General features: G+C 41.4%; 1 long non-coding RNA gene across 3 annotated transcripts; it reads right to left on the minus strand.

Moving 5' to 3' along the window:
* Positions 1-16,016: 16,016 nt before the first annotated feature.
* LOC147915753 (uncharacterized) lies at positions 16,017-59,327 on the minus strand. 3 transcript variants are annotated; one of them, XR_015553762.1, is made up of 9 exons: positions 35,609-35,638; positions 35,135-35,237; positions 34,545-34,614; positions 30,105-30,226; positions 29,810-29,947; positions 28,970-29,147; positions 19,948-20,029; positions 17,453-18,422; positions 16,017-17,019 (listed from the first exon to the last, which is right to left on the minus strand). It is a non-coding gene; the product is annotated as an uncharacterized LOC147915753 (long non-coding RNA). The 3 variants fall into 3 exon arrangements; XR_015553761.1 differs by lacking the exons at positions 34,545-34,614; positions 35,135-35,237; positions 35,609-35,638 and adding exons at positions 58,515-58,613; positions 58,978-59,327; XR_015553760.1 differs by lacking the exons at positions 34,545-34,614; positions 35,135-35,237; positions 35,609-35,638 and adding exons at positions 58,515-58,692; positions 58,978-59,327.
* Positions 59,328-64,384: the final 5,057 nt, after the last annotated feature.

Genomic DNA, 64,384 nt, shown 5'->3' on the forward strand with positions numbered 1-64,384 from the left:
CACATTTGTGTAATGATGTTTAAAGGAATTTGGTTGTTTTATTCCTTGTTTTTTCTTCTTTTTGGCATAATAATGTCCCAGTTTCTTCTTGGTGGACTGATCAGGAATATTGATGTCTGATCTATAAGTGAAGAGTAAATAGAAGGGCATTATTACTATTCATAAATCTCTTCCTCACTAACATTTCCTAAATGATAACATGGGTGTTAGAGTTAAGAATTTTGATTTTTCCCCCATTGAATTATAGAAAGAAAGATAGTCATTAGAGACTTAACTTGGAGTTGTAGTCAAAGAGCATAACATAAGAGCACTGAGCTTGGGCTCTGCCGTGTATCAGCTTTGTAACCTGGGTGAGTTTTCTAGCCACTGTACCCAGTCTCTTCATCTATAAAATGATGAGAAGAACAACATCTACTATGTCGGGATATTTTGAGGGTTATGGGAGTTCATGTATGTTCAAGCACAGAATTAACATTCAGAGTGCAGTGCCTGGTTCAGTAGAAGTGTTTGCTGCTGTTATTTTAATTATCATTATTTCATGTCCTATCTTCCTCATGAGTTCCCTGTAAAACCAACAATATTCCACAGTGTAAACAGTTTTATTCCAGGTCCCTGCTTAAAGGCCTTCAGAGGGAGCCTCGTGCTCATAATCTCCTGTTTTTATCCCAGTCTCTGGAGGGATGCATTTATCTCTTTCTTCTTTGCACTGAGGCACTGAATGGGGGCCCACACCCAGCCCTGCATGTCCTCCTTTTAGTATCCGATGCTTTTCAGACACTGCTTAGTGTTTACTTGGTGGACTATACTCCCTGACATGAACAACTCATGGGAGATAAGACGTAGGAAACATTGTTCCATGTAGGTCTCTGAGTTTATCATAACTCTGAGTACAGTTGATCAAGGGCAAAGGTAGAGTCCCTTAATGCAAAGATATTCAGAGATGAGGGTGTTCTAATGTGACACCACCTGAAAATAAAGCAAGCACATAAAAGCATATGAAGTTTTAAAAGGAAAAGCACACAACTAGAAGAATTGATCCCATTAAATACACTATTCTATTTGTTTATGCATCAAATTACTGATAGGAAATAGCCAGATGTAGAGATAGTAGAATTGATCAATTTCATAGAGAATTCTTTTTAACAGTTGTTCATATCTTGTGTTTTACATCATTGATTAGGGTAATATTTTCATCATTTCCTTTCCTAGTGTCTTTATCTTTCTCAACTTTTCCAAGAGATATATTTATATTATCCTCTAAAATTTTAGGGCAATTTAAAAAAAGTTATCAAACATTTTAAGTTATTGATTTTGTATACTGGAGGAGATCTAGATTGAAAGTTAATTAGTGATAATTAGAGTTTTAGTTTGGTAAAAGATGGTAGTTGGAATTGATAACAGGATGTTTGTAACCTAGTTTTTTCTTCATTATTTGATGTAGTTTTCAAAATGACAGAGCAAGTAATTTTTCATGTAATATATTGTCTCATTTTAAAATATGTGTTCTTGGAGAGGGTGATGGAGGTAAGTAGAAAATAATTTAATGTAGTGACTTGTTTTTCTCAAGTAGATCTGTTATAAACCCAACAGCTGTATAGCATCATTTTGTCCAAATGACCTGATGGCACTTTCTTGACTTTTCTTGCTGTGACTCTAGCAATCTGAGGTCACACCATCTTTTCCCTCCTAGTCATGTTTTCAGTTGTAAGAGTGACACTATCAGTAATATAGTGACAACTTTGCACACAGTCTACTATTTACTAAAATATATATATCAATTGCAAACTTTGATAACATAATTATTAAGTAATGAACTATTTGCAGTGCACCTAACAACTGATTGCTACACGTTATTGTGTAGTGACATCATGGTTAAAACCATTATTTGCAACATGTGACCCCTTTCAATTTTATTTTAAAGGAAAAGGTTCAATGACTTTTTTCTTTTTGAAGAAGAAAGATTTGCATTTCCATCTTAGAAAATTGAGAACTTGCTTTTTGCCTTTTTTTTGTCTTCAGCTCTTCTTCCTACCAGTTACTAATTCACATGTCCAGTTTCTTCAGATTCATGGTGCTACCTCTTCTGCCTTTTTCGTGGTTCTCACTTTAATTTTTCTATAATCCCGTCTGAGAAAAATGCTTATCTCCACCTTCATATATCGAGGAAGGAACGGACCCTCCTTTATGTGAACTTGGAGACAGAGGCCAAGGTGAAGCCTCGGTGCCCCTCCCCACCAGTGAGCTGCAGAAGGGCTGCAGAGTCCTGTGAATCTTTGGCTCCCCTCCTGACTCCCTACATAGTTGGCATTGACTCCACGGAGAAGCCCAGCTTGGTACAATCGAATTTTTGAAGTCTATAGAAGCCTGCTGAAGGATAAGATTGGCTAGGAAGGACATCAGCAAGTAGTGTGCTCCAAAAGTTGGTGGCAGAAACATTAATAAGAAGAAAATCTTTCTGTTTATCTTGTTTTCTTTTTATGTTCTCTATCTTCATTTTCCTTTACTTAGATGGTACAAACCCTGTCCACCCCCCATCGTGGTTCTTTTCCTGGAGTCCCACGGCAGTTTATTCATATCTCTTTCATTCAAATTATTTCTGTAGTGTAATTTATCTGTTCATATATATCTGTTTTCCTTGCAGACTGCCAACATTTCAAGACCTTTGGGCACATAGTGTATACTTAAGTATTTGAGTGAATAAATGAAGCTCTTTTGTGGCATAAGATCTAAATAAATAAAATACCTACTAAGCACATGAATGCAAGCATTTGAGAGAGAGTTTTGTGTCTCCTGAAGCAGCCTGTGGACCAGTTTAGGGGCTCAGTGCCAAGGTTACTTAATAGATTTAGATAAAATGAAAGAGATAATTAACTTTAGTTTTAAAATTCTTGGAGAACAGGAACAGCATATCTAGGTGTGGATCAGGACTTGATCATTCTTGTTGCATCTTTGGAAAATCCAGTCCTTTATCTTTCTATGAAAATGTGACTGGCCAAGAGAATGAACAGAGGACTGGCTTTTAGAAAGGCAATTTTGTCAGAGGAAATCCTGGAGGAAAAAATATAGAAGGAGAGCTGGTAGAAACACGGCAGAAACTTTTTGTGTAGAAACCCTAAAAATTGGGTTTACATGCTGTCTGAAAGAACTGTAACCCAACTTTTCTCCAATATAGATTTGAGCAGCTTTTAAATATCTAGGTATACAAAAGGATTAGAAAGGAAAATAGATCAAACTGAAAGGAATTTAGGATGGAACAATGAAATGAAGCTGAAGTAAGCCAGTGCACTGAAATGTGTTTCAGAAGGACCTGCAGTTTTTAAAGGTAGTTGGAAATGTATCCCTCAGGTTTCAAGTAGAAAGGGAAATGGGAACAATTCTGTATCATCTCATGTCCATGAGATTAAAAGCAACAGTCTCTCAGAGAAGCAATACTTTTCTGGCCTCTAATGTCCCAAAAAGTGTTTTGAATGGTGCCTAATGAAAGAGATTCTGTGTGACGTAATGCAAATACAGTATCATCGACTCATTTCCGAGTTTAGTTCAAACACTTTAGGACACGTTCAATTGAGGTTATGGAGAATTCTATAAGGGGCCAAGGAAGAGGCCGACAGCATTCTCTCTCGGCTTCTCACTTGACCAAGGGAGAAAATGTTCTTGAACAGATCGACCACATCTCCTAAAGACAATGCTGCATTTTCAATTTTTCTTTTTGTAAACTCAGTCTGCATTTCCCATTACATACGCAAGCTAAAGCCTGTGTGTAGACATCCTTCGTTGGCAATGAGGAGCAGATCCATACTATTAAATAATCAAATAAGCAAAACATCTGGTTGGCCCCTTTTAGGAAAATTACAAGTTTAAGTCCACCTTCATTGGTGGAAGTACATGGTATATCAGAATTAAAATATCTACCACTTATTATGCAGCTAATCATAAGTCATGCTATTTAAATGAAACTGAATGAATTCTTCTTCTATTAAGTGGAATAGATTTTAGACAAACTGATGTATAATTTCATATAGGTGCATTTTTACTTAAAATGTAAAACTCTTTAGAGACCGTTTCATTCAGTTTTAGAGGCATATTTTGTATATTTTGATGATTTTATTTATTTTCCTTCATAGTAGAAAGGCACATCCTACTCTTTTTCTTGCTGCCTTCTCTCTACAAGATAAAACTCATCCAAGTTTATTTTGTTTTATAAGGCATAGGCTTACGTTGTGATGATAAAGAGATCATTTCTGAAACATGTTTGGAACTGTAGGGAGCCCAGAATTTTAGATTATGCTCAGAATTTTGTGAGGTAACTTCAAAGCAGATGGAACATTTAAAATTTTGCCAGAAAAGTTTTCTCTTACTTTTCTTCACAGTAATTAAAAAAAAAAAAGTTTAGTTTCTTAATTCTTCAGATGGGTGAGTGCAGGAGTTGGCAGGATTAAATGTACCCTTGAGAGAGCTCTTACTGGGTTACTCTTTCAAAACAACCATTGTGGGCCGACCCCGTGGCTTAACAGTTAGGTGCACGCGCTCCGCTGCTGGCGGCCCTGGTTCGGATCCCAGGCGCGAACCGACGCACTGCTTCTCCAGCCATGCTGAGGCCACGTCCCACATACAGCAACTAAAAGGATGTGCAGCTATCACATACAACTATCTACTGGGGCTTTGGGGGAAAAAATAAATAAATAAAATTTTTAAAAAAAAGTAATTAAAAAAAACACCACCATCCTAGTTTATGAGTATTTAATGGGGATTCTGTCAGTCCCAGAGCTGCTGACAGAGGCAGTTCCCAAAGCTCCAGCAGGTCCCGGGAGAAGACAGCGCTGGTAATCAGTGTCATCAGAGTTTGCATGAGGAGTGGTCATTCTGTGGATGTTAGAACTGAGTGGAGTGCTCAAATGCAGGCCAGTGACTCTAGACATGAGCCCTGGTCAGAAGCCAGTTCACTTGTCATTTCCTCTGAGCATGGTGTCTTCCCTCTGCTGGTGCCCCTTTTTGCCATTTCTCATGCTTCTCCTGACTCTTTCTCTTTCCTACACCTTCTTTCTTCTTTTTTCTCTCTTTCTTACTTTTACTCTCTGTTATATTCCTTCTCCTTATCATTTTTTTCTTCCTTTTCTTATTGTTCTCATTTATTTTCTTTTTATTTTGTAGCACAGTTACTCTGTACATCACGTTCATCTTAAAATCTTGACCCTCTACAACTCTTATATTTCAGTTAGCTATTTTGAAGAAAGTGTTTTGATAAATTTCTCTTAGATGTTATAACATGCTGATTCAAGGAGATAAAAACTATCATGAAAGGGATGGGGATGGAGAATGAATTCAGTTCAGGTAGACATGGAATTAGACAGAGGGAAACTGAGAGCTTAGGTGTTGATGTTCAAAATATTTCCTGATACATCTTTGTAGTTCATTGTTGTGGTAAACTGCACATGGTCTTATTTACTGTTGGAGCCCAGAAGTTTGCTCCTCTGGGCAGGTCAGCATGTCTCGGCCTATAGAAAAGAAGCTAGGAAACACTGCCTGCGTTTCTAATGTAAAGAACTGTTCGTGTTCCACCAGGAGATCTTTTGGGCTCTTCCCTGCACTATCTGAATAGAAAAAGAGGAACAGAAGCTTTTCTCCATCTGCACAAAGCCGGGACCCTATTTTGAGTTTGAGAGGATTTACATGTGACTGAAAACAAAAGTGTTCCCAAGTTTGGATTTGCTTTAACAAGATCTATTGGCCGGCTTTGATGTTAAAGGTCTTTATTCAAAATTGGCTACATCTAGTGTTAAGTTCAGAGTTGAGATTTCTGAGTATAAGACAGAAGAATGCCTTTTTGATTAACTCAGTGAAATACAATATTTGGGAAAATGGTTATATTTGAAAGCTACTTGTTAATATTCTGTTGCCACAGTGACATCTGTAGGTAAGTGACTACTTCATGCTATTCTCGATGATTTCTGTTTGAAAGACACGCCCTGAGCTTGATAAATAAATGGCAAGCAATAAGATATATTGGAGCATATGAGGAAGCGATTTGGAGTAAATCTAACTCGGCCTGAGTTTGTTTTTCCAAAAGGTCTTGTCGCCTGCATTCTTTATCTGCTTTGCCATGTCTCCAAGAGAAGAATAAATGCCCTTAAGATAAGAATGCAGCTTCCCCCTCATTGGCATTGCCTTAAGGATAAGCATTTCTCCCTAGGCTGTGATTTTACTGCTGCAGTCATCCTGTGACCGCCCAGCTCCAGACAACAGACCTGACACCAGCCACATCCATCGAGACAGCAGACCTGCTCCCTGCTGTGTCCATCAATAGCTATTCTAGCAGGGCAACCTGGCAGGGCGATCTTGTGGTTATTGTAAAAGGTACATTACAATCCTATGTGATACATGCTCTTTGATGGTATATAACCACTCTGTACTCTCCACTTCTTTGGTGCCCTTCCTTCTTTAGGGAAGGAAGGCCCAGGGCCATGGTCCTCAAAAGTTAGTTCATAATAAACTCACCCTAATTTTGATTTATAGATTGATTATGGATTATTTACATCGACATGTTTTACAAGTAATAAAATATCTTGAAAGGAAACAATAAAGCAGCAGCCCTGCATTACACATGAAAGTTGTGCTCCCCCTGGAGAAAATGAGGATACAACATGGGTCGAGTACTTGATTTTATAATCCACTGGTGCCTTTCAAAAATATAGCTATTATTGTAAGAGTAAAGATATCCTTAAGAATAGTGCCACAAAACAGGTTTTCCCAGCTTCTTTTGTCAGAGCTGAGACCGACATCAGGCTGGGGCACTTGAAGAGGCATGGTGGACTCAACTGAGGGTTACTTAATTACTGTGAGATGATTAGCCAATAGTGAATAAGATGCAGAATGATTAAAAACAGGTAAAGGGACATAAAGTTGGAAATAATTAAGAAAAATAATGCCTTCAAAATATCCTCTCATTATTTTTATAGCATATTTTGTGGCATGACTAGGATAGTATGTTAGATTTTTCTAAATCCTTATCTCCAGGGCATATATTACTGAGTTCTTCATTATATATGATAATGCCAAAGAAAACCTGGACAAAAGTATTCTGTACTATCAACAAGGACAAAACATGTACAACATTGTTCTATATATTAAGATTCCAGCTGTAATAGTCAAGATATATATTCAGGTGTGTAAAATTATAATGATTTTCTATTTTTCTCGGGCTGTGAACCATGGTAAAATATATAATAATAAGCAGAAAACCTGATGAACTAGGTGATTTAAAACACCTGATTTTACAGCTTGGACATTCAAGGGTGAAATACATCAATTTAAATTTCACACCTTCTCATTTCCTTCTAGCCAGTGAAGTGTCTGGAAGACACAAAATACATAAAATTAATTGAGAGTTAACAGTATTTGGAAGCAGTTGAGGTTAAGCCCTCAACAATGGTGACCCTTACTTCTGGAACCAATGAATCTTTGTCATAAGTTTATTGTATAGACAAGTTCTCTTCTTAGATGATTTGTGCATGTTTCATAGAAGAGAGACAGGGCAGGAGAATTAACTATCACTCTACACCCGTCCCTTTACTGTATTACCTCATGCAATTCTTACAGTAACCCTTTAACGTAACTATTATAATTCATATTTAACTGATAAAGAAAACCATGTTTAGGGGTCTGCCCAGTGGCACAAGCGGTTAAGTGTGCTCGCTCCACTGCGCCGGCCTGGAGTTCGCCGGTTCGGATCCTGGGCGCGAGCCGACGCACTGCTTGGCAAGGCATGCTGTGGTGGCATCCCGTATAAAGTGGAGGATAATGGGTATGGATGTTAGCCCAGGGCCAGTCTTCCTCAGCAAAAAAAGATGAGGATTGGCAGATCTTAGCACAGGGCTGATCTTCCTCACAAACAAAATAAGACCATGTTCACAAAATTGATCAAGGGTGAGAGGGAAGATCTGAACATCAGTCTGTTGGGTTTTATGCCTCTATTCTCTCCACTGTGATAAAAATGGTACTTCAACATGGGTACTCCCCATCTGGCTATTTAATACCAGTTCTTGCCAGCATCACTGGATGAGATGAGATGAGAAGTTTATTTCCAAAGTTATTCTATTATATTTAAACTATACTATTTATGAGTCAGATGTCAAGACATGTTTTAGAGGCAGAGAGAACAACTGATTACTTCACCTACACATTTTTCAGTTTTACTATAACTTTCGTGTGTCACATTGTGTCAACTTTGTGTCAACTTTACCAACTTTAGTGCTTCACTGTTCTTTTTTAAAAAACTCACAATTTCATTTTCCATGTAAAGCACCTTGCTGTTTTCTTCTTAGTCACTAGATGGCAGTTCTGTATGTCTGTAAATTACCACTGCAGCAGGAAACGAGAGGTCTTAAGCCAGTTTGCTCTGTACAAATGATGGACATAGGAGGATTTCTGGTCCATCAAGGCTGCCTGTGTTATTCTGTGGCCGTAACAGGGATGTCCAGGACTGCTTAGTCAGAGGCATGAAGCAGAGTGAGAAAGCATCCTCTAAGTTCTTCTTCAGATGTGAGTTCAGGCACCTATCCTCTCACCTGAGCACACTGGAGTTTATTGAATGTGTTCTGACTCTTACTCTCTCTCTGTAGTTAATAAGTCTGGGAGCTCCATACCCCTAGAAAAAACACACGACTCATAAAGCCTTTTCTCAACTAAACGGAGTTGAGGGCTATGGTGTTGCCTGAGAGTCTGATGCTTAAAGCAAACGCACCTGGTGCTCATGTGGAGGGAAAGAGCGACAGCTACTCCTGGAGGGCTTTTATTGATGCTCCTATGGAAGGAACAAGTTTAAAATAAAACCACATTGCTTAAACCTCACTAACTGATTATTTTATTTTCAAGTAATATGCTGTGAAAATCTGCTATGTCTAAAAAACTATTTCATAAAACTGAAACAATTCTGTTTTTTATTCTCTGGTATTTGAAATACGATTAAAACTGTAAATCCTTTAACATTCTACAATATACAAACAGGCAAATATGAATTATATTCTCAAAAAATGTTTGCTCCCATGCTAAAGATTAATATATGGTAGCAAAACGGGTTACCACCCAGTTTTTAACTAAGTTTTTGCTTTTGAAATTACATATAAAATTTGTGTTTTGAAGTATTTTCCTAAAACTCAGCATCTTTCTGATATAAATGGACTAGTTGACAGGTAACTAGAATGAAATTTGATCTTTAAAACTCTAGCTTTGTGTAAGAATTGATAATATCAGGCAGTTGAAAGTTGGGTCTCTCCACTTTATGATATTTATTAATTGTGAATAGCCACATCTATTACAAAGTGCTGAATAATAAAAAGAAATTAAACAATATCAGCCTTCTCTTACCCCACATGTACAGTTTATATGCAAATAAACTCTCAAAGGTCAGAAAAATGCGTATGATTTCAGCTAACTGGTAAAATACTATCTCATTCCAGTTTTAACCTCATTTGAAATTGATTTAAAAAACTCTTCTCTTAGGATCCTGCTCTGATCAGTGCCCCCTGGTCCCCTCAATGTCTCATTTGATTGCAAACCTATCTGAGGAATTGAATATTCTTTTCCATTTGTTCTCTTTAAGGTATCTGTGATAGTGCTTTTTATACAATTTATTATTATTTTCAGAAACATCTTGGGCCGGCATCGTGGCTTAGCTGTTAAGTGCGCAAGCTCAGCTACTGGCAGCCCGGGTTCGGATCCCGGGCGCGCACTGACGTACCGCTTCTCTGGCCATGCTGAGGCCAAGTCCCACATACAGCACCTAGAAGGATGTGCAACTATGACATACAACTATCTACTGGAGCTTTGGGGAGAAAAAAAAGGAGGAGGATTGGCAATAGATGTTAGCTCAGAGACGGTATTCCTCAGCAAAAGAAAAAGAGGAGGATTAGCATGGATGTTAGCTGAGAGCTGATCTTGCTCACACACACAAAAAAGAAACTCTTTATTTAGGAACAAATCAAGGAAACAGATGTGAGGAATGTGGGTTCGCCTAGTTGATGGTGCTTGAGGGATTCCTCACGTGAGTCTCGGCATAGAAAAGTTTAAAGAGTAAAGCAGCATTGGTCAGATCAAAAGTGTGGGGTGAACATAATTCTGAAGGAATAATGATGGAGACATAAAAACAAGAAGCCACTTGAATTGCATTGGAAGATATTAGACACATCAAAGGGCTGGGAAAAAACATTGTTTAATGTAAGTTCTTTCTAAACTCTAAGGCAAAAAGTAATATGAATTTACATGGTAATTATAAACCACAAAACATCAATTCACAAGACAAGTAAACAACTAAAGTAGAAACCAGAATAAGAAAAATAGAGGTTAAAGGAGAGATGGAGAGAGATTCTTGGGGTCAGAAAACATGGCTGAGTCATCCTTGAAGTCTCCCTCAGACTCTGATCATTCTTAGTGCTCAGTAAACACTTTGAGCCCATGAGCCTGGGGAGGGGCAAAGTGAGAGGTGGTTGGGAAGGGAGACAATGCAAGGATACCCTTGTGGAGGCACTGACATTGAAAATCAGTGACATTTTGCCAAGGTGTTTACCATAATATATTAAGGATTATTCTGGAAAGTTAAGGATTTTTCTGGAATGTATATTTTCATTTTATGGAAACTCCAACTAGCCCAGAGAATGATTTAAACATTTCAGCTTTAGAAATAAAGAGAGGGGCCAGCCCTGTGGCACAGCGGGTAAGTGCACGCGCTCCGCTGCAGCGATCCCAGGTTCACATGATCAGATCCTGGTGTGCATTGATGCACCGCTTGTCAAGCCATGCTGTGGTAACATCCAATATAAAGTAGAGGAAGATGGGCACAGATGTTAACCCAGGGCCAATCTTCCTCAGCAAAAAGAGGAAGATTGGCATCGGAAGTTAGCTCAGGGCTGATCTTCCTCACAAAAAAAAAAAAGAAACGGAAATAATGAGAAACTTTTCTGTCAGTTTTAAGAATGAAAACCAGTTAGCATCTGGAAAACAGTTGCAATTTGAGATGAGAATGTGGAGAAAAAATTAGATGTCACACGTTGTTTTTGCTTTTCTCTAGGGCAGTAAGGCTTGCAGGGGGAATGAAGTTCCATCTTTGCTCTATTGAGTTTGAGAAGGTGTAAAATTCATTTGTTCTGGGCAACACTGTTGACCTGTGGAGAAAGACAGATGGTTCAAGCAGCTGATCTAAAGGAATAACTGAGCTCATAAAAGTTTTTAGCTAATAAAGGGTGCTTCTTTATTGAACTTTACTGGACATCTATTGACCTATATATGCAAAGTATTTGTGGTAGGTATTGAGGGAAATACAAAGAATTATAAGGTTCCAAGCTCCTCCACATACATGAAATGGTTTGCAAGATGTAATTAGATTCTACCAAGGTATTAGTGTATGTTGTATTATAGAACTTAAAAAAATGGGAATGTTATCCAGAAATTGTAATTAAGGACAGCTTCTTAGGAGAGGTGAACTAGATCAAGTCCTCAAAGGGACCACTGTTGGGCAGGTGGAGGGAAGAAAGTGTGAGGATTTCAGATGGGAGAAGAGTGGAAAGGTACAGGCATAGAAAGGAACATGGCGTTTGGGCATGGGGGTGGGGAGGCCATGACAGGCACAGTCTTCCCGTGACTGAGAGGCAGCTCAGTTTCCTCCTCCAGGAGCCCAGCACTGCTTCCCACCTCCTGGCCTCCTCCACCTGCAGACCCCCCGCCTGAGCCAAGGCCTATCTTATCTGGATCACTGCCTAATCTCCCAACAGGACCCTTTACTTCCAGTCTTAATTTCTTCTAATCTTTCCTCCACAATGCCTCCAGAGTTACCTTCAAGAATCCAAATTTGTTTAAATGTGACATCTGCTTATACTCTTTCAATGACTGCTCAGAGCATCTGAGAGATCATTCAGATTCCTGAGCTGGACACGCAGGCTTTCCCTTGCTGTCCTCATCTTTAGCCTCATCACACACTGTTTCCTACATGTTTGCTTTGTTCCAGCCTTAAAAATACCCCAATTTTGTGAAAGCTTTAGCATCCTTTATATCTGTATTTTTATATGTGTTTCTTCTGTCCTCCTACCCACTTTTTTGATCAACTTAATTCCTATTTCTTAACCTAAACTCATGTCAAATGTTCCTTCCTCTTGGACACTTTTCCTGAGAGGTCTCCATCTAGAGACCCCTTTTGATGTCCCCACTCTGGGCCCCTGTACTTATCTACTTTTCCATAACGGTTGTTTTATTCATGTCTCATAGACAGTGAGCTTCTTCAAGCGGAGACTATCCTACTTCTTGATGAATAAATGGCGAGCAATAGGATATATTGGAGCACATGAGGAAGCCACTTAGTGTAAAACTAATTGGGCCTGACCTTGTTTTTTTTTTTTTCCCCAAAAGGGGCCTGTAGCCTCTGTTCATCCATTGTATATCTGCTTTAAGCAATTAACATGTCCCAAAGACAAAAGCAACGCCCTTAAGATGTAAATGCAACTTCCCCCACATTGGCATTTCCTTAAGGATAAGCATTTCTCCCTAGGCTAGGATTTGATTGCTGTGCTCATCCTGTGATGACCCAACTCGAGACAACAGCCACGCCCATGGAGACAGCAGACTTGATACCCACTGTGTCCATCAATCGACATGCCGAGAGGTCAACGTCATGACTACTGTAAAAGGGACATTGCAATCACATGTGATACGTGCTCTTTGATGGTATATAACCACTCTGTACACCCCACTTCTTTGGAGTGCTCCATTTCTTTGTGAAAGGACTCTCCTGGGCTATATGACCCTCAAAGTTTGGCTCATCATAAACTCAACCCAATTTTGATTTATAGATTGGTTATGGATTATATGCATTGACATTCTATTTGTCCCTCCAGTATCTAAACACAGTACCTGACACCTTTGGGTCACTCAGAAAATGTTTGATGAGTGAATATGTGGGAGACAACACTGACTGGAGCAGAAGGGGCTTTTCAGGGAGTGGTAGAAAATACGCTCACATTCCTACCATAGTGGTTGAGGCTGTGGGCTTTGGACCAGTTTGTCTGGGTACCAATCCCAGTTATTCCACTTTTAACTGGGGAACCTGTGCAAAGTATTTACTCTCTGAGCCTTAGTTTCCTCATCTATAAAATGCAGCTAATGATTACTCCTGTCTCATAGGGTTTTAGTGAGATTTAAATGCATTAACTTATGTAAAGTACTTAGAAGAGCTGCTGGCACATAGTAAGCACTAAAATGTTAGCTGTTATGTTATCATTATTGCTCTTATATCTGAGCAATACTATGGTTTTGAAAAGATGCTTTCATAATATAGTTGATCCTCATTATTTGTGGATTCCGTGTTTGCACACTTGTCCACTAGCTAAAATGTACTGGCAGCCTCCGAATAAACACTCACAGGGCTTTCATGTCCATTTGCAGATATGCACAAAGTGGTGAAAAATTTATTCACTGGATGAGCACGTTCCCAGCGGAGGGGAACCAGGTGACGCTCTGCCCTCGTTTCAGCTCATACTGTAAACAAGTGTCCTTCTTGCAGTCTATTTAGTGCCTCATTTCTTATCTTTTGTGCTTTGTGTTGGTGACTTTGCTATTTAATGTGTCCCCCATGTGTAGTGCTGCAATGTTGCCTGGTGTTCCTCAGGGCAAGAGGCTTAGCCTTTACAGAGAAAGTATGTGTGTTCAACAAGCTTCTTTCAGACACGAGGTACAGTGCTGTTGGTGTGAGTTCAATGTTAATATATCACCAATATATCTTAAATAAGGTGACTTTAAAGAGAAACACACAGAAAATAAGGTTATGTATTGATCAGTCGAAGAAAATGTAACTAAGGCTTGCAGCAACCTAACCCTGCATTTCCTGTAGTAGCAGTGGTTCATATTCACCAATTCAGTGTTCACGGTGACTTTATAGAATGTCACACTGTGCATAACGAGAACTGACTGTATCTTATGTAATCTTCACATACTCCTTTATAGTAGGCAGGGTAAGGATCAGGGTGTCCACATTCTACAGGCTATTACAGACCTTATGAGCAAAGTAGAGAATTTAAAATGTCTTGTGCTCAGCATAAGAGCCATGAGATTTTGAGCAAGGAAGATCTATGATGAACTGATGTTTAAGGAACAGTTACCTGGCAAGAGAATGTAGTTTTGAGAGGAAGAGGGAGAACTGAGCCGGAAAGGAGGACCAGCTGTTAAACTCTCCAAGTATTCCCATTGTTAGGTGAGGAGATTCGGAGCTAAGGTGCTGATGTGATAAAGGAAAAGTAGCAGCCAAAGGATGAAATAATGGATTTGGTAACAATATATAGGGTGTAAGTTAGGCTGTGGTTCTCAAAGTGGGGTCCGTGGACCAGCAGCATCAGCATCACCTGGGAACTGGGTATAAATGCAAATTCTCAGGTGCTGCTGCAGATCCGCAGAACTGGAAACTCTGGGGTGGGGCCTGGCAATCTGGGTTTCAACAAGGCCTCCAGGTGCTTCTGGTGCCCATCAAGTTTAAGAGCCAATGAATTAGAAAATGATTCAAACACGTCACCGTGCCCAGGTAAGCTGCATGGCAGGGACGTGGTATTTGTTTAGAGGATAAGATGCATTTTAAATTTTAGGCAAAAGTAGTTCAGTGTCTGTTTCACCGTAAGGATTCCAGAGATGCCATTTTAGCTCTCTGCGTTTAAGCTCTTTTTTCCACAATATGTTCTCTTTTAGAGACCCTTTGGTAACTTATTTACCACTTAGCACATATTCTGAGAGTCCCTTCTTTCTTGTAATCCCGTTTCAGACGTGAAAATATATTTTATTTTTGTGCACAATCTCCTTTATTTAAAATCTGGATGTCTCTTCCTATAGGATCATGTATTGCACGTGCAACCTTACTGTAAATTTGGAATGCCATTGGTTTGATCCAAAACCTTAGAATGTTTTAGAATTTAGAACCTGATGAATAGAGAATGTATAAGCTTCTGTGTAGGACTCATATTTTTCAGATGTCTAGAGGTATCCCAACTTGCCAGTAATGTGGCCTTAGATTTAGCAGAACTTGAAAATCTGAATATAGTAGAAAATGAATTACGTCTCTCATATTAACATTTACAAAATAAATGATCACAATGTTAACTTACCAATAAGCACTCTCTATATTTTAGGCTCTGAAAGTATCTTGCTTACATAATAAACATGATAAAGTTTCAAAGATGAGCCAATTAACTTTTCAGCAAAAGCTTTACTTGAGTGTATCTTGGCTTCCTTTTTGATAGTTTTAGCCTTAATGTTACAATATTGTTTTCTTTTTCTGGGAATCAGATAATCTTGTATTTGGTGAACATTTTAATTTTTAATGGCCACTTGTATTTCGTGATATGCAGGTGTTCAAACAATCTATAAGAACTAACCATTACTACCCACATATAGGATTATACAGGAATGGAGGAGTTTTGGCTGACTTGTTGTATATAATGGCAGACTCTACCACTTACAATAATTTAGGGATTTGAAGCAGTATTTTTAAATACAAATAATCTCAAAATCAGTAATATATAAAGTATATTACTTACTGTGTTAACTAATCAAAATAGTTAAATTTGTTATTTTTCCTCCATTTATAAGGATGCACCCATTATACAGATTCTGTACAAATTGCAAAGATCACTTTTTTCCTTTTCAAAATTTATTTATTTTAATTTTTATAGTGAGAATCTTAGTGTTGGGTAAACTGCTGCACAATTACTGGAAATGCTGAGAGTCTTTTGGAAAAGTGTAGAAGTCGAAAGAGAATGTAAAGTACATTTCTCCAATGTCAAGTCCTTTGAGCCTCTGTCTAGTTGTACCTTGAAGAGATGGAAGATTAAGTACCAGCAAAGGACACAAGAGAACAGGCTGCCAACTTGAGAGCTTCCCACTGACCACAGAATGCCTGGCAGACGCTTGGAGATGTCGGGGGAAGAGGGAGAATCTCTCTCTGCCCTTTCCCTTAAGGTTCTTCTGGCTGGCCAAATAATCAACAAGACAGGTTAGCAGGAGAAAATAATACCAAGTTTAATAACATGTATACATGGGAGAAAGCAGGGACACTGCGTTTCTCAACACAATAGCAGAAATTCTCGTCTTAAATACCATTTTCAGCCAATGACAAAGGAGGATTTTGGGGGTGGGGGGAGTCATTTACAGGAAATTACCACTAAAGCACAGTAAACAAGAGTAAGGTTTATTATGTAGCTCAAGGCCTCACCTTCCACATTGATAAGTCACTAGAAATGAGCTCATCCCCCTCTCTTCCCAATACAGAGAGGGAGATACCTTTACAAATGGAGACTTCCCTTGTAAATGATTGTCTGGCAACTCCTTGCAGGGCCATCCAAAGAATGTGGCCAGAGAGACAGAATTCCCGATAAGATGGGCTTGTTGGTGCCTTTTCTATTGTAACCTCTATCCTACATTATTTTTATAGCAGTCATGATAGATCTGTTCTAGGAAGGAGCCACCATGTCAAATTCTTTAGGCAGTTAGTGGGGGAGGTCAAATGTCCCTAGAGAAAACAACCAAGGTAAAGAGACAGATTTCAGGGTGGCCAAATCTTGATCTCCCACAGAGATTAAATCTGGGCTTTGTCTATGGGTGGACCCTGAAAGGAGGATTTTGCTTAAATGACCAGAGAATAGACAACCATTTTTCTTGATAATAAGTAATACTTACCATGTAAATTTCTTCATAAATCTCTGAATAAAATAAAAATATATAACCCATATAGATATAAACTCTTACTGACAAACCCCACAGCCTTCTCTAGAGAGCCCAACAGAAAATGTCTCAGCTGACTGTGAATTGGTCTTCTCTAAAAGCCAGCCAGCCCTTCACTGATAGCCCTGGATAAGGAAGGGCAGATAAAATTCTTTGAAGATGTTTAGCTGAATTCAGAAGCAAAAATCCTACCTCCAGTTGGCTCCTCTGTGAGAATGGATGGCCAGCCTTATTTCACAGGCTGGGCAGCTGAGGTTTCAGATGAGCTTATTTGCCCTGTTCCCTGGGGATGCAAAAGGAGGAATGTGACATTCATTCAGGGCTGAGATTTTGCACGTAAAGATAGGGTTGTCGGGATAGAGGGAGAATCTCCCTCTGCCCTTTTCCTTAAGGTTCTTATGGCTGGCCAAATAATTAACAAGACAGGTTAGAAGGAGAAAATAATACCAAGTTTAATAACATGTATGCATGGGAGAAAGCAAGGACACTGCGTTTCTCAACACAATAGCAGAATTCTCATCTTAAATATCATGTTCAGCCAATGACAAAGGAAGATGTTGGGGGTGGGGGGAGTCAGTTACAGGAGATTACCACTAAAGCACAGTAAACAAGAGTGAGGTTATTATGCAGATTTAAGGCCTCACCTTTTACATTGATAAGTTTCTAGAAATGAGGTCATTCCCTCTTCCCAATTCAGAGAGGCAGATACCTTTACAAATGGAGATTTCCCTTATAAATGTAAATGTCTGTCTGGCAACTCCTTGCAGGGCCATCCAAAGAATATGGTCAGAGACAGAACTTCTGATAAGATGGGCTTGTTGGTGTCTTTTCTATTGTAACATCTATTGTACATTATATTTACAGCCATCATGATAATAACTCCTTCCTGAAACAGATGTTTTGTTTTAAATTCTTTAGGCAGTTAGTGGGGGAGGTCAAATGCCCTCAGAGAAAACAACCAAGGTAAAGAGATAGATTTCAGGGTGGCCAAATCTTGATCTTCCACAGGGTCATAGAAGGGAATAAAGATTTCAGCAAATTGGTTTTTTGTTCTCTACAGTGGAAGTAATTTAAGAAGATAGTCTCTCACTCCAACTTCTCTTCCCTGTTCTCTATCTGTAATATCGCTGTAAAAATTCTCTCTACAAAAATTTCAGTCTTTTTTCTTTGCAGTCTATTATCATCTTTACGAATTCTTTGACTTCACCACCTTCTTGGCACCACAGCGCTAGCCATTGAGATATTATTATAGATTCAGTTTTGCAATTTCATCCTCTTATCTCTATTTCCTCTGCCATTTCTTAGTTTTAGTTCTTATTGTATCTTATGCTTGAAAACATTTCAAGCTTACAGAGTATATCAGTTCGTTATCTTCTCAACTTTTTATTATCTAAGTGCCCTCAAATATCACTTTTTTTAAAAAAGAAGTGAAATAGATAATAGAACAATATATTGTAATAAATTGACCACTTATAAAATTAAGTTCAACCTGCAATCCCTCCCCACTTAACAGCGACCATCTTTTATAACTCACCATGCTTTAGTTTGGGCAGGGTCAGTTTATCAATGATTTCTGGATGATTTAAACCACATGAGATAAATACAGTGTAAGGTAAAATTGTTACTCTTGCAGAAGTTGTAGAATATCCTGATGGTTATGGAAGTTGGTGGCGGAGAACCTGAATCATATGAAAAGTAGTTGATTAATTAGCACCTGACAGAATTTGTTAATTTGGTAAGGACAATAATAAGACATAAATGTTGAAACGATAACTTTGCATATCAGAGTATTGTCAAAGGCCACTGGGGAAATTCATAATATTCTCAAATACCACAAAAAATGACCACTTTTTCATAAAAGATGTCATACATGATGGCACCATATACTTCTGTCAGAAAATTTGCAATGAAGGAAATTAAGACTTGAGTCATTTTAATTTTAACGATTTGTTTCTGCTTACTATTAGGTTAAAAAACCCTTTTAGAAATAAAGTGATAAGGGATGTACTTGCTTAATTTTTAATTTTTTTTAAGAAAGTCTTTTTCACATTTTAAAAAAATATTTATTTGTATTTATTTATTTATTTATTTTTAAAAGATTTTATTTATTTATTTTTCCCCCAAAGCCCCAGTAGATAGTTGTATGTCGTAGCTGCACATCCACTCCAGTTGCTGTATGTGGGACGCGGCCTCAGCATGGCCGGAGAAGCGGTGCGTCGGTGCTCGCCCGGGATCTGAACCCGGGCCGCCAGCAGCGGAGCGCGAGCACTTAACCGCTAAGCCACGGGGCCGGCCCTATTTGTATTTATTTTATGCTGAATTTATTTGTGGGCCCAAAGCCTATTTTTAATTAACTACCACCAATTCTTTTCAAACTCTTTCAAAAAGTTGAACAGGAGAGAATACTTCTAAAGTCATCCTGTGGGGTTAGCACTACCCTGATATGAAAGCCAAAGACACTAAGAGAAAAGAAAACTACAAGTCAGTATCTTTGATGAATATTGATACAAAAATCCTCAATAAAATAATAACTAACCAGATTCAGCAGCATATTAAAAGGATTATACATCATTTTTAAGTGGGATTTATTTCTGGAATACAAGGATGTTTCAATATATGAAAATGAATCAATGTAATAAACCACATTAACAGAATGAGGAAAAAAAACACATGATCATCTCAATGGATGCAGAAAAAGACTTGACAAAACTAAACATGTTTTCATGTTAAAAACACTAGAAAACTCTCAGAGTAAAAGGAAGCTACTTCAACATAATAAAAGCCAGATATAGAAATACACAGAGAACATCGTATTCAAGGGAGAAAGACTGAAAGCTTTTCTTCTAAGATCAGGAAAAAGGCAAGAATGCCCACTGTCACCATTTCTATTCAACATGGTATTAGATGTTCTAGCCAAAGCAATTAGGCAAGAAAAAGAAAGCAATAGCATCCAAATTGGAAAGGAAGAAGTAATATTATATTTGTTTACAAATAATATCTTATATGTTGAAACCCCTAAAAATTCCACAAAAAAATTGTTAGAACTGATAAATTCTGCAGAGTAGTGGAACACAAAATCAACATGAAAAAATTAGTTGTTCTTCTATACATTAATAATAAGTAATCTGAAAAAGAAATTTAAAAACTTTACATTTTTATTTACAATATCATCAAAAAGAGAAAAATACTTAAGAATCAACTTACTCAAGGAGGTAAAAATTCCAATGATGTTTTTTGCACAAATAGAAAAATCTATCCTAAAATTCATATGGACTCTCAAGGGACCCTAAATAGCCAAAAGAATGTAGAAAAAGAAGAACAAAGTTAGAGAAGTCACACTTCCTGATTTCAAAACTTACTACAAAGTAATCAAAACAGTGTGGTACTGGCATAAATACACACAATATACTAATGAAATAGTATAGAGAGCCCAGAAATAAACCTTTGCATATATGGTCAAATGATTTTTGACAAGGGTGCAAAGACCATTCATTGGAGAAAGGATAAGTTTTTCAACAAATAGTGCTGGGAAAACTAGATGACCACATGCAAAAGAATGAGATTGGACCCTTACCTTACACCATATACAAAAATTAACTCAAAATGGATCAAAGATCTAATATTAGAGCTGAAGCTATAAAATCCTTAGAAGAAAACACAGGGTAAAAGCTGCATGTCATTGGGTCCAAATGCCATTGCCAACAATGATTTCTTTAATATGACACCAAAGACATAAGCAACAAAAAAAAAACAACAAATTGGACTTCATCAAAATGCAAAAGTTTTCTGTATCACAAGATACTATTAACAAAGTAAAAAGGCAACCCACAGAATGGTTGAAAATATTTGCAAATCACATATCTGATAAGGGATTAATATCTAGAATATATAAAGAACTCCCACAACTCAACAATAAAAAAAACCCAATTTAAAAATGCACAAAGGACTTGAATAGACATTTCTCCAAAGACATAAAATGGCCAGTAAACACGTGAAAAGATGCTCAACATCACTAAGTATCAGGAAAATGCAAAATAAAACCACATTGAGATACCTCTTCACACACATTAGAATAGTTTTACTATCACAAAATCAGAAAATAACAAGTGTTGGCAAGGATTTTGAAAAATTGGAACCCTTGTGCTTGGATGGTGAGAATATAAAACTGTGGAAAACAGTATGGCAGTTCCTTCAAAAATGAAAAATAGAATTACCATATGATCTAGAAATTCTACCTATGGGTTCTGAAATAACAGAAAATATATTTATGGATCTCTGTCTCCAGTTCCTGGCACAGAGCTCCTAAAACCCTTGTAATTTCCTAAGTGATAAGAACACTAGGAGAATCATTTGTTCTATTGAGGCAACTCTGGGTGGGCTCCTGGATGGCTCCTGGATGGGGGCTGGTCACCAGAAAGACCAAGCCCCGATTAGAAGCTTGGAATTTTTAGTCCTATCCCTTATCCTCCAGAGAGGGGAGAGGGGCTAGAAACTGAGTTAATAATTGATCATGCCTACGTGAGGGAGCCTCCATAAAAATCCCAATAGAATGAGTTTCAGAGAGCTTCCAGATTGGCAATGACAAGGAGTGCTTGGAGAGTGGTGCACCTGGAGATGGCATGAAAGCTCTGTGCCCCTTCTCACATACCTTTCCCTCTGAACCACTTCCATCAGGCTGTTCTTGAGTTATATCTTTTTATAATAAACTGGTGATCTAGTAAATGTTTCTCTGAGTTTTGTGAGCCACTCTAGCAAATTAATCAAACCCAAGGAGGATGTTGTGGGAATCTCTGGTTTACAGTCACTCAGTCAGAAGTACAGGTAACAGCCTGGGCTTGTAACTGGCATCTGAAGTTGAGGTGAGGTTGGGTGGGTGTGCAGTCTTATAGGACTGAGCCCTTAAACTGTGGAATCTGATGTATCTCTGGGTTGACAGCATCAAATTGAGTTGAATTATCTGACAACCAGCTGGCATTCCAAGAATTGCTTGTTGGAGGTGTGGGGAACCCTCTCACATGTGAAAAAATGAATCTCAGAACACCATATATGGGTATAAACCCAAAAGAACTGAACACATATATAAAGACATATACGTACACCCGTGTTCTTAACAGCGTTATTCAAAATAAGCAGAAGCTGGAAGCAGGCCAGGTGTCCATAAACAGATGAGTTGACAAAAATTGTGGTGTAAAACACAATGGAATACCATTCACCCTTAAAAAGGATGGAATTCTGACACATGCTATGACATGGATGAACCTTGAAGACTTTACGCTAAGTGAAATAAAGCCAGCCACAAAAGGAAAAATACTGTATGATTCCACTCATATAAGGTACTTAGAGTAGTCAAATTCATAGGAATAGAAAGGAGAATGGCGGTTCCCAGGGGCAAGAGGGAGGGACAACAGGGAGTTGTTGCTTAATGGGCACAGAGTTTCAGTGCAAGGTGGAAATAGATCTGTGGATGGTTAGAGGTTATCACTACACAGTTATGTGAATGTACTGAATGTCACTGAACTGTACACTTAAAAATGGATAAAGTGGTCAATTTCATGTTATGCATATTTTATGACCATCTAACAACATTAATTATTTTCAACAAATGAACTAACACTAGCTACATGCAATAGCATGGATGAATATCACAACCATAATGCTGCATAAAAGAAATTATATTCAAAAGGCTATATATTTTATAATTCCATTTATATAAAATGCAAAAAAGAAACAAAACCGAGGTCTAGCTTCCAGTAATAGTGGAGTAGCTTGTTGAACTAACACTCTCACAGATAACAATGATAAAATCTGCATGAAATATCATGTATATTTATATAGAATCATGTATCTATATGTAATACACATATAATAAATGTGTATATGTATGTATGCATAAATCTCTTCCAAAGGCAAGCAGAACTGAAGGGGAGTCTTCCCTTGAATCATGGGAATTTTACCAGGAAATATTTGCAAGCTTGAGTATTTTACCTCAAAGCATTCCAAAATCTGTACATGGCCCAGACGGGAAAAACTATAGTATTACTTGTAATGTTAGAGGATGTATTTTGGGGCTGGCAGAGTAGCCGGAAAGTTAGGGGAGAAATTCTGGAAGGGAGGGAACCACAAAGAGGAAAATCTTAAAATATGTATGAAAGTCTGCCCCCCCCACACACAGCAAATTGGCAGATCTTTGAACAACACACAGCAGGGTAGGCCCCAGAGGGCCTCGTGTAAAAACAGCAGTTGGAAGATGAAAGAACTGAATGAGGATTGCAGCTATGCCCATTGTAAAGGAGATAGGATTGGAGTTTCAGTCCAGCCAAGTTAACTCTCTGCTAGAAAAATAACAACACTCTTCAAAGGGATACAATAGAATCCAGAGTCTCTATAACTATCATCCATGGTTTCCAGTACATAATTTAAAAAATCATGAGATTTGAAGAAATAGGAAAATATAATCCATATATGACCAAAAGTGGGCAGTAGAAACTATTCCCAAGGTGTTGCAATTAGCAGACAAAGATGAGAAAGCAGCTTTTATAAAGATGATCATGGTGGTAAAGAAAAATATTCTCATAATGAATGAACAGATGTAGAAACTCAGCAGAGAAATGGAAATTACAAAAAAGAACCAAATAGGAAGATGAAATACAGAAAGTATTTTTGAGTTTACTGGTAGATTAGAAACAGTAGAAGAAACATGAATATAGAGCAATAGAAATTATCCAGTCTGAAGAAAAGAACATAAAAGTTTTGAGAAAAATGAAGACAGCCTTAAGACCTGTGAGATGAGTGAGTCCCCATCAGAAAGGGGAGAGACAAAAAATTAAATGAAGCAGAAAGGCAAATCAATGAGTAATAGCATAAAACTTCCAAAATTTGGTGAAAAATCTAAAATTTTAGATCCAAGAAAGTCAGGAAACACACAAAATAAAATACAAAATAAAACCATACCTAGGCACATGATAGTCAAGCTGCTAAAATCCAAAGATAAAAAGAAAATCTTTAAAGCAGTCAGGGAAATACATATGTACAGGGGAAGACATTACATACAGGGAGAAATAATGTGAATGATGGATGAATATTATCAAAAACAAAAGAGACAAATCAACAACAAAATGACATCTCTCAAGTGCAGAAAGAAAACCCAAAAGTCAACAGAGGATTTTATATTTAACAGAACTCACTTTCAAAAAGGAAGCAGAGGGCCGGCCCCGTGGCTTGGTGGTTAAGTGAGCGCGCTCCACTGCTGGCGACCTGGGTTCGGATCCCGGGCTCGCACCGACGCGCTGCTTCTCCGGCCATGCTGAGGCCGCGTCCCACATACAGCAACTAGAAGGATGTGCAGCTATGACACACAGCTATCTACTGGGGCTTTGGGGGGAAAAAATAAATAAATAAAATCTTAAAAAAAAAAAAAAAAAAGGAAGCAGAAGCCACAATAAGATACCACACACCTATTAGGTGGCTAAAATAAAAAATAAATTTGCAACTACAGAGTGCTGGTGAGGACTAGGAGCAACTAGAACTGGGAATGCTACATGATAGTTGCATTCGGAAAACAGTTAACAGGTTCTTATAAAGTTAAACATACACTTATTATATGACTCAGGTATCCCACTCCTAGAGATTTACTGAAGCAAATTGAAAACTAATGTTTAAACAAAACTCTTTGCATGAATCTTCATAGCCATTTTATTCATAATTGTGAAAAGCCAGCAACAAACTAAATGTCCTTCATCAGGTGAATGGAGAAAGAACCTGTGGTGCATCAGTACATTAGAATACTACTTGGCAATAAAAAGGATAAATTCTTGATTCACACAACAACAAGGATTAATCTTGGATGCATATCTCTAAGTGAAGGAAGCCAGATTCAAAAGGCTATATAGTATATGATTCCATTTATATGACTTTCTAGAAAAGACAGCATTACAGGCATGGAAAATGATCAGTGGTTGCCAAGGAATGGAGTGGGGGAAGGGGTTGACTACAAAGAGACAGTATGAGAGAATTTTGGGAGTGAAAGAAACAGCTCTGTGTGGTACCGTGGATGTGGATACATGACCGTAAAGTTGTCAAAACCCATACAACTGTACACCGCATAGAGTGAATTTTACTCTGCAAATTTTAAAAATCAATCAGGATGCTGGGGAACTCAGATGGAATGCAGTGACAAATGAACCTCACTGTATTACAAAGCATGTGACATAACCACACAGAAGGGGTGGGGATGAAAGGTCCTGACCTAAGTAACTTTGGAAGACAGTGTTTTGATGGGATACTGTAAAACTAAAGTACTGTACAAAAACACTGTACTCTAGGTGGTAAATTTGTTTTTCATAAGGGTATGGATTAGCGATTCTGAAACTAGTTGACACATTAGTAAATATATTGTAGATAACTGGAGTTAAGTTTCTCACTGTTGGTGAAAGAAGTTACAAATAAACAAAAGGAGAATGCTGGAATAAACTCTGTGGTGCTGGATTGGAGTTGGAAGTATCAGTATGAATCCATGTCTCTTTTAATATATCTATCCAGATAGATAGATAGATTGATAGATTGATATATCGATAGGTAGATGTGTATACCTGAGTTTACATTCATACATACATTTCCAAGCTCTGCTGAGAGGGTCTAGAAGCAGTGACACCCTCGTATCAATGGGCACACCTAGCTCCCAGATTTTGGTTTCTAAATATCATTCTTCAATAAAAAGAACCAGGTTTTCTTGGAGAAATGGCTAATTCAAATCTGGGGATGGGAAATACAATATGAGCCTGGAGCTTCTTGTAGTGCCAGAAAGTAGGAAAGTGCTTTCAAAAAAAAAACACAGAAAATGATGAGATGTGTCAAAAGGAATCAATCTGGGCCAGCCCTGTGGCTTAGCGGTTAAGTGAGCGCGCTCCGCTGCTGGCGGCCCGGGTTTGGTCCCGGGCGCGCACCACTTCTCTGGCCATGCTGAGGCCGCGTCCCACATACAGCAACTAGAAAGATGTGCAGCTATGACATACAACTATCTACTGGGGCTTTGTGGGGAAAAAATAAATAAATAAAATCTTTAAAAAAAAAACCAAAAGGAATCAATCTTAAAGACTTCCCAACGGCTCAAACTGGAAAACTGGGAGCAACAAAATAAATAATGGTAGCATTGGATTATTACCCAGAGAATAAAATAAATATCCATGAGTCTATACTGATATAAAGAAGATTAAATAAGAAAGGAAGAAAGAAAAAAGGGGGGGGAAGAAAGAGAGAAAGAGAAAAAGACAGGAAGAAGGCAGGGAGAGGGAGGGGGGGAATATTCCTCACATAATTCCAAATAATAAACGCGGCTTGATAGCATGAAATAGAAATTCGCCACTAGAACACCACAGTAATAATTACTGTGGGCAAGACTGACTGATGAATGCAAAAACTGTGAGTGAAACTTAGAGAAGAAACAGTACATTTGCAGATCCTCGAAGCTTTTCCCTCCCAATACTTAACATTTTTCTCTTAATTTCTTTAAAATACCTATGACTATTTAAAGAAAAATCATAACACTGTATTGTGGGATTTATAACATGGGTAGATGTAAAATTTATGACAACATAACACAAAGGACAGACAGAGGTAAATGGAACTGTTCTGTAGCAAGGCTTCCATATTTTACGTTGCTTAAACTGGTGCACTATTAAGTCTAGGACAGCTGTGATATGTTAAAGATGCATATTGTAATCTGGATCAACCACTAAAAACTGCAAAGGTGTGTCACTTAAATGCTAATAAAGGAATTAAACAGCATACAAAAAGGGTTTGTACAAGAATGTTCACAGGAGATGACCTGCACGTCCCCAGGAGGAAGACGAGCCCACTTCGGGGCATCCACAGAGCAGAACGCCCTCAGCCGTGCTGAGGAGCAAATGCTGACACACACGTGCTGGGTGAGTCTCATCTACCTCGTGCCGAGGGATGCAAGCTAGACAGAAGACAATACACGTGGGCTGATTTCTGCCAAGATGAACCTATGCTGAAAAAACCAGAACAGTGGTTGCCTCGGGGGAAGGAAAAAATTGCCTGGGAAGGAACAGGAAAGAGTTTTCTGGGAGTGATGGAAATACTTTATTCTTAAAGGGGTGAAGGTTATGTGGGCATGTTTATTTGCCAAAAGTAAATTGGATTGAAATTTTAGCCTTTCAGTGTGTGTACATCTTACCCCCCTACACATACAAAAAGGACTAAAAGAATAATAAAGTGAGGTGAGAATGGGATGGAGTCTGGATAAAACAAAAATGGCAGATGATTAGTAGATGTTGAAGTTGGGTGACAGGCCTACTATGCTATTTTGTTTATTTTGTATATTGTTTAAATTGTCCTGTAATAAAACACTTGTATAAGAAGACAAACTCGATATACAATGTTTGCTGGTAAGATATTGGTTACCTTTGGGGAGGAAGGAGGGAGAAAGGGATTGTCGGGGCCTGAATGAACCTGGTGTTAGTTCTTGGTCACACAAGTGTGTTCACTTTGTAATAACTCTTTGAAGTTTACATGGATGACCTCTGCATATATTTCTGTATGCATGTTATACATCAATAAACACTTTAAATCCTGGATATTTGCACAAAGATAAATTCAATATCTGAGAACAACAGCCGTGTTTTGTTTTAAAGTGGAACACGTTCACTCATGACATCATCAGATGGATTTTAATACTCCCAAGTATCTATTAATACCCTCACCCTTCCTTGGCGTCCTAGGTCTTTCCATTTTTGCCTCAATTTGGCAAGTGGCATGGCTTTGAGTTTTTATGATGCAATCTTTTTCCATCAACGTCCACCCCCACAATGATGCTCACCAAGGCCTTGACATCTAGCACAGTGCAGTGTTCACAGCATGCACTCAAGACCTGTGGGACTGGGTTGAATGAGGAACAAAACGAGGAGCAATGATGATCATAACTTATGTCTAGGTGCCATATCCCCCTAGCCCCCAGTGTTCCATCTTATTCTGGCCTGTGTCTTCTTCAGGGGGTTCTGATTACACTCGTCCACAAAGGTTGGAAAGAGACATTGTAACATGAGGATATTCATCATCTTATTTTTTTGTTTTTTTGGTTTTATTTAGATTTTATTTATTTTTTCCCCCCAAAGCCCCAGTAGATAGTTGTATGTCATAGCTGCACATCCTTTTAGCTGCTGTATGTGGGACGCGGCCTCAGCATGGCCGGAGAAGCAGTGTGTTGGTGCGCCCCAGGCCGCCAGCAGCAGAGCACGCGCACTTAACTGCTAAGCCACGGGGCCGGCCCTCATCATCTTAAAACAAGGACTAATGGAGAGGAAAGTCTCAGGGTGTGTGTGCTCCGATGCACTGCTGTTGGGGTGTGGCCGCAGTGACCACTGTGCTCCCAGCAGTCCCCACAATGGCTGTCTCAAACGTTTGATCTCCTGGTGCCACCACAGCAGCTGTTGACAGAGCTGGGCTCTTGTCGTGGTTCAGTGTCTTCCTTCAGATTTTGTGGCTCTGACCCTCCTCTGCTCGCCCCCTTCCTATTCCTATCTGCTGTGTTGATTGCTTTTAGTTGTTTCCTAGGAGCCACTGTGTGTAACTGTATTTCACAGTGTCTTTAGGGACCCACCCTCACTACACGAGTCACTGTACAACAGCCGCTTATCCTGGTGTAGCCCATGTTCATCCTCTCCAGTGGAGCTGTGAAGAACCCTGCTTACTCGGAGCTCCTCTCACTCTCATGCTGCTGGGGCTGTTATGAAGCTGGGCATCTCGTCTTTGGTCTCATCAACACTATTCTTTTCATCGATTATTCTGAAGTCAGAGACGGCTTTGTTAATAATGTGGACACTGGCTGTCACAGGCACTTTTATGTATCTTCCCCAACAGCTCTGTGAAGTAGGCCTGTGATCCCCATTTTACAGGGGGGGACACTGAGGCTCAGAGAGGTCGAGTAGCTTCCTTCACGCAGTTTCTTGGTACATTTTGAGTCTCCACCTGGAACTCCACCTCTCAGTTGTATACCCTTAGCTGGTGTTCCACTTTGTGCCTCTCTACCAACCTCCCCAAAGGCACAGGCCCCATCCTGAGTCCATTGTCTGCTTGATGGCAGTCACCCTGCACAAACAGGCCTTGGGCGGGGAGTGGACTAGTGGGGCGTGGTCCTCCAGCTTACCCTGGGCAAGTTCTAGGTTTCTTGGGAGAGCTGGAGCTGTGGAAGATACTGACTGTCACTCACCTCGAAGGTTTGTTATGTAGAAATACTCCACTGACTTTTTGCAGGTGTCATGTCTTCTTTGTCTTCATTGCTCCTCTGGGCTTTCTCCTACAGTCCGTGCTGTGCAGTAACATACAGTACAGAGACTGGTGAACATAATACTGTTGTCCTGCACCAAATGGTCACATCATTCATTTTTCTAATTATGAAAGAAATACATATTGTAAAAAAGTCAAAGTACACGGATCTATATAAAGTGAAACCCACCCCTTTCATCCCCTTCCCTGAAACTCACTCCCCTACTCAGAAGCCACTATTGTTAACAGGGTGGGGTTTATTCTTCTGGAAATTTCCTATGAATTTATAAATACACATAAAGTTTTTTAACATAAATTACATAACTACATCATTTTGCAATTTGCTGTTTCCCAAATCATATATCATAGACGTTTCCCGTTATCAGTGCACATCATTCTAACTTACCATTTTAGATGTTTTAGAGGTATTCCAAAGAACAGGAATACCATAATCTGTTTACTTCTTCTTTGATAGAAATGGGATTACATCCAGTTTCACTATTATACATAACGCTGCAGTAAAGATCCTTGTATGGAATTAATTACACTGTTATTCAACTGCTCAATTTGCCTTGTTTCCTTTTAGTCAGAGACTATGACATAACATTTTCATGGTAATTATAGGGAAATTAATTTTATCATGGAATAAATACATTTATGGGGAAACTGGACTTCAAGGTCATCCATCTCAATATTCTGGAGAAAAATCATGAAACTTAGAAGGTGTGCTCCATCATATTCTAACAAGTCATGTTAACAATTTAAAGTTGAATGTTTGACTAGCCTCTACTGTCTCTTTTCCGAAGACGGATGACTTTTTCTTTTCTTGGAAACTTCTGACTCCAGGGGCTCTCAGTTTGGCTTCAGAGAGGATAAGATATTGGTGTTGTATCTGTTTCTCTTCAGCTGTAGGCTGTATCTTCTAAAGATCATAGAATTGGACATGGTCCAATCGATATATATGATTTGAGTCAAAAATTCAAAGTAATGAACCTAAGAGAGGAATCTATAACTTGGGTTCTTAATAAAAAATTTCCTTTGATATCCTTAAGTTTCTGTGATTACTAGTAAAAACTCACCTATGGGTGAAGAGATGTAGTTCTTCTGGCAATGTCTGGCTTGAACATCCATAGTTAAGCCTGCCACACCCGTAGGTAGATTAGACTTGATCTCTTGATGACCTCTGCCCTTGGTGTTTGACCTGGGTAAAATAAGAATTTCAAAAGCTGCTGTTATTAGCACTCAATGCTAGAAATGCCCATTAAAGAGTGAGTTTGATTTGGTAAACCAAAGGGAGTATAAGCAGAACAAAGTCTTTAAAAATCTCTAAAATTTCAAAAAATTATAATTTTTAAAAATATAAGTCTATTTTTGCCACAGTGCAAACTGTGTATATATGAATGAAATATCCCTCTGTCCATTTCATAACTTGTTTCCATTGATTTGATGGATTTATCCTCTAATCCGGATTCCAAGTGTGAAAGAACATCTTGGTCCTTCAAAGAAAAGAAGCCATTGAAATTTGATTTTCTTTTAGCTCGCCATCCTACAGGTTTGGAGAATAAATTATCATGTAATGATACAATGATTCTGAAATCTAATTGTTAATTACAGGGATGTAAGGGATGATTGAATGGTGTTTCATCCCCATGGTCAGGGGTATTGTACACATGGACGTGTAAACACGATTCAGGAAGCTGCTTCAGCCCCGTGACATCCCTGAGAAGCACAGTGCAGGAGGATCTAGGCACACAGCCATCTGCCTCGATCTCCTGGGTTACATGTAGATCCAGGGGTCTTGAGAGTGGTTTCAGAGCAGCTAACTTTTATCTATTTCTCCCCTTCCTTCTCTCCAGCTTACCTCAGTCTTGACTAGCATATTTTAAAGTAAGACCAATTATAGTTATTTACATGAGTTTCTTGTTCACTATTGCAGAGTAATAATCAGGCATACCATTAAAGATCATTTAATTGACCTAATTAAATTTGTTGTACCTTATAATTGATTAGAACACTAAGTTTAGTTCAGAGTTTGATATTCACCAAATGTGTTAATCTGCTTACAACTGCCATGTGTCTCACTCTTCTTAGATGTGCATCTTTGGCCCATCACAAGATTTTAGTGAATGAAATCATCATAAATTAAGATAATGTACTGTCTTTTGGATGATAAGGAGGCATATGGGTCCATTTTGGAAATATGCCCATCTGTCTTTGCTTCCCATGGGAAGTTTCTTGTCACTAGGTCTCCAGGTGGCTTGCACAAGCCCTAGGTCTGTAATAGTTTGGTGCCTCTCCTTCTACTTGGGGTAGGAATAAAAGAGATCAGAGAGACTTATTAAAGTTTTGGTTGCATGAAGTCATCGATGAAGAATATCCATACATATTGTTCTGGATAGCTCTCTGTTCCTAAGAGTACTAGTTACAATAAGGGCTTGTCAGGAACCGTGAAAGGTATGATATTTTACCTCACCTGCAAGGTAATGTCAGCCTACCATGGTCTTATAGATGCTGGCAAAAGAAACTAGACCCATGGGTCAGAGAGAAAATACTAGTGGCCAGAGTATCAACATTTGCACCAGTTCACTAAATCCCACTTCCTACAGGGTGATACACAGTGGGCCAGGTGACATGCAGAGGGTTGCAAGAACTCAGAGCTTAAGGAACTCAAATCTTTGATAATGGGCAGGAAGTCTGCTGACCTTTGCCCCAGGGAGGGGTGTTATTTCTATTATATTGGGCAGTAAGCAAGCCTGCCCTTTGCTCCAGAGGAGGCCACTATTTCTATCTTCCAAGGCTGACAGCTCTACACATATCCTTGAAAAGATATCCTGGTTTCACTGGCTTTCAAAAATAAGCTTGACTGAGACTCGATCATCATTCTGTTCTTCTGTTTCCTTTACTGAGATTGTGCAAATATGCTCTTTTCTCTGTAAAGTTCACTAACTTTATTCATACATAAGGGATGCTTTTGGTTTTATTTATTAAGTTGAGATTTTCGTATTAGAGCAAATGATGAACTATTATGGGTTGGATCTGAAAGTATGATTTTCCAGGATAAATGTGAAAGAACATCAGGGCTCACAGAACTCTGCCACAAGGAGCTGATAGCAACTCAAATGATTTTAATTTGAATACTGTTTTGTACAACTTTCTTCCATTTTCCTTCATCCTCTCTGCTTCCTGTAACTCCCATATAGGAATGGGGCAGTTTCAGGGATTCACGGAACTCATTTACAATATTCAAATCATTTTGTCTGTGTGTTTTTTTAATTGAGGTAAAGTTGACATACAACATTATATTAGTTTCAGGGGTACAACTTAATGATTCAATGTTTGAGTATATGTTGAAATGATCAGCACAATAAGTCCAGTTAACATCTGTCCCCATATATAGTTACAAAATTTTCTCATGTGATGAGGACATGGCGTATTTCAAGATGCAGAAGAATCAACGATGATGTCATACTTTTCCATACACAGCTTGATGAATTTGGACATAAGTATACACCCTTGAGACTGTCACCACCATCAAGGCCACAAACATATCCATCACTTCCCAAAGTTTTCTTTCACCTCCTTTATGACTATTATTCTGCGGTAAGAACTCTTAATATCTACTCTATTAGCAAATGTGATGTATGCATTACAGTCTTGTTACCCGTAGGCACTATGCCGTAGCCTACATCTCCAGAACTTATTTATCTTGATAACTGAAATTTTGTATCCTATGACCATCAGCTCCCAAATTCTCCATCCTCCCAGCCCCTGGCAACCACCATTCTAACCTCTGCTTGTATCAGTTTAACTAATTTAGATTCCACATATAAGTGAGTATTTGCCTTTCTCTGTCTGCCTTATTTCACTTAGCATAATGCCTTCCAGGTCTATCCATGTTGTCAAAAATGGCAGGAATTGCTTCTTTTTTCAAGGTTGACTAATATTCCATTTCTTTATCCTTTCATCCATCAGTGACATTTAGGTTACTTCAGTGTCTTGGCTATTGTAAATTAGCTGCAATGAACATTATAGTGCAGGTATCTCTTCGAGACCCTGATTTCAATTCCTGTGGGTATATACTAGAAGTGGGATTGCTGGATCATGTGCTAGTTTTCATTTTTGGAGGAATCTCCATACTGTTTTCCATAATGGCTGTACTAGTTTACATTCCCACAAGGGTTTCTTTTCTCCACATCCTCACCAACATTTGCCACCTTTAGTTTTTTTGATAATCACCATCTTAACAGGTGTGAAGTGATAGTTCATTGTGGTTTTGATTTGCATTCCCTGATTAGTGATGCCAAACACCTTTTCATACACCAATTGGCCACTTGTATGTCTTCATTGGAAAAAGTCCATTCTGGTCCCTTGCCCATTTTTTAATTGATTTTTCTTTTTGTTATTGACCCAACACAAAAAAAGAGAACCCAAAAATTTTCAGGTATTATGGGTGCTTCCCAGTTGATGCAGATGGTTTTGTATTTACAGTGGTACCAAAAGATCATGTTTCGTGCTTTTTCTTCAGCTTGTTATAAGACCAGCAGTAGCTGCGGCATGGCAGATAATCGGGATCTTCTGGGTTTGGAGGTTTACAACATAACTGAATGGTAAGGAACTTTTTATTATTCCAACGAAATTATTGAGATCACAGTCCATGGAATCCAGGATTGATAGGTGTAGGAGGAAATTAAGGTGAGGATCGGTGATCTGACATTACCTCTTATCTTGAGGGACAGGTATCCACTGTATGAGTGTTTGAATAAAAGTATTAGATATCAGGAATTTGTGGTGGGTGAATATGTTTTCTGAACTATTTATTTGAACATAACCATTTGGATTATGTGAACATCTGGGATGTGGGACTAAGTCGCCAACAGGGGCTGGTTGACACTGTTACTATTGATTTCACTTCTATGAACCAACCGGGCACTCAGGTGAGACTCCTGTGGTTGGCTCCAGTGACTGCTCTAGGGGTTCGGGGGGGGGTCCCAGAATGCACACACATCTGTCTCTGGTCCAGACGTTCAGACCCAAGGCTGAGCAGCCTGTTTGTCCACCTGGGCCACGGGAATCCCCTGCCATGCCCGAACCTGGGGCAGGCAGGGTGCCCTCCCCTTGGAGACATGGTGAAGACAGAAGGAGCAGCAGAGTCCTGGCTTCCTGAGGACAAGTTTAGGCTGAGGGATAACCCACCCAACCACCCAACAGCCTGGAAGAAGCTACATCCAGCAGGATGGACGTGCATGGAAGCCAGAGACCTGCTGATGGCGCCAGCTCGGCAACTCGTCCTGAAACAGCCCAGCCAACACCACTGTGTCCCATGACCAAGGCCTCTTGCCCAAAAATGGCACCCCACCTGCCCATGGGCAGAACAGATCCCTAAGCTTGTTAACCTGGACAAGATAGATAGGAATGTTTCAGAGAATGTTCAAGTGAGAAACTATCAAAACCACAGCTTGATCAGTCCCCCTCCCCCCCTGACCCCTCCTCTCTTTCCAGACCCCCAGCCTCCACTCTACCTTGGTCATCAGTTCTCTGCTCAAGGACTCGTCTTGGCTATAGCGCTCCTTAAGTTTTTCAGAGCTTTCCCTGAGGAGAGGGGAAAGAGGGAAGGATAAATTTAGGGATAATGTGAAGGGTCTAAGTGCAAATCCTTTTCTTTGACAACCTGAGAGATTCAAACTGCCTGGAGGAGTGCTCTCACTGGGCTCCTCTGAGCGCTAAGGTCTCGTGGGACTGGGAGGGGGCTCTCCTGTTGGTCACTGGGGTCTCCATTCCCCAGCTATACAGAGCGGCTCTCTTTTGACCACTTTGAGTTTCAACTGGGCATAGAGTTCTGTTGCTATAAACACTTGAAAATCTCCAATGTGGATCATTGTCCAACTGGGCCAGGCTCAATCCAGTACCTGGCATTTAGGGAAACCGAGTCCTGAAACAGAATGGGTGCAGTAAGGACACCGGGAGACTTAGAGACCCACCGCAGAGGCCCAGGCCCTGTCCCCATCATTTGCTGCCTCCCAGAATTTCCTAGCTGACTGAGGGACCAATGGCAGACATTCAGGAGATGCCCCATCTACCCTGGTCCTCCTATGAAGAGAGGCCTACCCACCAGGAAACCTCCCCCATGTGCTCTTCAGGTGGCATATGGATGTTTTCTGCAGAGCAGAGATGACATTGCAGGGCGAGGAGAAGTTCTTCAGGATCTCGCACTCCTGGGGTAGGGAAGAGAATGAGATGTGAGGTGGGGCACTGAAGCCCTGCTTCCTCTAGCTTCAGTCCCCTTCTATTTAAATCTCCCCTCCTGGATGAGACAGATATTCAGGGGGCCCCAAAAGGGCACATTTAGGCCCCAAAATGTAACACTCACAAGGAGGAGGATTTTAGCTCAACCCAGGGAGGGAGCCAGGTAGGAAGTGAGCATCCCCGCACTGGGACCTGGAGTCAAGGTCAGCGTGCCCCTGGCAGGAAGGGCCTAGGGACTTGCAGGGGCTTAGATCACACACTTCAATCCTGGGAGCTGATAAAGGTGGAGGCACTTCCTAAGGCTCCAGAGAGGGGCTCCACTGGGCCTCCCACAGCACACCTGGGCCACCTGGATCCAGCACTCCACCACACTAGCCCTGTCCTAAGCCATCATGCTCGGGTCCCCGAGGCAGGTGGTGGTGACGAGGTTGGCAATCCTTCTGAAGTGGTCGACGTTGGCCCGGAGAGTGGGTGCCAGGTGCTCATTGCCGGGCTTGTTCCTCTTGCCCCAGGTGGAGCCCAGGCACTGAGAGGGCACCACCTTCTGGAAGAGCTCCTGGGGAACAGGGGGAGTGTCACCCAGCAGTGCCACACCCCAGCTCTGTGTCCACAGCCCCCAAAGTCCCACACAGGGGTCACAGTTTAGAGCTGGAGCTCAGGAAGCTCAGGATGTGGCCTGAGCCTTGTTAGAGTCCCTGGCTTTTCTTCTCTGTCCACTGCAGGCACCCAGCAGAGGATGACCCAGGACCCAATACTGGCAGGGAAGGGAGGGGGCATTTGCATCCAGCCTGTCCTGGCTAACTCCAAGCTCCAGATGGTGGCTCAGCTCGGCTCAACCCAAGGCGGCTACTTCCAACAACCTGATCCCCTCTCTGGTCCCACTCCCCATTCTGATGCACATTCCCCTGTGGCAGCTACAAACACGGGCCTTGTCTGTCTCCCTCATAGTGAAGTACACATCAGGTGTCTAATAAATCCTGAGGCTGTTGAGCCTCCTGAGCAGACGGTTGGGCCACCAGGGACCTGGCTGCACACAGTGAGTTCCCCTCCACCACTGATGGGCCAGGCCCTGCTCACCTTTCCATCTCTTCTACCTCATGGAGCCGGCACAGCCACTCTGTGCAGCAGGTCCTGTTAGTGTCCACCTCTACGCTCTGCAGGTGGACAGCAAATTTTTGGGGGTTCAGAAAGTTGCCCAGGTAGTATGGTTGGTAAGGGGTGGAGCCAGGATTCGGGCCCAGATCATGGGAGTTTGGATCAGGTCTGGGGCAACGATGGCAGAGGGAAGGCCTGCTCCACCCCGCCCTGAGAGCCCAGCTGCTCACCGCATCCATCACGGTCAACTGCTCCACCACCAGCTTAGGAGGGAAGGCCGTGAGGTTAGGCTTCTTTCACGCTTCTTAGTCACAGGTGGAGATGGACTTCCCACTAGAAATGATGGTCCAGGTGAGTCCAGCTCAGCAGCTCCCACTCCTGCTGGAGCCGACGTGGGCCCTTGCTCCAGCTCCAACACTGCTGAGGGAGGGGACGCTGGCTCCAGCGCTAGAGGGTGTGATGTCAACGGAGCTGGAGCCAGCTCTACCTCCACCACTGCCCACTGCTCTGCTTCTGCCACCGGCTGGAGCTTTGCAGCTGGCGCTGCAGCGGGATAAAGAGAAAGGTTCACTCACATAGCTAACTTTCCATGTGTCCTTCTAAACACAGGAAAGATCCCACTTCCTTTCCAGGAATAGCCAGCCTGCAGTCCCCCTTACCCTCTGGCTCTGCCTCAGTGGCCTCCAGAAGCTCACACCAGGCAAAAGGAAAGAGGGTCACAGCAGCTCAGCTCTGAACCAGGCAATGTTACCTGCATGTACATCCCCTTTAGCTTGAAAAATAGACAGCCCCTGACTGGTCCCACCCTAGTTCTGGTTCAACCCCATCATCTCAAGGTCCTGAGTGTGGAGACCCTCTGCTCCTGCTCTCATCTCAGAGCAGCACTGGATGGTGTGGGTGGCCTCATGCACCTGCTCCTTGTCTAGTGAGTTGGTGGAGTTGAAACCATTGGGCAGCTACTCAACAACATCCTGAGTGGAGTTCTGCAAAGACTGCCTGGGAGCTGGGCCAGAGGGAATCAAGTGCTGCCTGCACACCGCCACTGTGGCCAATGCCCAAGAGAAAGTCTGCTCCTCAGTTCAGGCACAGAGGGCATCCTGGCAAAGAACTCTGGTCAGGAAGGGAAGGAGATGAAACCTCTAGGGCTCAATAACATACGAGTTGAGGAGCTCACCTTCTCATGCTGCCAGCCATGACCTGGGGTACGAACGTGACAGACCCACCAGGCTTCCGACACCTAACAACCAGCTCCTGCCCAGGAATAGCCTGCCCCACATACCCTGCCTTCCCCACTCCACACAGACACACAAACACACACAAACACACAATGAAGGGCCTGGATTTTGGGGTTGATCCGGTGGGATCACCGTTGTGTCCTGGCCTGCACTAACCTTTCCTGGACTGCCCCGTGTTACCCTTCACTGCCTCCTGTCAGACACCCAGAGGCGTCAGGGATGAGGGCTGAGCCAACGTAGGCAACAATCAAAGATTCTCTTTCTGGGATCTTTTGAACCCAGATACTGCAAAAGTTGGGATACAACAACAAAACATTTTTGCCTCTTGACTGTCTCCCGTCAAGTGAGCTGGATGGGGGACTGTGGGTGCCTGGTTACCAGAGTTCAAAGATCTGTTGAGGCCTAGGACCAAGGAGATGGGGTCATTTTTCAAGATTCCATTACCTGGGCACCTTACCTCAGTCAGATTTCTCCAGAGCTGCACCCTGAGCCTGGGCTGCTCACCCTCTTTTCTCATGTCACTTCCTGAACTGTACACAAGGAGCCTACACAGCCCTAGCCATAGCTCCCTAGAAACCTAACTCAGGTCCTAGCTTTGAGGAGACAGAGATGAATGCAGACTTCCTTTAACTTACTAGTTCTTCATCCTGGGATAGTCCCTGTGCCTCTCAGGTCCTCCCCAGTCTCCAAACCTACACCAGGGGGATCAGGCTAGAATCTACTTCCTAGGGATGTCACCCAGTGTATATGACATAATATATATTACCCCTGTGGGCTGGTGTCACATGTACCTAAGGCACAAACTTAGACATGGAAAAATAACAAGAAGGGGTGACAGGTAGCACAGAACACCACTCAAAACAGGCTTGGGTTCTAGCAATGTGATATTGGAACAGTCACTTCCAACTTGGCCTCATTTTCAGGTCAGCATCATGAGGGGGTTGAAACTAATGGAAATTTAGATACTGCCACCCTGTGGCATTAAACCATTCAATTGTTTCCTGTTTTATGGAGAATGAGACCCAAGTGCCTCATCTTGGCCTATGAGGTGGGCAGCCTCCACAGTGGTACCCAGTAAGCCCCACCCATGTTATACACATCCCCGTGGAACCACTAAGTGGTTAGTGACTGGCTTCTGAACATAATAACAGCCAAAGTGATGGAATGTCTTGTCTAAATTTTAACTACACAAGTCTCTCACTTCCTCTTACTCCCTCTTTCATGTTACATCTCTCTCTCTCTCTCACTCTGTCGATTCCCTGTAACTGAGGAATCAAATACCAGTGTTTTGGGGCTGCCCAATTTGGAGGCCTATAGAGGAGAGAAGCACGGGAGTGCCCAGGCCAACAGACAGAAAGAAACTTAGACTCTCAGTCCAAACTGAACCCCGAAGGCTGAGAGTGACCTTTGGGGCTAGTCCTCCCCCAGTTGAGCCTCAGTTGAGGCCACAGCACCAACCTGTTCAACTCACTGAGGCAGAGGCACCAAGCTGAAACATGCCTGATTGCTGATCCACACAAATTGTGTGATAGTCAACATTTGTAGTTTTGAAATGCAAGGTTAAGGGCAATGAAGTCAGAGAGGGAAAGGTAACTGACACAGCCCACCAGGACCTGGCCCTACCTTCCACCCCAGCTCCTGTTCTCTCCTCCCAGCCTCCCTCCAGCTGCACTGGCCACATTTCTAACCTCCTCTGGCCAAACTTACTTCTGCCTGTGAGACTCAGGACCAGTGGTGCCATCTCTCTGACACACTGCTCCCAGATTCGTGCAGGGTTGTCTCCCTCTTATCATTCTGGTGCCAGCAAACGTCACCCCAGTGAGGCCTTTCAGACCCTCCTACCCAGTGATGCCAAGCCCCCCTCACAGCCCCCTGATATGTTTCTCTACAGCACTTGTTCTTTTCTTGCTTCTGTCTTTGCTTTTGTCCATTTCCCCTCTAGACTGTGAGCTCCTGGCGGGCAGTGACCACTTGGTCATTTTCATCCTGCACTTTGGCCCACCAGGGCACCTGGCACAGGGTGAGTGCTCAGTGCACAGCTGCTGAATGAGTACATGGGATGATCTTGCACCCCGCCCCCTGCTTCTCACCAACTGTGATTGTGGAGATGAACACTAGAAATAGGAGGTACAAGTTGTTTCTGAGGCAGAGGGACAGCCAGAAAGACCTCTGCTTGACTCTTCTCTGCTCCAGGAGGTCAAGAAAAGTTCAGTGGACACCGTGTAAATTCCAGGTTTACAGGAGAAGGAAAGGACTTTATGTATATGTATATTATGTAATGGTTACCAAAATAAGTTTAGTTAAAATCAATCACCAAGCAAACATAAAAGATTTTTTCCTGGTGATGAGAAGTTTTAGGATCTACTTTCTTAGCAACTTTCAAATGTACCACACAGCAATGTTAACTTGCATAGTGCTGTATATCAAGTATATCTCAATTAAAATAAAAATCTAACTTGCCATCACTGACACAAGAGGCTGCCCGCCCCCTGGTGGCCAGCACTAGCACTGCAGCCCTCACCAAAACTCCACCAAACAGAAAGGAACCATTCTTCAGATGTCCTCAAGGCAGAGGCTCTCCAGGGTCCCAGAGGTAAAGGAGCAGGACCTGTCGGCTTCGAGAGAGTGGGGTGAATCTCGGGAGCCTACATTTCCCCCCATCTTGCTGTCCCCCACCAGGTGTCTTCTTCATTCCTGAGGCATCCAACCTCAACCGGGACAATGACTCCCCCGTGCCTCCAGATGAGGACCCCGAGGATCCAACAAGAACTGGTCTTCTCCCTCATCTCTAGACTTGGGGTCCAGTGCTCTGGCATCTTCTTCCTTATCCCCAGTTCTCATCCACCCATGCCCCCAACTCTCCTCAGTTCTAAATGATTTCAAGTGGGTGGAAAGCATCTTCTCAGCGTTTCAGAGCACAGTAGGTCATCAACAGAGAACCTAGTCCAACAGACACATTGCGAGTACATGGAACACTTGGAGTCATCTGCTGGATGCACTCCATTTTATACAGGAGGACCCTCACTGAGGTATTCTCTCTTGTTCTCAATGCCTACACAAGGGGAGGATGGACTCATCACAGTTCTGGGAGCCCACAGAGGTGGACTGCAGGCCCCCAGTCCTGTGTTCCCCAGGCTGGGCCAGGGATGGGTCTGGAACAGGCAGAAAACTAGGAACATTAGGGACTCTTCTGCCCATCTCTGGGCCCCTGTGCATGTATCTAGGAGAACGAATGCCATGGACCCCTGGGAGAGCTGCCTCCAATCTCTCTCCCTCCTGCCTCTTGTCACTTCCTCCGGGTCAGCTCTTTCTTGACTGCACCTCCATGGCCCCCACATGAGAAGTCAGTGTGAGTGGGGGTGCCTGTGCACATGCGATGATGAGGAGAGGAAAATGACCCCATATGGAGAGGGGTGGGCAGCAATCCCCTAAGATCTTAATGCCTCTCATTGCCAAAGGAACATGAGGGAAGGGGCGGAGCCTTGGCCAAGGAAGCTGGAGCTCTGTCTAGTCTTTGGGACCCGGACTACCTCCCATGGTCTGGGCCAGTACTTGCCTCTTTCTGGACCAGTTTCCCAACTGTACAGTGAGGGGTAAAATGTGCAACAGCACAAGCATGTGCTCGGCCAGGACAAGTCATCAGCCCTATAGATACATTAAGTATGTTTTAAGTGTATTGAAGACATTAATATTGCTGTGCAATCATCACCACGATCCAACTTTAGAAGTCTTTTCATCCTACAAAACTGAAACTCTATACCCGTTCATGAATAACCCCCCATTCCTCCTCCTCCCAGCCCCTGGCAAACACCATTCTACTTTCTGTCTCTCTGAATCTAGCGATTTCAGCAACCTCATAGAAGGGAAATCACACAAAGTTGTATTTTTGTGACTGGCTTATTTCATTTAGAATAATATCCTGAAGATTCATCCATGGTGTGCCATATCTTAGAATTCTCTTCCTTTGTTAAGGATGAATAATATGCCATTTTATGTATATACCACATTTTGCATATCCATACATCCCTGGACAGATACCCTAGCCGGGCCCAAAACCAAGCCCAAAATAAAATGGGGCCCCAACCGGACTTTTATCAATGGTCCCCTGGAGACTACTTTCTTAAGCCACGTTCCATATATTTACTAAGGATCTAGTCTTGGGCCATGAGTTGTTTTTCAGAAACTCCGTTTTTCCTCCTTGAGCAAGTTTCAACTGGTTTGAACCAGTGAGACCACAAGACGGCTGGCAAGACTCAAACCGTCACTGCTGTTTGAGTCAAGTGACTGGAGGATGACGTAGGGGACCAAGAACTACGCTGCCAATCATGTTAAGGACACTGCCTTTTGAACGTGGGATGTATGACAGAACATGAACATCTTCTTGCGCAAAATGCGTAGGACCGCTCCCAACCTCCCGCACCCACTCCTTTGCCCCTAAAAACCCTTTCAACTGCCTATTGGGGAGAAGGATTTAACCTTTGGCTCCTGTCTCCCTGCTGGCCAACCTCATAATAAAGCTTTTTCCCTTCTACAAGAGCGGGTATCTCATGGTCGGCCTAAGGGGTGCATTGGGCAGTGAGCCCTTCCTCAGTTACGATACTTGGGTGGCCTCTATGTTTTAGCTATTATGAATAGTGATGCTATGAATATGGGTGTTGAAATATGTTTTGAAGAATATGCTTTCAACTCTTTGGGGGCATATATACCCAGAATTGGAATTGCTGGGTCCTATATAATTATATTTTTAATTTTTTTTTAGGAATTGTTATACCAATTTCTACACAACTATATATTTTATCTTCCCAAGACAGTGCACAAGGGTTCCAACATCTACACATCTTGACCAACACTGGTTCTATTCTTTTTCTTCTTCTTCTTCTTTTTTTTTTTTATAGATGCCATCTTTTTTTTTTTTGATAGATGAATGTGAGGTGGTCTCTCACTGTGTTTCTTTTTTTTTTTTAAAGATTTTATTTATTTATTTTTTCCCCCCAAAGCCCCAGTAGATAGTTGTATGTCATAGCTGCACATCCTTCTAGTTGCTGTATGTGGGACGCGGCCTCAGCATGGCTGGGGAAGCGGTGCATTGGTGCGCGCCCGGGATCCGAACCCCGGGCCGCCCGCTGCGGAGCGCGTGCACTTAACCGCTAAGCCATGGGGCCGGCCCTCACTGTGTTTCTGATTTGCATTTCCCTAATGATTACTGATGATGAGCATCTTTTCATATGCTTATTGGTTATTTGCAGATCTTCTTTGAGGAAATGTCTACTCATGTACTTTGTTCAAATTTGATTTGGGTTGTTTGAATTTTGTTGTTGAGTTTAGGAGTTCTCTATTCTGGATATTAAGCCCTTGTCAGACACATGGTTTGCAAAAATAGTCGCCCATCTTGTGAGTTGTGCTTTTACTGTTGATAATGTCTTTTGAGATACAAACTTTTTAATATCCATGAAGTCCAGCATGTGTATTTTCTTATTTTATTGGCTGCTCCTTTGGGGTCATATCCATGAAATCATTACCAAATCCTATCTTGTAAAGTTTTGTCTTATGTTTTCTTCTAAGAGTATTATAGTTTTAGCTCTTACATTTAGGTCTTTGATCTATTGGGAATTAAGCCTTGTATATGGTGTTAGGTAAGGGTTCAAGTTGATTCTTTTGCATGTAGATATCCACATTTTCCAGCACAACTTGTTGAAAGGGCTTTTCCCCTTTGAATAATCTTGGCACCCTTGTGAAACATCATTTGATCACATGGGTGAGGGTTAATTTCTGGGCTCTCAATTCTGTTTCCATTGGTCAATATGTCTGTCTTTATGCTATGACAATGCAGTTTTGATACTGTAGATTTGTAGTAAGTTTTCAATCAGGAAGAATCAGTCCTCCAACTTAGTACCTTCTTTCAAGATTATTTTTGGTATCTGGGCTTACTTGAGATTCCATAAGAATTTTAGGATGGGTTTTTTTCTATTTCAGCACAAAACATCCTTGGGATTTTGGTAAGGACTGCACTGGATTGGTTGATCTCTTTGGATAATGTTGACATCGTCACAATAAGGAGTCTTCCAATCCATGGTGATTGGATGTCTTTCATTTCTAGTAGTGCCAGGTGGTTGTTCAGGTTGAGGGGGTGGCACTCCTAGAGGTAGTCATGCAGAAACCCACAATTCCTCCTCACTGTGCCTTCACCGTTTCCTTAGAACTCATCGACCATCAAAAGAAGAGAAAATGCATGTAAAATGCATGTGGGAAATTTGCAAGGACTGGGTGTGCCAGTCGGTGCACACCCAGGATCCGAACCAGGGCCGCCAGTAGCGGAGCGTGCTCACTTAACCGCTAAGCCACTGGGCAGGCCCTAGTGTCTTGTTTTAAACACATGACTTCTGTTGGTCCCTGATTTCCCCAGTTACACCCCAGCTGTCCTTTCACAGACCATCGTTGGTCACACACCCACTGCACCTGCCTCCAGTCCTTCCCCTTCAACACCGTAATCTCACACACAGTTCCTCCCGACACGATCATGACATCTCCCACCACACATCCCCTATACCTTCCACACAGCCATCAAGATGCTTCACAAACACCATCACCATTTATGTCCAGTGGGCTGAGAGGGCTGCCCGTGCACTGGGAATCAGGAGTCACAGGGTCTGTCACTTGGCCTCCAATCACATACTGTACCCCAGATGAAGGGCTTACCCTGCGGAGACACTCACTAGTAGCCAACTCCATCGAACAACAACATCTTTGCCCCAGGCTTCCTTCAAAATGCTCCACCCACTTTCTGCCCCAACTGCTCCTTGAGGGGTCATTTTGTGGTAGCCTTTGAGGCCACCTTGGTGATTTTGTGCTCAGGCCCAAATAGCTCTTGGCCCACAAACTTTTTAACCATACCCCCTGAAATCATATAGCACAGGTAACCAGTGAATGGGTGCAAATTACTGGTTTTACCTCAAGACACCTAAGGAATATTTTACACAAGGAGCATCCACTTTTGGGTTACACTGTGGGCTGATATCACAAGGCTCTCATCCAGTGAGCTTCTCTCTTCCCCAACCCCGTGAACAGCTTTCTCCAGGCTATATTGTGCAATGCATTATTTTCTCTCCCTCAGCTTACTTCTCTCAGGTCGCAGGTCCCTTGAGTTTCCTGCCCTGACTGGCTACCACCAACCCATAGAAACAATGTCAGTCCTATAGCACTGGGTGTTCAGTTCTACTAGGATTGACTGACTGGACTGGGCACAGGTGTGGTGGCCCTACCCACACAAAATCAGGAAACTGAGGCAACTAAGAGGTATCAGCAACCTTAACACAACATGGACAACAACTCCATAAGAACATATCCTAGCCCTTGAACAACAGTCTCATGAGTCTCTCGCCTAAATGGTTTTAGAAAATGGCCTGGCCCTAGACTGTCTATACCGGCCAAGGAAGGAGGGGTTGGTGCCTTTCCTAGAACCAATTGCTGAGTGTACATCAACACAGAAGTTCAAACCTACCTCCACCAAATGGCCCAAGAGGTAAAATATTGCATAACATTACCCAAATCTTTGAAAAGATACCAAAGGCCCCCGAGATCACTGACCTATTTTCATGACTGGTCTCTCCAAGTTGGGGACAATGGAAATGGACTGGATTTTAGACTATTGCTTGTATAATCATAGGATTTGTTACTATAGCCCTCATTGGATGTTTACTCTCTTGGCTACAACCTGCTCTAGCCCTAATAACTCCATTAATTACACTTATTAAATGTACTAACCAACTTAAAATTAACCAATACCCGATTAACTTAAAAAATTCAAAATTTTTATGCGGAAAATCTGCTTAACGTAGAATACACCGTTTTAAGCATTTCAAAGTATGCATTTCTGTGGCTTTTAGCACAATGATTATGTCGTGTGGCTATCACCACTATCTAATTCCAGAACATTTTCAACACCCCCAAACAAACCCATACTCATTCACACTCTATTTTCTGTTAACCCAAGCCCATGGAAACAACTCGTCTGTTTTCTCCCTCTATGGATTTGCCTATTCTGGACATTTCGTTCAAATGGCATCATGTTATCTGTTGCCTTTGTGGATGGCTTCAGTGAGCACACATGTTTCAAGGTTCACCCATGGCCTAGTATGTAGCAGTACTTAATTCCTTTTTATGGCTTACAATATCCTATATTATGAATAGGCCACATTTGGTTTATGCAGTGATAACTGGATAGAAATTTGTGTTTGTTCCACTTTTGGACCATTGTAAACAATGTTGCTTTGAATGTCTATGGGCAAGTTTGTTCTTTTGGGCATATCTACCACGGGCCTCTCCAGGTCAATGATAATTCTAGGTTTAAGATTTTAGAAAATGCCAAGTTGTTTTTTGCAGTGGCTGCATCATTTTACTTTCCCACCAGTAATGTATGTGGGTTTCCCTTTCTCCACATCTTTACTAACACTTGTTCTTTTCCATTATGTTGAATATAGCCTTCATTTTGAGCATGAAATTGTATTACACTGTGCTTTGAATTTGCATTTTCCTAATAATTAATGATACTGAGCAACTATCTTGTGCTTATTGGCCATCTATGTATTTCCTAGAGACATGTCTATTCCAGTTGGTTACCCCATTTCATTGACTTGTCTTTTATAATTGAGTTCTAAGGGATCTTTGTATATTCTCAAAATAAGAGCCTTCTCACTTATATGAGTTGCAAATAGTAGGAGACTTCAAAGACCCACTTTTAACAGTGGATAGAATATCCAGACAGAAAACAGGAAATAGCAGACATGAAAACATTAAATACTAAATGGACCTATCAGACACACACAGAACATTTTACTGGACAGCAACACAATGCACACTCTTCTCATGGGCACACAGACTATTTTCCAGAACAGATCACGTGTTAGGTCACAAAACAAGTCTTAACAAGATTAAGAAGACTGAAATAATACCAAGTAACTTTTCTAAACACAATGGCATGAAACCAGAAGTCAATAACAGAAGTAAAACGGGAACATTCATAACACTTGGAAGTTCAACAAAAACTCTTAAACTTAAAAGTAGGTCGGGGGCTGACAAGTGCTGTAGCGGTTAAGTGTGTGTGCTTCGCTGCTGGCGGCCCGGGTTAGGATCCTGGGCACGCACCGATGCATGCTTGTCAGGCCATGCTGTAGTGGCATCTCACATAAAGTGGAAGAAGATGGGCATGGATGTTAGCTCAGGGCTGATCTTCCTCACACAAAAAAAAGGTAGATCAAAGAAGAAATCAAAAGGGAAATTAGAAAATAGCTCAAAACATACAAAAAGAAACAACAGGGGCCAGCCTGGTGGCACAAGCAGTTAAGTGTGTGCGCTCCACTGCGGCAGCCCGTGGTTCACTGGCTCAGATCCTGGGTGTGCACTGACGCACCGCTTGGCAAGATATGCTGTTGCGGCGTCCCATATAAAGTGGAGGAAGATGGGCACGGATGTTAGCCCAGGGCCAGTCTTCCTCAGCAAAAAATAAAATAAAAGAGGATTGGCAGATATGAGCACAGGGCCAATCTTCCTCACCAAAAAAAAAGAAAGAAACAATAAACACACCAAAACTTACAGGATGCAGCAAAAGTAGTACTAAGAAGAAAGTTTATAGTGATAAACTTCTACATTATAAGAGAAGAAAGATGTCAAAGAAACAACCTGACTTACAACACACAACATTAACAAAAGAAAAAATGAAAGCCAAAGTTAGCAGAAGGATGGAAGTCACCAAGAGGAGAGTGGAAAAAAAATGAAAGACAGTGTGGAAGATCAATAAAAGAAAAGTTGAGTTTTAGAAAAAATAAAATTGAGAAACCCTTAGATAAAATATCTAGGAAAACAAAGAGGATGACTCAAACTAAATCAGAAGTTAAAAAGGAGACATTACAACTGATGCTTCAGAAAGAAAAAGATCAGAAGAGACTATTCTGAACTAGTGTACACTCATAAATTGGGTAACCTAGACAAAATAAATTCCTAGAAACAACGTACGAAAGCTGAATCATGAAGAAATAGAAATCTTGAACAGATCAGTAACAAATAAACAGACTGAATCAGTAATCAAATACCTCTCAATGAGAAGGGACTTCTCCACTCTGCCTGACCTTAACCAGCCTGCCCCAGCCCCAGGCTGACTCCTGTGGACCTAGCTGGCTCCCTGTAAACTTCTGCAAATCCAGGCACCTGGCTCACCCTGGAGCATGCCAGCTCTGGTGGCCTCAAGCAGCATCCTTGACACCAGGCTCCCACCAGGCTCCTGGGAACCCAGGGCCCCATCTCAGCCTAGGGGCTGCCATCCTCAACAGCCCAAGGTGGCTCCTGTGATGTCCTTGGCACCAGGCTCCTGGTGGGCTCTGGTGAATCCAGACCCTAGCTCACCCAAGTTCCTGCCTACTCCAGGCAGTCACAGGCAGCACCCACAGCCACAAGCAGCTTCTGTACCAGCGCACCGAGTGGGCTCCCACACCCCCAAAACCCCAAGTCACTCCAGCACTTGCTAGATCCAGCAACCGCAGGTAGATTCCATGGCACCAGGCTCCCCAGTGGCTGCTGGGAACTCAGGCCCATGGCTCACCACACCACCTACCAGTTCCAGCAGCCGTAGACAGCTCACATGGAACCAGGCTTCTGGCAGGCTCCCACAAAACCAGGCCCCCCGCTCACCCAGGTGCTTGCTGACTCAGGCGGCCCCAGGCAGCTCCCATGACACCAGGCACCGGCTGGTTCACATGAACCCAGGCTTCCACCTTGAGCCAGCGCCTGCTGGCTTCTGCAGCCTCAGGCAGCTCCTGTGGCCCCAGGCACCCAGCATGCTCCCAGGAATCAAGACTTCTGGCCTACCACAGCACAAGCTGTCTCTTGTGGTGCCAGGCTCCTGGCAGGCTCCCGTGAACCAAGGCTCTCAGCTCATCCCAGCACTGGTGAACTCGCATGACCCTGGATGACTCCTGTGGCTGCAGGCTCTCAATGAGGACCTGCCAAACCAGGCTCCAGTGGGGCTACTCATGAACTCAGGGTCCCAGATGTGCCCAGGGCCAGACACAATACTGTGGACCCAAGCTTTCCACTCACCCCAGTACCAGGCTGCCCAAGGACTCCAGCAGCAAGCCTGTCCCTGGACACTACCAGATGGCCTACCCAGGACCCCTAGATAGGCTGACTGTGAAGGCTTTGGTTTGCTAAAGCCAGTGTGTAAAGAGTGGAAGAGGTGCCTACTTCCTCAAATTTGCAGACACCAGTGGAAGGCCACAAGGATCATGAATAATCAAAAACCCATGACACCACCTAAGAAAAGAATAAAACTCCAATGACTGACCAAGAAATGGAGATATAGGAACTATGTGACAAAGACTTCAGAACAACCTTCTTTGAGAAATTCATAAAATTCTAAGGAAACATAGATAGACTACTAAATGAAATAAGGAAACAGTGCATGAAGAAGTGAGAAGTTTATTATAGAAACAGAAATCATTAAGGGAAAACAAACAGAAATCCTAGATTTGAAGAACACAATGACTGAAATGAAGAAGTCAATAGAGAGCTTCGAAATCAGATTCAACCGTGTACAAGAAATAATTAGTGAACTAGGAGATGTGTCATTTGTAATCCTCCAGTCAAAGAAGCAAAAAGAAAAATGGGAATGGATAGGAACGGGGAAAGGCAGTGTGAATTATGGGATACCAGGAAAAGAAATAGATAAGCATTATTAAAGTACCAGAGGAGAAGACAGGGAGAAAGGAAAAAAGTGTTTACTTAAACAAAATATCAGCTGACACCTTCCCAAATCTGGAGAGAGATTTACACATCCAAGGTCCTGAAGCCAATCTGTCAACCTAAAATTTAAAACTAAAACTTTCTTCTCCAAGACACATTATAACAAAACTATCTGAACTCAAAAAAAGGATCATACAACATGATCAAATTCAACATGATGCAAATCAATGAATGTGATACACCACATTAATAGAATGAATGATAAAAATCACAAAATAATCTCAATCGATGCAGAAAAAGCAGTTTGACATAATTCAACAGCCCTTCATGATAAAAACTCTCAATAAAGTGTTACAGAAAGAACATACCTGAACAAAAGAAAAGGTTTACATAACAAAACCCACAGCTAACATCATATTGAATAGTGAAAGGTTGAAAGCTTTCTTGCTAAGACAAAGAACAAGACAAGGGTGCCCAGTTACAACACCACTCTTCAACATACTGCTGCAAGCCTCACCCAGAGACATTTGGCAATGAAAAGAAATAAGATACTTCTAAATTGGAAATGAAGAGTCAAAGTGGTCTCTGTTTGCAGACGGTATGATTTTATATAGAGAAATACCTAAGGATTCCCCCCCAAACTGTTAGGACTAATAAACGAATTCAGTCAAGCTGCAGGAGACAAAATCAACATATAGAAATCTGTTGCCTTTCTGTACACTAACAATGAACTACCTAAAAAAGATATAAAGAAAAAATTCCTATTTACAATAGCATCAAAAACAGTAAAATACTCATAGATAAATTTAACCAAGAAGGTGAAAGATCTAGACACTGACAACTATAAGACATTGAGGAAAGAAACCAAAGACACAAAGAAATGAAAAGATATCTTATGTTCGTGGATCAGAAGAATTAATATTGTTAAAATGTCCATGCTACCCAATGCCATCTCAAGATTCAATGCAATTCCTATTAAAATTCCCATCACATTTTTCACAGAAATAGGACAAGCAATCCTAACATTCATATGGATCCACAAAAGACCTCCAATAACCAAAACAACCTTGAGAAAGAAAAAGCTGAAGGCATCACATTCCTGATTTCAAATTTTATTACAAATCTATAGTAATAAAAACGGTAATGATACAGGTATAAAAAGAGACATATAGACCAATAAAACAGAATCAAAGGCCCAGAAATAAAACCACACACATAACACTTTGCTAACAGTTGACAAGTCAGCTAAGAAGACTCCATGGGGAACAGATAGTTTCTATAGTAAATGGTGTTGGGAAAACTGGATAACCACATGAAGAAAACTGAAATTGGACCCCTATTTTACAACACTCTATAAATAATCCCAAATTGAACTAAAGACTTAAATGGAAGACACCAAATATAAAACAACTAGAAGAAAATATAGAGAAAACAGCCCCAAGAAACTCGTTTTGACAATGATTTTTTTGGATATAACATCAAAAGTGCAAACAACAAATGTAAAACTTAACAAGTGAGATGACATCAATCTAAAAATCTTCTGGACAGCAAATAAAATAATTGGCAAACTAAAGGGGTTAATATCCACAGTATATAAGAAACTCTTACAACTCAACAGCAAAGAAACCAACAAAACAATATGAAAATGGTCAAAGGACCTGAATACTTTTCCAAAGAAGACATAAAAATGGTTAACAGGTACATGAGAAGATGCTCGTAATCACTCATCATCAGGGAAATAAAATCAAAACTACAATGAGATATCACCTCACATCTGCTAGAATGGTTATTTTCAAAGAGACAACAGACAACAAGTGTTGACGAGGCTGTGTAGAAAAGAGAACACTGTGCACTGTTGGTATGAATGTAAATTGCTACAGTCACTATGGAAAAAATATGGAATTTTCTCAAAAAAATACAAAGAGAAATACTATATAAATGAGCAATTCCCCTTCTGGTTGTATATCCAAAGGAAATGAAGTCACTATTCTGAAGAGATATCTGCACCCCTATGTTCGTTGCAGCATTAATCACAAACTGAGAACGTGGACACAATCCATGTGTCCATCAATGGATAAATAGATAAAGAAAATGTCAGACATATGTATATATACATGAAATATATAATGGAATATTATTTAGCCATGCAAGAGAATGAAATCCTGCATTTTGTAACAACACAGATGGAACTTGAGGCATTATGCTAAGTGATATAAGTCAGACAGACAAAGACAAATACTATATATTCTCACTCATGTGAAATCTAAAAAAGCCCAACTTAAAGGAATAGAGGTTAGAATGGTGTTTGCCAGGACCTTGGGCGTGGGGAAATGGGGAGATGTGAGTCAAAGTGCACAAATTTCTAGCTGTAAAATGAATAAGTTCTGGGGATCTAATGTACAGCATAGTGACCATAATTAACAATACTATATTATATACTTGAAAGTTGTTAAGAGAGTAGATCTTAAAAGTGATTGCCAGAAAAAACAAGTTAATTATGTGAGGGAATGGAGGTGCTAACTCACCGTATTGTGGTAATCCTTTCACAAATCATCATCTTGAACACCTAAAACTTACATATGTTATATGTCACTAATATTTCAAGAAATCTAAAAAAAAATCTCTCAACAAAGTAAAACCCTTGACCAGATGACTGCACTGGTGAATTCTACCAAACATACAAAGAAGCTTTAAAAACAAGCCTTCTTACACTCTGTGAAATATTGAAAAGGAAAGAACACTTCCAAACTCATTTTACGACGCCAGCATTACCCTGATACCAACACTATACAAGGACACTAAAAGAAAATAAAATTACAGACCATTACCCCTGATGAACATAGATGCAAAAATCCTCAACAAAATACTAACCATCTGAATTCAACAACATATTAAAAGAATTATACACTACCACCAAGTGAAATTTATTCCTGATATACAAGGGTAGATTAACATACAAAAATCGATCAATGTAATATGCAACATCAAGAAAATGAAGGGGAAAAAACATGACCATCTCGATTGATGCAGAAAAACCATTTGACAAAATTCAACACCCTTTCATGATAAAACACTCAAGAAACAAGGAATAGGAGGAAAAACACACAGCAAACACAAAACTCAGTGATGGAAGACTGAAAGCTTTTCCTAAGATCAGGAACAAGGCAAGGATGCCCACTTTCACCACTTCTATTCAACACAGTACTGAAAGTTCATGCCAGAACCATGAGGCAATAAAAATAAATAAATAAAAGACATCCAAATTGGAAAGAAAGAAGAAAAACGGTCTCTGATGGTGATGTCATCTCATATGTAGAAAACCTTTAAGACTCCACAAAAAGCCGTTTGATCTAACAGATTAATTCAGGAAAGTAGGAGGACACAAAGTCAGTACACAAAAATCAGTTGCATTTCTATACATGAACCAGGAGTTCTCTGAAAAGGAAATTACAAAAACAATTCATTTATATCAGAAAGAATAACAACTTAAGAATTAACTTAACCAAGGAGGTGAAAGGCTTGCACCATAAAAACTAGAAAACATTTCAGAAAGAAATTAAAGAAAACATACATATGCAGAGATTGGATTGGTGGTTACCAGAGGGGAAGGGGAGAGGGAGGAGGGTGAAAGGGATAATTCGGTACATGTGTCTGGTGATGGGTTGTAATTAGTATTTTGGTGGTGAACATTATGTAATCTATGCAGAAATAGGAGTATAGTGATGTACACCTGAAATTTTTACAATGTTATAAACCAATGTTACTGCAATAAACAAAAAATTAAAAAAAAAAAGAAGACATACATAAATGGACACACATCCCATATTCATGGATTGGAAGGCTTACTATTGGTAAAGTGTCAATATTACCCAAAGCAGTCTACAGAGTCAATGTAATCCCTATCCAAATCCTAATGATGTTTTTTGCAGAAATAGAAAAACTCGTCCTAAAATTCACATGGAATCTCAAGGGACTCAGAATAGCTAAAACAATCCTGAAAAAGAACAAAACTGGAGGATTCACATTTCCTGATTTCAAAACTTACTACGAAGCCACAGCAATCAACAGTATGGTATTGGCATAAACACAGACATAGAGACCAATGGCATAGAACAGCAAGCCCAGAAATAAACCCTCACATATATGGTCAAGTGATTTTTGACAAGGGTGCCAAGACCATGCCATAGAGAAAGGTTTCTTGTCAACAAATGGTACTGGGAAAACTGGATATCCACATGCAAAAGAATGAACTTGGACCCTCATCCAACACCATATACAAAAATTAACTCAAGGATATCAATGTAAGACCTAAAATGAGAAAGCTCTTAGAAGAAAACAGGACAAAATCTTTATGACACCAGACTTGCCAATGATTTCTTGGATATGACACCAAAGGCACAGGTAACAAAAGAAAAACAACGGACAAATTGGACTCCATGAAAATTGTATAAGTTGGTACATCAAGAGGCACTGTCCATAGAGTAAAACGGCAACGCACAGAGTAGGAGAAAATATTTGCAAGTCATATTTCTGATAAGAGACTGGTATCCGCAATATACAGAGATCTCCTAAAACTAAACAACAAAAAAACAAGCCAATTCAAATATGGGCAAAGGACTTGAAGAGACAGTTCTCCAAAGACTTATGAATGGCATATAAGCACATGAAAAGACACTCAACACCACTAATCATTAGGGAAATGCAAATCAAAACCACAATGAGACACCACCTCACACCTACTAAGATGAGTGCTACAGGAAAGACAGAAAACAAGTGTTGGACAGGATGCGGTGAAAAGGGAACCCGTGTACACTGTTGATAGGAATGTAAAATGGTGCAGCCGCTATGGAAAACAGTATGGATGGTCCTCAAAAAATTGAACATAGAATTATCACATGTAGTATTTGGAGTCAGAGTAGCTAAATGGAAAAATGACTTCAGAGAGTTATCACCATAACCCCCAACAGCAACAAATTATTTTGCTTAATTATTTTGTGATTCTGAAGGTATATTTAAAAAGGGATATTAAAACTGGTTGCCAAGGAGCCAGCCCTATAGTAGAGCAGAAATTGAATATTACCTTCCTACAAAAACTTCCCTGACATTGTGGGAAGGACCAATGGGAAGTTTCAGTGCTGTTGCCTGTGTTAATGAGGCCACAAGGTCCACACTGGGATAAGGAAGTCCAGTGAACAAGCCTGTGTGCAGCGTTGGAGAAGGGGCGTGCGTGTGGGCCCCTGAAGTGGCTTAGGAGTCACTTACCAGTGCACCTAAGTTTCCCATCTGTATCTGCAGGAATTGGGGCTGTCCACTGTGATGTTTTCTCCTTTTTATGACATGGCTCACGGCAGTCCTTCTAAGATGCCTGACCAAGGTATGGGCCCTTCAGGCAGGCGGGGTCCAAAGGGAGGATCTCTACAGCGACCCTGACCACAGGGTCCAGAGGGAGGATCATGGCAGCCTGGAGGGATGGAGGGGATAGTAGGACAAGTGGCCTTGAAAAGGCAAATTCCAGGATCCCAGTCACCCGGTATTTCCATTTTAGATATTGAATTTACATTTCAAATACTGGCCAGGGAGCTTCAAGGAGGGCTGCAAGCATCCTCAGCAACAGCCAGGCTGGTGAGCCCACCCCTACCTGAGTACCGGCCTCAAGGGATGCAGCCCAACCACGCTGCGTATACTCCAGGCGTTGGGCAGGGCATGGAGGGTGGGCGTGGTAGAGAGAAGAGGCAGGATAGAGGGTGGGGTGGACAAGGAGAGGAGTGGGGCCCAGGGGTGGAGGGACAAGGAGGGAGTTGGGGCCCCTAGCTGTGCATGCTGGGAGCTTTTGTCTCTCAACCGCTCCCAGCTGGGAGCTTGCAGGACCGCAGGACTACAAATCCCAGGAGGCTCTGGGCACGGGGTAGTGCCTAGCCCTGAGGGGAGGAGCAAGGAGGTGTGCTCTGCCTTGTGGTCCTGCACCTGCTCCACGTGGACTGAGTCTCAGAGGGATGTGACAGGACGAGAGGGACCAAGGAGTTAGGAGGGTGTGGCGGCTGCATGGGCAGCCGCGGGCCTGCATCGTGCAACTGCTTTTGTCCAAAATTGAAGCCGGACTCATGTCTATTCCACATCGCCTCCCTCCGTTGCTTGATTCCTCCTCCCACCTGCATGTCTGTGGGTCTTTCCACAGCTTCCTACCTAGTCCAGGGCCAGGTGTTTCCATAAAGTGCTTATGGGAACTGGTTTGACATCCCAGAAACTTTCCTCTACCTGCTGCCCTCTGCCTTCTCCAGCCAAAGTGCCATCATTTCATCAGCTTTTGGGAGACATTCGCCCTTGTGGCCCCTCTTGCAAGCACAACTTAAGAGCTTTGCAGGGTGGTAACAGTGGCTGTTGCTTGCCTTTTTCGCAGAAGTGGAAGTTGAGGCATCCGTGAGGTTAATCATTGGTTTCCCCAGGATCCGCCAAGAGCAGAGGAGAACAACCCAATTCCCAGGCAAGTATCTAATAGAACATTTTCACCAACACCTTCCAGTGCAGGGGCCTCTGAAACAGCATCCTTAAGATGAAAATAGCTTAAGCATTTTGCCATTTAGATTGATAGCCTAATCTCAGCTCAGGCCTGAGTGGCCAGTCTCTCAGGGACACGGGTGACGAATCTGATCCCTCAGGAAGAGACTGGTGGTCCAGCTTTGGGAGAGGGATGTTCAAGGTAGACAGCACTTGGGCAGCATTTGAAACCCATCAGCTTTAACATCTCTGCTTTGGATTCCGGCAAGGTTCCAGGATAAACACGCCTAGGGATAGTCAGATGTACCATATTCTTTAAAAATTGTTTAGAGTAGTGAAAAGAACAGAGCATAAAATATCCTGCTTATTTGCAAAAGATGAAATGCAACCAAGACCTTGTTTTTTTCTTTTGTTTTGTGAGGAAGATCAGCCCTGAGTTAACATCCATGCTAATCTTCCTCTTTTTGCTGAGGAAGATCGGCTCTGAGCTAACATCTATTGCCAATCCTCCTCCTTTTTTTTCCCCAAAGCCTCAGTAGATAGTTGTATGTCATAGTTGCACATCCTTCTAGTTGATGTATGTGGGACGTGGCCTCAGCATGGCCGGACAAGCGGTGCATCGGTGTGTGCCCGGATCCGAACCCGGGCCACCAATAGCAGAGCACGCACACTTAACCGCTAAGCCACTGGGCAAGCACAAGACCTTCTTGTTAATTTTTTTCTGCTCATTCTCTTGCCTGTACTGTACGCTTGAATGCAGAAACAAAAAACTTGAATTGCCAAATTCTTTTTTCCTGAGATTGCTAAATTAACTTAAAAGTCTTATTGAAACCTCTGGAGGAATGGTTAGCAGCTTTCATGATTTATGTCATCTCTAAAAATCTGGGCATTGATCTACATTAAAAAAAGTCCTTGTTTATATTACACATCCCAATAGGTTACATTTCTGATTCCTGAATGTGGGATATTATCAAAACAACTGAAAAACCTGGTCATGGAATCTGGACTCTGTCACTTTGTCAAGAATTTGCCTCTTTATGAATTAATGACACATGAATTCTTTGACATTTTTGTAAAGAACGGAAGAGAAACTCTGTAGTGTCTCTGAATGTGGCAAGACGGGGAATTCTCATTAGACCACATCCTTGGGTTCTTCTCTCGTGTTCAATAGGCCCGGGTGATAGTCTGTGTGCTCAGGTGCAGCGCCACTCCCCCAGCCCCCAGTGTTCCATCCTATTCTGGCCTGTGCCTTTTCAGGGGGTTCTGATTACACTCGTCCACAAGGGTTGGAAAGAGACATTGTAACATGAGGATATTCATCATCTTATTTTATTTTATTTTTTTAGATTTTATTTATTTATTTTTTCCCCCCAAAGCTCCAGTAGATAGTTGTACGTCATAGCTGCACATCCTTCTAGCTGCTGTATGTGGGACGCGGCCTCAACATGGCTGGAGAAGCGGTGCGTGCCCGGGATCCGAACCCGGGCTGCTAGCAGCAGAGTGTGCGCACCCAACTGCTAAGCCACGGGGCTGGCCCTTTTTTTTTTTAAAGATTTTATTTATTTATTTATTTTCCCCCCAAAGCCCCAGTGGATAGTTGTATGTCATAGCTGCACATCCTTCTAGTTGCTGTATGTGGGAAGCGGCCTCAGCATGGCCGGAGAAACAGTGTATTGGTGCACGCCCAGGATCCGAACCCGGGCCACCAGCAGCGGAGCGTGAGCACTTAACCGCTAAGCCACGGGGCCGGCCCTCATCATCTTAAAACAAGGATTAATGGAGAGGAAAGTCTCAGGGTGTGTGTGCTCCAATGCACTGCTGTTGGGGTGTGGCCGCAGTGACCACTGTGCTCCCAGCAGTCCCCACAATGGCTGTCTCAGACGTTTGATCTCCTGGTGCCACCACAGCAGCCGTTGACAGAGCTGGGCTCTTGTCATGGTTCAGTGTCTTCCTTCAGATTTTGTGGCTCTGACCCTCCTCTGCTCGCCCCCTTCCTATTCCTATCTGCTGTGTTGATTGCTTTTAGTTGTTTCCTAGGAGCCACTGTGTGTAACTGGATTTCACAGTGTCTTTAGGGACCCACCCTCACTACACGAGTCACTGTACAACAGCCACTTATCCTGGTGTAGCCCATGTTCATCCTCTCCAGTGGAGCTGTGAAGAACCCTACTTACTCGGAGCTCCTCTCACTCTCATGCTACTGGGGCTGTTATGAAGCTGAGCGTCTCGTCTTTGTTCTCATCAACATTATTCTTTTCATTGATTATTCTGAAGTCGGAGATGGCTTTGTTAATAATGTGGACACTGACTGTCACAGGCACTTTTATGTATCTTCCCCAACAGGTCTGTGAAGTAGGCCTGTGATCCCCATTTTACGGGGGGGACACTGAGGCTCAGAGAGGTCGAGTAGCTCCCTTCACGCAGTTTCTTGGTACATTTTGAGTCTCCTCCTGGAATTCCACCTCTCAGGTGTGTGCACTTAGCTGGTGTTCCACTTTGTCCCTCTCTACCAGCCTCCCCAAAGGCACAGGTCCCATACTGAGTCCATTGTCTGCTTGATGGCAGTCACCCTGCACAAACAGGCCCTGGGCGGGGAATAGACTAGTGGGGCATAGTCCTCCAGCTTACCCTGGGCATGTTCTAGGTTTATTGTGAGAGCTGGATCAGTGGAAGATACTGACCGTCACTCACCTGGAAGGTTTGTTACGTAGAAATACTCCACTGACTTTTTGCAGGTGTCATGTCTTCTTTGTCTTCATTGCTCCTCTGGGCTTTCTCCTACAGTCCGTGCTGTGCAGTAACATACAGTACAGAGACTGGTGAACATAATACTGTTGCCCTGCACCAAATGGTCACATCATTCATTTTTCTAATTATGAAAGAAATACATATTGTAAAAAAAGTCAAAGTACACAGATCTATATAAAGTGAAACCCACCCCTTTCATCCCCTTCCCTGAAACTCACTCCCCTACTCAGAAGCCACTATTGTTAACAGGGTGGGGTTTATTCTTCTGGAAATTTCCTATGGATTTATAAATACACATAAAGTTTTTTAACATAAATTATATAACTACATCGTTTTGCAATTTGCTGTTTCCGAAATCATATATCATAGACGTCTCCCCTTATCAGTGCACATCATTGTAACTTACCATTTTAGATGTTTTAGAGGTATTCCAAAGAACAGGAATACCATAATCTGTTTACTTCTTCTTTGATAGAAATGGGATTACATCCAGTTTCACTATTATACATAACGCTGCAGTAAAGATCCTTGTATGGAATTAATTACACTGCTATTCAACTGCTCAATTTGCTTTGTTTCCTTTTAGTCAGAGACTATGACGTAACATTTTCATGGTAATTATAGGGAAATTAATTTTATCATGGAATAAGTACATTTATGGGGAAACTGGACTTCCAGGTCATCCATCTCAATATTCTGGAGAAAAATCATGAAACTTAGAAGGTGTGTTCCATCACATTCTAACAAGTCATGTTAACAATTTAAAGTTGAATGTTTGACTAACCTCTACTGTCTCTCTTCCGAAGATGGGTGACTTTTTCTTTTCTTGGAAACTTCTGACTCCAGGGGCTCTCAGTTTGGCTTCAGAGAGGATAAGATATTGGTGTTGTATCTTTTTGTCTTCAGCTGTAGGTTGCATCTTCTAAAGATCATAGAATTGAACATGGTCCAATCGATATTTATGATTTGAGTCAAAAATTCAAAGTAATGAACCTAAGAGAGGAATCTATAACTTGGGTTCTTAATAAAAAATTTCCTTTGATATCCCTAAGTTTCTGTGACTACTAGTAAAAACTCACCTATGGGTGAAGAGATGTAGTTCTTCTGGCAATGTCTGGCTTGAACATCCATAGTTAAGGCTGCCACACCCGTAGGTAGATTAGACTTGATCTTTTGATGACCTCTACCCTTGGTGTTTGACCTGGGAAAAATAAGAATTTAAAAAGCTGCTGTTATTAGCATTCAATGTTAGAAATGCCCATTAAAGAATGAGTTTGATTTGGTAAACCAAAGGGAGTATAAGCAGAACAAAGTCTTTAAAATCTCTAAAATTTCAAGAAATTCTAATTTTTTAAAATATAACTCTATTTTTGCCACAGTACAAACTGTGTATATATGAATGAAATATCCCTCTGTCCATTTCATAACTTGTTTCCATTGATTTGATGGATTTATCCTCTAATCCGGATTCCAAGTGTGAAAGAACATCTTGGTCCTTCAAAGAAAAGAAGCCATTGAAATTTGATTTTCTTTTAGCTCGGCCTCCTACAGGTTTGAGGAATAAATTATCATGTAATGATACAATGATTTTGAAATCTAATTGTTAATTAGAGGGGTGTAAGGGATGATTGAATGGTGTTTCATCCCCATGGTCAGGGGTATTGTACACATGGACGTGTAAACATGATTCAGGAAGCTGCTTCAGCTCCGTGACATCCCTGAGAACCACAGTTCAGGGAGGATCTAGGCACACAGCCATCTGCCTCGATCTCCTGGGTTACATGTAGATCCAGGGGTCTTGAGAGTGGCTTCAGAGCAGCTAACTTTTATCTATTTCTCCCCTTCCTTCTCTCCAGCTTATCTCAAACAGTCTTGACTATTATATTTTAAAGTAAGACCAATTATAGTTATTTACATGAGTTTCTCGTTCATTATTGCAGAGTAATAATCAGGCATACCATTAAAGATCATTTAATTGACCTAATTAAATTTGTTGTACCTTATGATAGATTAGAACACTAAGTTTAGTTCAGAGTTTGATATTCACCAAATGTGTTAATCTGCTTACAACTGCCATGTGTCTCACTCTTCTTAGATGTGCATCTTTGGCCCATCACAACATTTTAATGAATGAAATCATCATAAATTAAGATAATGTACTGTCTTTTGGATGATAAGGAGGCATATGTGTCCATTTTGGAAATATGCCCATCTGTCTTTGCTCCCCATGGGAAGTTTCTGGTCACTAGGTCTCCAGGTGGCTTGCACAAGCCCTAGGTCTGTAATAGTTTGGTGCCTCTCCTTCTACTTGGGGTAGAAATAAAAGAGATCAGAGAGACTTATTAAAGTTTTGGTTGCATGAAGTCTTCGATGAAGAATATTCATACATATTGTTCTGGATAGCTCTCTGTTCCTAAGAGTACTAGTTACATTAAGGGCTTGTCAGGAACCGTGAAAGGTATGATATTTTACCTTACCTGCAAGCTAATAAGTCAGCTTACCATGGTCTTATAGATGCTGGCAAAAGAAACTAGACAAATGGGTCAGAGACAAAGGACTTAATGACACAACAATACTAGTGGCCAGAGTATCAACATTTGCACCAGTTCACTAAATCCCGCTTCCTACAGGGTGATACACAGTGGGCCTGGTGACATGCAGAGAGTTGCAAGAACTCAGAGCTTAAGGAACTCAAATCTTTGATAATGGGCAGGAAGTCTGCTGACCTTTGCCCCAGGGAGGGGTGTTATTTCTATTATATTGAGCAGTAAGCAAGCCTGTCCTTTGCTCTAGAGGAGGCCACTATTTCTATCTTCCAAGGTTGTCAGCTCTACACACCTTCTTGAAAAGATAACCTGGTTTTACTGGCTTTCAAAGATAAGCTTGAATGAGACTCGATCATCATTCAGTTCTTCTGTTTCCTTTATTGAGATTGTGCAAATATGCTCTTTTCTCTGTAAAGTTCACTAACTTTATTCATACATAAGGGATGGTTTTGGTTTTATTTATTAAGTTGAGATTTTCGTATTAGAGCAAATGATGAACTATTATGGGTTGGATCTGAAAGTATGCTTTTCCAGGAAAAATGTGAAAGAAGATCGGTGCTCACAGAACTTTGCCACAAGGAGTTGATATCAACTTAAATGATTTTAATTTGAATACTGTTTTGTACAACTTTCTTCCACCTTACTTCATCCTCTCTGCTTCTTGTAACTCTCATATGGGCATGGGGCAGTTTCAGGGATTCACTGAACTCATTTACAATATTCAAATCATTTTGTCTGTTGTGTTTTTTTAACTGAGGTAAAGTTGACATACAACATTAAATTAGTTTCAGCGGTACAACTTAATGATTCAATGTTTGAGTATATGTCGAAATGATCACCACAATAAGTCCAGTTAACATATGTCCCCATACATAGTTACAAATTTTTTTCTCTTGTGATGAGGACACGGTGTATTTCAAGGTGCAGAAGAATCAATGATGATGTCATACTTTTCCATATACAACTTGATGAATTTGGACATAAGTATACACCCTTGAGACTGTCACCACCATCAAGGCCACAAACATATCCATCACCTCCCAAAGTTTTCTCTCACCTCCTTTATTACTATTATTGTGTAGTAAGAACTCTTAGTATCTACACTATTAGCAAATGTGATGTATGCAATACAGTCTCATTAGCTGTAAGCACTATGCCATATCCTAGATCTCCAGAACTTATTTATCTTGATTACTGAAACTCTGTATCCTTTGATCATCAGCTCCCCATTTCTCCATCCCCTCAACCCCTGGCAACCACCATTATAACCTCTGCTTGTATAAGTTTGACTATTTAAGATTCCACATATTTGTATTTGCCTTTGTCTGTCTGCCTTATTTCACTTAGCATAACGTCTTCTAGGTCCATCCATGTTGTCAAAAATGGCAGGAACTCCTTGTTTTTTCAAGGTTGACTAATATTCCATTTCTTTATCCATTCACCCATCAGTGACATTTAGGTTACTTCCATATCTTGGCTATCGTGAATTAGCTACAATGAACATTAGAGTGCAGGTATTTCTTTGAGACCCTGAGTTCAATCCTGTGGGCATATACCAGAAGTGGGATTGCTGGATCATATGCTAGTTTTCATTTTTGGAGTAAGCTCCATACTGTTTTCCATAATGGTTGTACTAGTTTACATTCCCACAAGGGTTCCTTTTCTCCACATCCTCACCAACATTTGCCATCTTTAGTTTTTTTGATAATCGCAATCTTAACAGGTGTGAAGTGATAGCTCATTGTGGTTTTGATTTGCATTCCCTGATGATTAGTGATGCTGAACACCTTTTCATACACCTGTTGGCCACTTGTATGTCTTCATTAGGAAAAGTCTACTCTGGTCCTTTGCCCATTTTTTAAATTGATTTATCTTCTTGTTATTGAGCCAACACGAAAAAAGAGAACAAGATTTCCAGGCATTATGGATGCTTCCCAGTTGATGCAGATGGTTTTGTATTTACAGTGGTACCAAAAGATCATGTTTCATGCTTTTTCTTCAGCTTGTTATAAGACCAGCAGTAGCTGCGGCATGGCAGATAATTGGGATCTTCTGGGTTTGGAGGTTTACAACATAAATGAGTGGTAATGAATTTTTTATTATTCCAAGGAAATTATTGAGATCATAGTCCATGGAATCCAAGATTGATAGGTGTAGGAGGAAATTAAGGTGAGGATCGGTGATCTGGCATTACTTCTGATCTTGAGGGACAGGTATCCACTGTATGAGTGTTTGAATAAAAGTATTAGATATCAGGAATTTGTGGTGGGTGAATATGTTTTCTGAATTATTTACTTTGAACATAACCATTTGGATTATGTGAACATCTGGGATGTGGGAGTAAGTCGTTAACAGGGGATGGTTGACAATGTCACTATTGATTTCACTTCTATGAACACCGAGTGGTCAATGGATTAAGCAAATGAGTAGTCAGAAAACACAGAAATGGTAGGATTTAGGATTCAGTAAAGGACTGGGGACCGACTGTCCTGAGAGGGAGTGCCAGGACTTGTGTGGTTGAGAGTGACAAGGACAAGAAAAGAATAGAAACACACTCAAACAAGGAGGGGGTGTTAACAGGATGGAGGAGGAGAAATGATCTGGAGTAGCCTTGAGTTTTGACCTTGAGCTTTCTGTTCTTGATGCAAATCTGCCTGATGACATCCCAGGACACAGGTCAGATCTATCCCCAGAGGATAGAGGGAGGGTGGAAGTACAAAACAGCCAGGATAATTGTCCTAAAATAGCAGGCTTCCTTTGTCATTTGACCCAATTTCATGATTTATTTTTGTAGGGTAAGAGGAAAAGAAGGATGGGCTGTGATCGGCCACTGGTACCGGGTTCGGGGTTGGAGCCTGGGGGCTGAGTAGAAGAGTCGGGTTATCTTGCGTGGCCTCCCTCAGAATCATGGCCCCCCACCATGTCCCCACTGCACTGGGTGCTTCAGACCCTGTGCTCAGTGCTGTCAGCCACCAGTACCCCATTCGTCCCTGCCACGTGAGCCATCATTTAGTATCACCTATTTCACAGAGGGGGAAACGGAGTCTCAGGAAGCTGAAGAGAGTCACCCCAGTCACAGGACTGGTCAATAGTGGAGCTGGGATCCCAGTGCCAGCTATCCGACTCCCCAAGGCCACGCTTAGCCCGAAGCCTTACTGAACCCCTAGGAGTCAGTCACCCCGGCCCAGACACTCACTCACCCCAGACCTTGATGATGGCCGGTTCTTCTTGGCCTTGCGTATTTTGCAGGCCAACTAGGTCTAGGGC

Source organism: Ceratotherium simum, chromosome 12 (assembly GCF_057802395.1).
Source record: "Ceratotherium simum simum isolate JZ-2026a chromosome 12, ASM5780239v1, whole genome shotgun sequence".
NCBI classification, from domain to species: Eukaryota; Metazoa; Chordata; class Mammalia; order Perissodactyla; family Rhinocerotidae; genus Ceratotherium; species Ceratotherium simum.